Here is a 60,948-nt window from a genome sequence, read left to right on the forward strand (position 1 = left end):
TGGTGTGTGGTAGTAACAGGTAAATGAACATTTTTTTTTAAATTATTTGAATATATATGAGTGCTTGTGTATAAATACACAAACAATACACATATGCTTTCAATTGTGTAATTTAAGTGAGCTAGGTAGCTCTGTTTTGGAAGTTCAGTTAACGCTAGAAATGTGCTTTGGAATTTGTACGTGCTTTGTCTCTAGGGGCCACCACATATATTTATATATAAACATATATAAATAGAACCGCTTTTTTTTACATTAGTAATTCCTTTTGTGCATAATTTTATATTATTGTTAATAATAAATTAATTAAAGCAACAAAACAACATGAAGAGCTGGTTCGGAGCCGAAAGAGCCGGCTCTTTTTAGTGAGCCGAGCCGAAAGAGCCGGTTCTCTAAAAAGAGCCGGAAATCCCATCACTACTCTCTGTGCATTAAAACTCGCGCTTCTGCTATATGGTTTACGCCACTTGATTTACGGCACCTTGTCGCTCTGTGACTTTCAAAATAAAAGCATCCACTGGGTCCAAGCTCCAACAATATAATAGCCACTCATAAGTTTACAAAACACTTTACAAAATATTAATGAGGTCATTTACAAAGTGTTAGCGCGAAGGGTTGATTTAAGATGTATTAGACAAATTTCCAGGAAATTATTGTAAGTTAGCATTATGAACGGTATCTCTTCTCAAATCTGTGATAGCGAGTCAGGCTGAGCGAGACTTTCATTATTTCCTTCTTCACTATCACTCATCTGGTTGCTCAGATATTTTATAATTTGCTCACTCAGACTAAATTACTAGAGAAGATGCTGCAGCTTTTCCTTACTAATTGAACCAGCAGAAGAAGAGATGCTGGCAGGTGTGGTTTTAGAAGCACAAACAGTATTTTTACAAGCCCTTAAGGCACTGAAAGGCTTTAACCTGAATATCTGCACGTTGCCATTTTAACTTCCTGTTTTAGCGTTTACTTATTTCGAGATCAATAGTTGTGATTCCTCAGTAGGCTAAAAGGGAAGAAGCCACCCACGTGAAAAAGAAAAACCTTGACATTTAGTCACTGTCACAACTGAAGTGACGCCACAAGTCAAAGTCGAGAAAACTATATCACTGCTTAGTGTTGGAGGACAGGAGGAGGACGGGATCTCCAAAACACTGATGCCCATTAAACTTATTGGCTTTAAGGTATTTTCCAAATGAAAAAAAAAAGTTAAAACATAACTCGTGTTTAAGTCCTTTTTTGGGTTTGGCCTGTGTGAATAATAGTGTTCTCATGCAATCCAGGATTTCCTCAATTCTTAAACAGTGTGTAATGGCGGCTTCATAAGAACCACAGGCATGAGTTCATAATCTTAAAATAAACTGACTGTCAGAAAGCTTTGGAGAGATTGTTTAAAACTTACTTACCATTGTTTGTTTGTTTTGGTAATTATCAGAAACCACTGCAGGTGGTAGCTAACACAATAAAATTTTTACCTTTCACTAAAACTACCTCATCACCTCAAACTGACCTTTGAGGTGACTTTGATTTGGACTGTTTGTAATAATATATTGAAATTTTTGTTCTTAGGAAAGAAAGAAAGAAAGAAAGAAAGAAAGAAAGAAAGAAAGAAAGAAAGGGACCAGTGGCGTATCCATAATTGGGGTATAGGGTGGCACCGACCTCCTCTGGTGTCTCTTCCACAACTAGTGCTATTTTATTTCTACGTGCTCAATCTCAATGTCAGTCTTACAATGACAGTAGACTAGCGTTGTTATATAACTTTTACTGAACTATGTTGTTATTGTACAGTGACACCAACAAATGTAAGGTTTAGCTTTGGCTTCCTCCCAAAGTCCAGAGACATGCAGTTAGCAGGGTTTGATTAACTGGTGATTCTAAATTGATCATAGGTGTGAATGTGAGAGTGAGTAATTGTCTGTCTCTCTCTGTTTACCTTGTGACAGACTCCAGGGGAAAAAAAATATTAAAGTAATGTAATTAGTTAAGATCAGATAGTTAGATGTGATCATTCAGTTCCTTTTAATTTAGGTACATTAAAGTATTTTGATCCTAAACATTTGAACCAATCAATACCAGGGGCACTGGAAGCACTTGGTGATGTAATTAAGACACACCAAATCTAAATTATCAAAACAAAAGAAACCAGGATGCGTTTTCGCTCTCACGTTTTCTAGAGAATTTGCTAAATTCCAGACTGAGATTTGATGGACTGTAAAGATTAAAGCTGATGAAGAATTACGGGTGGATTGGGGGGGGGGGTTGTTGTTAACCACCCACTGAGCCGGTCTCATGATTTCTGCATGACCGGGCTTTGTATCTGAGTTCTGGGCACACTGCCTTTTGTTTTCGGTGGGCGGCCGACCGAACCAGCACAGAGCCTCTTTTCACCGTTTGTTCGCCCATCACTCTGCTCCGCACGCGGCCAGGAGCACATCCACCCCATCCACCCCTTTCTCTCTCTCTGCAGCTGAGCGGAAGCTCGGCTGTGCCGTTTCCTAACAAGTGATCGGCCCAGATCGGAAACTTTACGCATCGTGTGCTTTCGTCAAGAATGAGTAAGACAGGGCAACGTGCCGCCAAGCGCGTCTAGGTTTCTTTAAAACACACCCGATAGGAAGGCGGACTTAATTTTGAAGATACATAAGAGGTGTAGACACGAGGTTTATTATAAACTGGATACACAGAGGCTGGCACAAACCCAACAAAGCGGTAAAACTTTAATTTTGAAACTTACTTTGCTGTTTCATTTATGTGATTTAGTTCTGTAAAGAGATTTACTTTTCTTGGACTTAATTGTTATATTCTTTAGTGATACTGCTCGTATAAAAGTGTTAAAATAGCCTGTTGGGTGTAAAACATTTTTAAACTTTAATCCGGGCATCAGTTCAGCTCCATCGCATCACATGGGTTATTATAATGCTCTCTGTAGACGTCACTGATGCGTTATTTTGTGCTTTATATGGATAGGAAATAAGGCAGGGCAGTAATTTAATTGGGAAAGATGAAGTTATATCACTTTTTTCACTCTTTATAACTTTAAAACTGGGGAGCGAACATGTGGAGGGTGAACAGAGAAATAGAGGGAGGGGCTTACTGTCATTGCTCTAACACATTCTCCATCACAACTGACAGATTCACACAGTGCCGAGAAGTGTCTCAACTGCCTGCGCATAGACTCTCCCTTAACAGAATCCATTAGGGGTACGTACTTTATAGCTCTTAATATATATAAGAGGCTTCTTTTCTTTGTAAACCTCAAGATCCATAAAGATGGTCTGATTCTGGATTTTGATCAAAATATGTTAATGTGTGTGTTTGCTTTGCTTATTGTTTTTCAGGTTTTCCTGCTGACTGCTTGCACACAGGTGTGCGCATAAAGAATTAAGACTCCCGCTGTCCTTTCTGTGAACATCAAACAGAAGAGATCAGGATGCAGCATCTGGATGATGACAAGGTGAACATCATAGTCTTTCGCTTATGCTCTTGTATAAGTGTTGCTGGTATTGTTTTCCTTGGCATTCATTTTCATTATCAGAAATCAATTTGAACCTTTTTGACAATGAGCCACATGTGTTACACTGGAACGGATGCTGAGTTTCACTACAAAAAACCACCAAAGGATGAGTTTATGTGAGGCAAGTCAGAGTGAGCCTTATACAATAGACCTGCTGGTTTTCTGTATTTTTCCATGTTGGCAAAAGCAGGAGTGGCGGATGAGAGTTGAGCACTTCAGGACATGAGTAAGAGAGTGCGATTGGGAGTCGAGACTGTTGGCTGGCAAGTCTGAACTTGAGCATGTCATAGTTCCTTGTTTTTATTGCGTCCTGCCTTGGAGAGAGGTGGGATGAGGGCATAGCAGTTCGACTGCAAACCTTCTTATAACAATGGCACAACGTTTTGATGCGTGCAGCACAGAGGAGTTAGTGTTATTGCTCATATAAATGAGCTTAATGCACCTGCTTCCCTGCTACCTCTGAACTTAGCATTTTGCAAAACATTGCTGCGGTTTCTCTTTTGTAAGACGTTTCTTGCAGTTACTTCATTTTCATGGTTATTTCTTAACTTTTTTCTTTACATAATCTTGGACAGGGCAGACAATTGCAAGATAGTATGAATGTGGAAGCTGAATTCTGCTTTCCGATTTTTATTATTATTTTAAGACAGTCTAACTGTCTAATTTTATTACTAAATTATTAATGTGAGAGGAAAAATCAGTCAGCAGTAAGACAAGAATTTAAGAGAGTCGAGTTTAGAAGGCGAAGTTCAAGCAGCTGCAGACTGATGCTTTCTTTTTTTCTTTTAGCTGAATCCTTATTTGCAAACCAAAGTTGGACTACTATGCAAATTCTACTCCAAAGTCATTAAAGAAAAATAGACATTGAGCAGCACTGTGGGCTTGGCTGCTGATGTTACTAGTAACCTACAAATGGCACATGCATAAACAAACATGTGAATGCATGACTGTACAACCGCATGCCTCGGGACAAGTCGATACAGCCCAGAGTCAGATGCGTTATGGTGTAAGATATGTAATGCTCCGTGCTCAGTGAGAGAGGATTTTTTTTAGTTTTAAAGTCACATCTTAGGTAACACACACGTTTACACATGCACCCAGGAGCACCTGCTATACTCAGCCTCCAGCTCCTCCACAATCGGACACACATAACTCATTTGCTCTTCAGATCACGCAGTGCTAATGTCACTGTTATTCTCAAAAATGAGGTCACTTCCAACATTTTGACCTTTTCTTCCCTTGCATCTAAAAGTCTTAGTTTGAATTAGAACTAACATGAATTGTGAAATTGTCTTTAGTTCACCAACGTATGTCCTCATTACTACTGCAGTTTTCTAAAAGCAGGACTGACTGCAACCGCACAGACCCCACACATTATTGAATGTCACAAATAGCTAATTCCCTAACACTTGTACGTTCAGCTTGTTTTAAGCGGTGATATCTCAGTGAGAAGCAGAGCAGCGTGCAGCCTCAGTCCCAGTGAAATATTGTCACTTATCAGCCCTCTGTCTTTATTTGGTTCATCAGTTCCTCTTGCATGCTGTTTCATTCTGAGCCATGTGATATTCTCTGATAACTACAGCGTACTGGATATTAGTGCTATAAAGTACTTTTTCATTCTGAGCCATGTGGCAGTTTAAGATAGCTACATTGCACCAGCTTTTTCCTGTTTTGGTCATAGTACGGGCATTTGGTTTCCTGTAAAAATGTAGCATTTGAAAAAAGGCTTAACCACATGCAAAAATGGGCAGCTTGTTTGAGGCAGTCTGTGAGCAGCTGTTTAGAAGTCAGAATGTTGCTAACACAGTGATATCATGTACGATAAATGGACAAGTCTGTGTGCTTATCTTGGCAGGACTGTTTCTAAAAGTGTCTGTTTTTGACTTGACAAACTGTACAAAACAGGCTCTTAATCCATCTGATGAATGTTTCACGGATGCTGCTTAGTCGAGTTAATGTTGCATCAGCAGCAGATTTCGAAACTAGGTGGATTAAACTTGATTAACATGGATTTCCTTTCATTAATGAGCCTGTTTGGACATTAGCATTTGCTCATTAGATCGGGGACATGAAGGAAAGCTTTTGCAACAGTTCTTAGAGATTGTTATGTAACAATCTGTAAGGATGTAATCGTTAGGTTAGTTTTAAAGTCAAACCAAAACTTGGATCGAGAGTCACATTTTCTCTTTATGCTGCCCACACGCAGCATGACTGAAGTTTGGCGTCATTTAAACCTCAGTTCTCCTTAGCGGAATGACTTTACATATTGGAAATGTCACTCCTCAAGCAAACCGTGCCAGTGTAAGGGATTAATGTGAGGTGTATTAGCTTGTTAGTATGCGCTAAGCCCATTTTAATTCTGAAACAAGCAGGAGCAAACACTCACAATAGGATTCAGACTTAGTCTCTCAGGGTGTCTTTAGCAGGGAAATACCTCAGAGCCACAAATCATGGTGCTTTGTTGCATTGCAGCGGGCCTACAGTTACTAATGCAGCGATGCGAAAACAAGAAGCGAGAACAGATGGAGAAAGGCTCATTGTTTGTAATTACCAGTGTGACTGTAAACAACGAAAGCTTTGTAGAGCCCAGAAGAGGACATTCAAACTGAGGGACTGATTGGAGAGAGGCTTCATCTGCAATTTATTGTGGCGATAGATAATAACTCCGTGTTTTCTCCTCTTTCAACAGCCCAAGAAGAAGTTGACGCCTTACCTTCTCTACTGCGTTTCAACAGCAGTCATCGGCTCCCTACAATTTGGCTACAACACCGGCGTCATCAATGCACCCGAGCAGGTGTGTGATTGATTGAGTTCATGCACAGTTTTTCCTACGTTTTCAAAAATGATAACTGGACTGGTTCTTATGTAACATGTCACATTCACCCATTCACACACATTCATACAAGCACTTTTTTTCTAAGTGCTTTCTACTTTCACACTCTTGTTAAAAATTGTGAGCAACTAGGGATTGCCCAAGAATACCTTGGCATGCAGACGGGAGCAACCAGGAATCGAAACACCAGCCTTACGATTAGTTATCGGATCGTTAGTTACACGATTATCATTTAATTAAGGTGTGTTGACCCAGGGTGATATCTAAAACCTGCAGGACACCGGCCCTTGAGGCCTGGAGTTGGACGCCCCTGACCTACATGTCTGCTCTCATTTGTATGCTCTCATGAGGATGGTAAAAGTTATACTGCCCCCATGTGGAAGAGTTAAAAACACCCCCTAAGTGCCACTACATCTGGTAGACTTTACTGATGTTTCTTGAAATAATAATAATCTTAACACTCCAACCTTTTTTTGTTTGTTTTTTCAGAAACTGCGGACATTTTTCACTAATGTGTCTCAGAGCCGATACGGGGAGCCTTTTCAGTCACAGACAGTTACTCTGGTGTGGAGTTTTGCTGTGGCCATCTTTAGCGTGGGAGGCATGATCGGGTCCTTCTCTGTTGGAGCAGTGGTTAACAAATTTGGCAGGTGAGAAAATCAAAGATAAACACTGTGGTGGTGCGACCAAACGATCTACTACTGAGAGTGCGATACAGACTCTGATTTCACTTCTGTTTTTGTGTCTTACTACCAGGCGAAAGTCCATGCTGATGAACAACATCCTGGCTCTACTGGGTGGCGGTATGATGGGACTGGCGACTCTGAGTCAATCTTTTGAGATGGTCATAATTGGCCGGTTCATCATCGGCGTGTTCTGCGGTCTATGCACGGGTCTGACGCCCATGTACGTGGGCGAGATCTCTCCCACCGCTGTCCGCGGAGCCTTCGGCACGCTGCACCAGCTGGGTGTAGTTATTGGCATCCTGGTGGCACAGGTACACAAACACGCTCAACACTAAACATGCAAACCGACATAATAATCTTTTCCTTTTTATAGAAGGCCACATTTACTCTCGACAGGTACCGAAATTTAGATGAGCATAAATAAACGAAACACATCATGTTTTATAAGCCGTGTGTAACAGTGTCTATAATGAAAGAGGAAACAGACACTGCTCTGATAAAAGGCAGTGTAGCTAAAAACACTGGAGAGCTCACACTTTTCTGCACGTACCTGTGTGTGTGTGTGTGTGTGTGTGTGTCTGTGTACTCATAGCTGAAAGAGAAGAATTTCATATACAAGGAGTAAATTGGCTCAAATGGGTCAATTTTATGCACCTCATTCCCTCATTATTTTTGCTGTGTGTTCCTCAGATCTTTGGTCTGGAGTTTTTGCTGGGCTCAGACACTCTGTGGCCTCTCCTGCTCGCTCTGACTATCCTGCCTGCAGTACTGCAGACAATCATGCTGCCCTTTTGCCCTGAAAGCCCTCGCTACCTCTTCATTGTTCTCAAACAAGAGGAGGAGGCTAGAAAAGGTCAGTCTTAAGTCAGTTTGCATACTTACAAACCAAGTTGGCAACGTCGGTTTGGGGGACCGACTCTGACTGATTTTTAATGATGTGTGGGAAACTTTACTTTGTTATATAATGCTCCGAGCTGCTTTTTTCTTACTTATACTTACCTCCTCCTCCTATTTCTTTGATCTATTTTACTTTTTGTAGCTCTGGTGCGTCTGCGTGGCACTGAAGACGTGGATGATGACATTCAAGAGATGAAGGAAGAAGGGATGAAGATGGCCATGGAAAAGAAAGTGACCATCTTAGAACTGTTCCGCTCGCCAAACTATCGCCAGCCAATCATTATCGCTATTATCCTGCAGCTCTCCCAGCAGCTGTCTGGCATCAACGCTGTGAGTAGACGTCACATCCTATAATACAGCGACGTAATAGGGATATAATTAGCACATGTCAAACTGGGAGAAAGTGTAATGTGAGAAAAGCAATGTTTAACGTTAGCCACGAATGCTTAAAGGAGCATTCATTGAAATTGCACAAATGTTTTTGACAAGCACGTAAGAAGATGTGCTTCTTGGCTTCAGGCAATGTTAGATTGAGTTGAATAATTTGAGGCTGATTGGAAGAAGATAAGCACAGTGGTATTTAATAGCTATTTTGTTAATAAGGTCATGTAACCGGGCTGACTAAATTCATTAGCAGCTGCTGTGTCTGACCTGACAATCACTGTGAAGGAGCCTGGAGCTAAAGGCTGCAACATAACCCATATCACTCACCAGAAAGATGCTGGTGCCGTTTTACACGCTGCTACGTGTATTGTTTTTTGTGCAACCGTTCCAAAACATGCATTTATCAGATTTTTTATAGTCAAATGACTACACGTGGAGAATTTCCACTCAACTCTGCACTGTATCCTTGCACTTTCACTGCTCTCAGCAACCTTGTTTCCAGCCTCAGCAGGAGGAAAGAAACTATTAAAGCCACTGTGTGACTACCGTAGCTGCTGAGCATAAAGGAGAATTTTGTTACAAGAGAATCAGATAATATATCAGGGGTTAGTGATGAGGAAAAAAAGAGAGAGAGAGAGGAAAAAACTGAGTGTAATAGAAAATAAACAGAAATGTATGAGTAAATAAACACATAATTACAAAAACTTACAATATGATAAAAAAAAATGACAAAACTTTCTGTTAGTCTTGTTGTGATGGAAAAGAAAAATACCCTAAATATGATAGTATTAATTAAGTGTTCACATTGTTTCACTTCTTTTCATGTTGCTAGACTCAAATGCAAGTCTTGCTCCAAATCTGCAGCATCAACTTCAACTGTTTTTTTTTTTTGATCTGCCAAAAATCTAAAACAAACTGATGCATGTGCAGTCAAATCATGTTCTGAGCACTTTTTATTAATCAGAATCAATATTAACTGACTTTTCCTTCATTTCCTCTTTCAGGTCTTTTACTACTCCACAGGCATCTTTAGTAACGCTGGTGTATCTGAGCCCATCTACGCCACCATCGGCGCTGGAGTTGTCAACACAGTGTTTACTGTTGTCTCTGTAAGTGTCTGAGTGCGCAGGTGGTTTAGTTAATTTAGTACAGGTTAAATATTATGTTGAATGTCAGTCGATAATTGTGTTTCTTTTAACTCCAGCTCTTCCTGGTTGAACGGGCAGGACGCAGGACGTTGCACCTGATTGGACTGGCTGGAATGGCCATCTGCGCCCTGATCATGACCATCTCCCTGTCCTTAGTGGTGAGTTCGTCATTGTAAAATAAAAATGAGAAGCCAGCCTATTGCTGCTGCATTACATCTTTTCCTCATGCTCTCTGTTTCTTTCTCTGAGCAGAAGACCACCCCATCTCTAAGTTATCTGGCAATTGTGGCTGTGTTTGGCTTTGTTGCCAGTTTTGAGATGGGTCCAGGTCCCATCCCCTGGTTCATCGTGGCTGAGCTCTTCTCCCAGGGGCCCCGACCTGCAGCCATGGCCGTCTCTGGTTTCTCAAACTGGACTGCCAATTTCCTGGTGGGGCTGGGTTTCCCTAGACTGGAGGTATTTTTCACATTTATCATCCCTGCAGAAAATGTTCACATGCACACACATGTACAAATATTAGTCGTTTTCCAGTTTGTCTCATAACAAACATCCCTCTGATTTTCCCAGGAAATTTGTGGCCCTTACGTCTTCATCATCTTCATGGTCCTCCTCATCCTGTTCTTCATCTTCACCTACCTACGAGTTCCTGAGACAAAAGGGAGGACCTTTGACGACATTGCACAGGGATTCGCCGCCAGGGTGGAAAAACCCTCCCATTCCCCGGTGCCTGAGGCAGTTGTGGTTGAAAACAAAGAGCCTGCACCGATGTCCCCCACAGAAAAAGTTCCCATGGTGAATCTTCCTTCAGAAGCAAAATGAAAAACTGTAGAAGATACGAAGGAAGATTTGGTGCAAAACAAAGCAGACAAACATGGGCCTTGCACATAGCTAGTGTAAAAGTTCTATTATTATATATACTATTTAAGTTATATTGCATAAGTCAGAAATAATGAAAGGTGTGTGTTTGGAAGAAGCCATTTCAGTGTACTAATGCAAAAAATAAGTTTTAGTATTTTATATGTGTGCTTTTAAAGTGCCTTTTTTTTAAAAAATGAAAGAGTGTTTTTAAAGATCCCTCCCAGCTAGAAATGCTTAATTAATGGACTGAATTCCTCTTTAATCCTGCTTTAAACACGGTCTACACTTAAATGAATTACCAGTATTTAAGGTTTGTTGACATTTCCGGTGCCAGCTCCCATCCTTTTTTACCTTATAAGAGGATCAGCATATGTTCTGTGTGAGGTCTTCAGCTACCAACAGTGTTAAAAGGTTGCAGGATTTGGGGGTTTATGTATTGAGGTCAAGCTTGAAAAGACGGATTTGGAGTTTGGTTGTTTGACCCCCCAAAAAAGAAAAGATTGACTTGCTGTCCTCTCTGAAATGCCTTGTTGCCTGCCTTGAGGCAGAAAAAAAGCACTGAGGGGGGTTTAGCAGCAGTTCCTCTCCACTTCAGGTCCATATAGATTTTGAATAAATATATTTATGCATGTAGAAAACAAAGACTTCCTCTCATCCAGCAGTAGCACCACATACCCTGACAGCAGAGGATGTCTCTGCTTGTCCGCTGTTTGGATGCGACAGCGTTTGTGGCGAGAAAGAAACAAAATAAGGCGAGTCCTGTAAGCCGGAGCCGTCTGCATCAAATGTAATATTTGTATGAGGACGAGAGAGACGTAGTCTAGCACCGCCAAGCCTGAACAAAGCCTCTTTAAGGCTTCTCAAAAAACACAAAAGCTTACCTCTTTAGTTTGCAGATTTCACTGCAGGGTACAAAGTAGAACGAGAAAAAAAAATGCTGGCGTTTACAGCTCAGATTGGATTTTAGAAACTCAGGTGGCCAACTGTGTACGTTTATAGCTCCTAACTGTTACAGCACAGAAAGGATATTTATCCACCACTGTACTTGAAACTCTTTCCACATCTGTAGAGCATTTGAGAGAAGCAGCTATTGCAAAGTAGGTTGTAAAATAAAATACAGTTTTAAAGCAGTGTTTTAAAGTATTTGCTAGTGTGAAACTGTTACCTCATTTGAGGGATGTGTAGAAGCACATTGCGGTCTACTGATAACTAAACACACATCTCAGTCAAAACAGGTCATTACACACGCTTGACGATGTTGAATTAAAAAAAAAAAAACACTACGTGAATTGTATTTATTTTAGAACCGAAGAGTCGTTGTTTGCATTTGTTTCTAACTGTTTGAAATGATGTGTATGTATTGTAAAGGCTCCAGTTACTGCACACTGATCAGCTGCTGCAGCACATGATGTGTCGGTGTTTGCAGAGCAGCATCTTCTTCTGGGTGTGCACAAACTGATGAGCTTAGCAGGGTTATGTTAGCACTTTGGCAGTCAGACTACTGAATAATGATTGCACATACTGTATGTTACATGTAAATGTGTCGCATGTGCTCGAGAGGTGTGCGGTTTTCACTTGTCCTGTGAAACCTGTTACTTCCACCTTGATTTTTCTTGCACTCTGCACTCCTAGTGTCACTGTATCAGATGCAGTTGTGTTGCTTTGCAGTTTTCACATTTTTAATATGTATATTTTGCTCTTTTGTTATCTCTTTTTTGTTTGTGTAAATAAACAGAAGCAATTAGCCAAGTTGAGCGTGTGTCAGAGTTAGAGATGACCTTTGCTGCTCTGCATTTCGTGCGAGACACTTGGCTTAGAGAAACCAAGAAGAAAAAGTTTTACATGTTTCAAGGGAAAAGCGCCGCCTGACTAATGAGCGTAAACATCATAAGTTTTGTAAGTTTATAAGGCCACAAGTCAAAGCCAGTTAGTTATCATGAATGTTTAATGTTAACTGTCGCTCCGTGGTAATCCATCAGGCAACCACTTCTCCACTGCAGCGTTTCCTTCTCGTTTCGCTGTGGAAAAACATCAGTGAGCTGTGAGGCGCGGTATTACAACACAAGCCACGAGCGCCGCTGTTGATGAATCGGGTTTAAATAATACATTTGGGTGTTGTGTTGACATTTTTGTTACGAGCTCAAAAATCAAATCAGAAGACGCAGAGGGAACTTCCTGTGATCTGTTTTTAAATCACTGATCTCGTGTTTGTGAGGTCACATCCAAAGGGACTCGCTTTTCAGAATAGCAAAAAGACACTGATTACGATGCTTCATTTAGAATTTGCTCGCAGACAAAACTGAGGCGAAAGTCGATATTAAAGGTTTTCGTCATTAGTCTTGTAATACTTTATCTGTCTTCAGTTTAAGCTGCGATCATGGCTCAAATTTCCATAATGCTTTGACAGATGAAGAATCTGCTGAGTACCTGTGGGCTACAGATATTTTACATCCCACTATTTGTTTACGTGCCTGCATCACACTGAATTCATTAAAAGCTGTTAGCGACTCCAGTTTTCCATGATTTCTAAGCAGATTAATCATTTATTCACAATGATCAGAGTCACACTGAATCGGGTCTGTGTGACAGACTAAACCCCATACCTGTGCTCCAAAAGGGTGATCTCATTTCTAAGCACCTATGTGGACAACCAGACTGAGATTGAAATTTCTCCCCTAGTGGGACGCACAAGTCAATTGTAGATGTTTACATATTTGTCTGACGAGCAAAAAGGTGCCCAGTTTGATTCCATGAGGACACACAAATCCCTTGGCTGTTGTGTCAGAGGGCCATCTGGCATAAAAATCTGCTAAATCCAAGATGTAAAGCTACCTGCTCTGAGTGAAAGCTGAAATTACCTTTTTCCCTTTTTTGCTTATATCAAAATTTTTCTGACGATGGACAAGATAAGCTTCAGTCTGATTGGTCGCTTTAGCTATACAATATAATCTTCCATTTCCTGTTTGGCTTTACCTTGTGTACCTCAGCCCATCGAAGAAGCACACAGCCTTTGGTAAGGGGCCCCCCGGCTGGCTGGGAATGGGGCCATCTAACTGTGTCAAACCCACACAGCACATCTCCCTGCAAGAGTCCACAGCAGTTACTCACAGCAGTGAACTGGAGCATGAAAGCCCATCAACAAGCTGCAGTACTGCAGGCTGGCCAGCTAGTGGCGTGCACAGACCAGAAGGGCTGCTCAGATGTGTGTGTGTGTGCCTGAGTGTGAGTCTACATACTGTCTGGATGAGCTGTCCTATGAGGCGAGGAGTGTGTCTGAGAGAGTAGGGTGGTGGTTGTGGTGGAGGGGTGTAAGAGCATGAAGCCACATGAAGGATGGCGAGCGTCCCAAAAAACATGTCCAAATTATATTCATTTTCCATAAAGGTTGAGCTGAGTGAGATCAAGAAAAATAGCAAAAAAAAAAGTTGGTCACTTTCACATGCCACAGCTTGAAAAAAATGCGGGTTAGCACAGTGTCCAGACATGAGAGGGATGCCACAGCCTGCCAGCCAGTGTTGCAATGGACGCCGTTAGTCGTGTCTAGACGGCTGTTTTAAAGACCAGAAAAACTTGTTTATTAATTCTCTCCCTTCGCTCTCTGTCACTCTCTTTTCGTCTCTCCTCTCTGTCTTTGTTTCTCCCATATAAGAAAATAAACCCTCTCTCCCACTTTCCTCCTCTCACTCGTTCTCTCCTCCTGTCTCTGTGACAACGGTGTTTTGTTTACTTCCTCACTTGGCAGCGTACTTATTGTATCTGCTGCTCTTTAAATATTTTTCTGCTTCCCTCATCCATTCATCCATCCACCCCCCATCCTCTCTCTCTCTTTTTCTTAGATAAAGGGAGCAAACAGACTCCACCCCCTCTCCACCCCCCCACCTCTTGCTCTGTCACACACACTCACTCTATCTCCCTCTTTCTCTTTCATACTCTCTCCCTCCCTCTCTCCCTGTCAGTGTCATTCTGTAGTGGAGATGTGGAGTGTCTTTCTGTCTCTCTGTCTGTTTTTCCAGCCTAACTCAGCTGAGGAAGGTAAGAACCAAACTTTTGATTGCATTTATTCACGTCAAACCTGTGACCGCACGCGCGTGTATGTGTATGTGTGTGTGTGTGGTCATAAAGCTTGATGGCGTGTTTGTACAGCGCTCTCATCACGTTCCTGAAACAAGTCCACAAGTGAAGGATGGGCACTTAGTATGCAACTGTTATAGCTCTCTAAGAACAAGCTTCTGTGGGAATTAATGGGACTTTGACAATGTGTGAAACTGTGGCACATTAGTCTGCCACGCTACGAGTCAAGCCACCCTGGATTATGAGTCCTCCACCTGCACCTTGGGACCCCCGGAATAATTACCACCTTTACCCCTGCTTAGACAGCCCTTAGTTTTCTGGGCTCTGTATTGTGTCTCAAAGCAACAGTGCACGTGAATATGCATGCAGATGCTTGTGTGCACCACTGTAGAAGCACATCAGATAGTAGTTTGTTGGCACGGAAGGGCCAGGTGCGTGCCAGGACCTATCAAGCTCCGGCAACAAAAGGATATGGAAATAAGGCAGAAGACAAATGAATAATAAGCCGCATAACCCCTTCTCTTTGCTATGCACTCGGTGACCTACCACCCCCCTCCCGTGTCACACATGATCTCATGGATGTGACAGCCGCAGGCCCCCTCTTCTTCTTATCATTGGCCCCCCCTTTTTATTTCTTCTGCACTGGTGTCCTTAAAGCGTGTCTCCTGTTTCTCCTGTTTCTTCAGTTCTCTCCTGGTAACTTTTAATGCTTTGCTTACATAAATGGAAAGAATGTATGCCTTAAAAAGTGCAAGACTGAGTGACTGTTTGTGTGTGTGAGAGAGAGAGAAAGAGAAAGAGAGCGAGTGACAGACAGTCTGAAAAAGATGGATAATTAAGTGAGACTCCATCTATGAAGTGTTCTGTCAGATCAGAGTGGGCTGACTTGAGAAACCTGCAAAAACATGATGACTCAAACTGGCTTTGTATATATATATATATATATATATACATATATATGTGTGTGTGTGTGTGTGTGTGTGTGTCTCCATATGTGTTTGGCTATAGGTGCATACATGCCTTTAGATTTGGCCTATACATAGCTCCCGCTCCTACACCCTTTCCCAGCACTAGAGAGGGTGTCAGCAGTCAGCACGCAATTACTTTCAAAGGATATGTCTCTATGTTGCAAAGAGCTGCACCTGTTCGCGCTCATCTTCTTCTTTGGCTTTAGTTTACTGCGAGGTGTGTGTCAGTAATAGTCTGTTACAGTGGTAACTTATATGTCAGCCTCACGCCGTGGATTCGAGCCGCGCTTGTAACAGATGGCTTGGACTAAGATGAGACAGAATGACTGCGAGGAGAGAGGCCGGGCAGTGTAACGAGCCCATACTGACTCTGTGTAATTGAAACAGAGCTCGACATAATACAGTATTAACCCAATAGCATGGGCGTCCCTATAAATCCACATGAAGTGAAACATCCAGTTACATCGTGAATGGACGGTTTGGCATCTGCCTCGGCTTTCATCGCAGCAAATGACGTCTGGACCGGCTGGATATAGCTGCACGTTAACTATTTTTAAAGTCGTTCTTTCTATTGTGAAATGTGAGCCATCTGCTTTTCAAGTACACTATATCTGCATCAAAAATCCAAATTATTGTCTATTTTTATATCACAAGATATGAGGAAGTGTCATTTTTTTCAATAGTTTCCTCTAGGTTAAAAAAAACCTAAATCTTTGCCGCTTCTCATGAAGACAAATCACAAGAGGTGTGTGCGACAACTGATTTGCATCTCTCAAATGCAGCCATGTGTAAGTGTTGCTCCATTCGCCCACATGCATTGTTGATGTGGAGCCTCTGAACTGTATGAATCTGTGTCGAGGATTGCGTGTTCACTTTGGATTAACACCTCACACCCAAGGAAGGGCCTGAACGGGAGACACACCTGATGCCCCTCCGGCCCTTTCAATCATAGCTGAGCGGAGTTGCAGCGATGCTCACTGAACTATGCGGTTCCAGGAATTAACCTTGCACTGTTAGTTAAACTTGTTTCATGCCTTGAAAAGGTAATTTCTTCTGATTATCACCAGATGGCAACAGGCTGCTCAAAAAATGTATAGATTTTTTATTTTAACGACAACATTGATTAATGAATTCATGCATTTCTCTCAACGTAAAATAAAACGTTTCTTCTATAATTCTACTTAATTACATTTCTGAAAAAAAATGCAATTTTTTTTACTCCCTACACTTAATTCCATTCAATTCCATTTTATTTCTATAGCTCCAAATCTAATATGTATTGTAAGGTAAAGAGGTAGAGGAAGATATTACAGAGAAAACACCAGCAATCAGACTACGCCCTATGAGCAAGCACTTCCCAACACTGAGAAGGAAAAACACGGAAACCGAAGTAGGCTGAGGGAGGGGCAGCCATTACCTGCCATCGGTTGGGCGTGAGGACGGGCGGAGCCTATCCCAACCATCATAGGGCGAGTGGACGGGTTGTCAGTCTATCGCAGGGCTTCACATAAAGATTTTACAAAAAAAACCCTTATGATGTTATAAAATATCTCCCTAAATTTTTGCATAACTTTTTACAAAAAAAGCAGCCAGCTGTTACCACTTTACCAAATAGCACCATTTAAATATCACGTTTGAAACACTTCAATGTCAAAAAACTAATTTGTACAGAAAGACTTTGTTTCTCTCATCACCCTTCAAATGTGCTGTGAATCTACCACTAACCTACACCAGCACTATAAAAGTATAAAAACCTACTGTCTCCCTGTTGGTTACGTTTTGAGTTAGCTATCCTTCTCCTTCTTCTTTTTCTTTCTTTGGCTGCTCCCTTTAGGGGTTGGCACAGTGGATCATCTCCTTTTATCTCACCCTATCCCTAGCATCCTCCTCTGTCACACCAACCCTCTGCATGTCCTCTTTCACTACAGCCATCGTCCTTTTCCTTCTGTCTTTGTCCAGTATATCTACTATCTCTCCTCTGCACATGTCCAAACCATCGCAGGCTTGCCTCTCTGACTTCATCTTCTCATCCCTCTCTATCTTCAGCCAACAGTAGCACAGTTTCCACCGGCAGCCACTGTTTTGATTTCTTTATGTTATTCTGCTTTCTTGCCTCTCTTTACTTTGTTGGGTTCTTTTGCTTTTACCTGTTTAACTTTGGAAGTTGTTGTCACCTTTGTTTGACTTTGACTTTTGCCTCGTTCCTGTGACTGTCATTATTCTCTGCACCTATTTCTGATTTCCACTTCCCTTATTACACTGTGAAGCATTGTCATAGCATCTGTCAATCTCCCCTCTTGTGCTCTCTGTTTTTGCCTGGCTCCCTATGATGGCCTTTTGGATATCGGTTTGTTTTCATTTTGGACTTTTATTTTTTTGGAGTTGGACTGCCAACTAAATAAAGGTCCATTTTTGTCATTTGGTGTCTGCCTGGGTCCTGCATTTTGGTCCTGCTTTCAATTACTGTGACAGCTACATCATTACAATGCTGCTTACAGACTGATGCATCAGTATTATGGATGTAATGATGTAAGAGGCCATTTTTCTGCAAGTAAGATCCTTTTACCTTGATATTTTAAGTGCATACTGCTGATAACGAGTCCACATAGCCACTCTATACACACTGCTTTACTGCTGCTTTAAATTAAATAAAGGACATGAATCCTTCTTGAAACACCAGACTGCATAAATTTAAAGCCATGTTGACATTCTCACTCTAAGGTCATCTGGGCCATCTTTCCTGCTGTCTCTGGTTTTAACTGGGTATTAATTAGGCAGAGTGCCCTCCCTATCCCAGGCGTAATAAGCCACTCTTTCAGGACATGATCAACTAGAGAAAGTGCGATAAGAAAATAAATGGCATGCTTGTCACAGTGGGAGTGCTGCAGAACGGATGCCGCTAAAAGCCCTCAGCAGCTTCTTGCGCCCGTCCTTCCATCCTGCATGTGCACGGGGCTGCAGTAACCAAGAAATCACACGCTGGTGGGAAGTGGAGGACTCAACTCAACCCATCATTGACACTACAACACTTAACTGTGACCCAGCTTTATTTTTAGTTCCAGCATGCTGAGAGCTATGTAATGACATTAGGCCACTTTTATTAAAATGAATGACACATCTGCCATTTGTGATATAAGAGGTTCAGCCAAGACTCTCCGCTTTGAGCCAGGCAATGTCGTGGCAGATAGCGTCACAGATAATACGCCTGTGTGGACAGGCAACGAGTTAGAGCCAAAAAGAAAAAATTACTAAAAGATGAACACGTGGCATGGGCCGCTGTAACACTGGAATGCAGTTTTTAGTTTTGAATTTCACATTAAAGCAGTTGCCTGGCAGTTTGGGTGCTGGCACCAACCGAACGGACAGAGAGCTGAGTTAGGCTGTTGAAGGCTTCACTAATGAGAAATGACACAGTGGGTTTGAATTAAACTGATCTCTTGCATTCCTTCATCTGGCAGCGGTGAGGGTTGAGGGTGGAGAAGATGATGTTTGCGGCTTCTGTTTTAGGTGGTAACTGGATATCTATTAATGGAGGAGTCAAGCCTGTTTAGAAGAAACTTTTACGCTTTTGTCTTTGTACACATTACTCCACTCGAGTGAATTATTATCCTTTTAACAACCAACATGCCACTAGCAAAACATTTAGCGTTTGGGTGAGGGGTAGGGTTTAGGTTGGGTTAATGTCCCCCACTTTTTATAGTATATTTACTTATTTGGATTAAGTGAAAACTATTTAAAATTGAAGCTGTTATGCCAAAATAATTATATGAAACTTTATTTGAAAGGTGACATTGGCCTATTTAACAAAGCTCAACTCTAACTATACCCCTAGCATTCATCACTGTTGACCTGGTGGATGAGTAAAAACTTGTATCATGATTGTTTTTGTCTTTCCAAAAGGTTGAACTTCTCAGACAAAAATGAACAAGTGAAATATTTCTGATCTGCTCCTGACTTTAAAATCAAGTCCTTTGATCAAAGAAGAGGAGAAAGTTACACCTGAGTTATACCTCGGTAGTGGAATTGCCAACATGTTTAATCGTGTGCTGGTTGAGGATGACGTTTAGTCATATTTCTGCATGTCAAATAGTTTTTGCAGTTATGACATATCTATGGCACAGATCCATCCATCCATTCCCTTCTGCTTACCTAATTCAGGGCTGCTGGAGCCTTTCCCTGCTGTTACAGGGTGAGATGCAGGGTGGCATGGCGGTGTGGTGGTTAGCACTGTCAGCTCACAGCAACAAGGTCCTGGGTTTGAATCAAGATTGAAGGCTTGCTGCGTGGAGTTTGCACATTCTCCCCAGCTTCTTCCACAACACAAAGAGCTGCATGGGGTTACCATGGGCAACCTCAGGTGTGAATGTGAACGTAGATTAAACACAAAAAATATAAAATTATTATTAGATGCAGACGTAAAGAAAAAGTAAATACTTTTAACTTAGTAGGTTATACCTTTATCTGCTCTTGTCACAATACTGAGGTTAGAAAATTAATGCCACCCTCATGTCTGCACTGCAGACATTAAATCAGAACCTGCAGATGCTTGCCTTAGCGCCACACACACACACACACAGGAAACTGCTACCCTGGCCTTGAAATACAACATGCCAGACCCACAGTATATCAATCCTGAAAGATCTAGCCAAAAATAAAGGCTAGATCATAACAAATTCTTTGTTATGAGGTTTTGAGAACTGGCACGCAGATTTTACCCACCTTCCACCTTCATTGCTAAGCTAAGCTAAGTGGCAGTTTGTGTCTCCTATTTAACACCAGACATAAGAGTCAGTCTCCACATTTAAATTTAGTTCACCTACAATTTATTTAGTCATATATTCCTTACCTCCTTCAGATTTGGAGGCCTTTGTCGGACCATTTCTGTGACTTTCTGAAACTGACAATACAATATTCTCACCCACTTCACACTGTGATTGGCCAGCCATGAAGAAGTGTGAAAGTAAGCTGGGTTTGAACTTCTTTCCCAAGCTTACTTTTTTCATTTGTTACAGCTCTTTGTGGCACTTTAAGTGTGAAGAACAAAGTGAAACACTATGAATCCCTTCCAGGAATGTTGAGAGACCCATTAACGTCACCATCTTGGTTTTTGGAGCTAGAACTGACTATATTTAGAGTGCTAAGTTATCAAGTACCGCTAGCTAGCTAGCTTAGCAATGTGCATCCATAGACTGTATGGATACCTTAAAGATACCTGATTAGTACGAGCTAATAAATAAATAAAACATTAGGATTTCACTCATCAAAACTGGAGCACAGACTTCTTCTTAACTGTCAGATAATTGTTCTAAAAACATGTAAAAGGCCCTAACAGCACAAACACAACAAAAGTCCAATTTAGTTAGCTGAGGTGACACATTGGCTGCATAACTGCTAGAAAATAAAAGCAAATACATTTTAAACTGGAAAATTTGAAAAAAAAAAATCCATCCAGCTATTGTGTTTTGCACCAGCCTGTAACATGTTTATTTGGACATTTTAACATGGCGTCTGTGAGGATTCAGTCACGTTTGGAGTCAGCCATTTGAGCTGCACTTTTTGGCACTTTGTGCTGGCTTCATTTTTTCAACTGCAGTGGTTGCTGCTTGCCACCATCCCACTAATGCCTGTTATTTCAATCTGCCTGCGAGCTTGCCTGAACAACTAAAAAAGGTTTTTATTCCAACAAGATTGACAGAAAGCAAATAACTGTTTCTCTCAAGAAGTCAAACTATAATTTTAAAATCTTCAGGCCTGCCAGTTTTACTTTAGCAAACATGCTGTAATCAAGACAGAGAATCAGTTGTTTTGATGTGTCCTCCTACCTGTGCCTGTTGCTGCCTGCACGTAGGGATTGATCATCTAACCTGGTTGTTTGTGCTCTTTGGTGCAGCTGCACTTTCATTCAGTTTTTTTGGGATAACTCCCTTTGACATGTGCATGCTTATTTCTGGAGACATGTTAATCCCCTTCCTTCCTTCCTTTCGTCCAACCTCCTCCTGCTCTCTTTCTGACTTGGCGTATCACTCTCTCACTGTGGTTGTTTGTAATGAGGGTTTGGTAAGGGCCTTGTCCTTGACTGACTGTCTGTGGGAGGGAGCATCTGGAGTGTATCAAGAAAGGGTGGAGATGGGTGGATGAGTGGACAAAAGACAAAACACAAGCTGACCGCTGCTCAAAACGCTTGCAGGCACTGTGGGAATTTTTTTTGTGTGTGTGTGCATGAGTGTGTTTCTGTAACGTGTTGTTACCTGTGAGCTCGCTGACTGTCTTCTCTGCTGGTGCATTTACTTTGGTGTTAAGGCATAATTTACACTCGGATCCCTCTAGTAGGCATTAATATTTACAGCAAATTTCTTTTCAAAGTGAGTCAGGAGGGGCTCCACTGCCTTGCAAAATTTGGCGTTAAAGTAGCATACATCTGCTGTCAAAGAGGCGTGACATGAACAACGGCACTACACTTAGCACTGGAGAGTGTCGGTGTATGCATGGCTGCACAGAGAGGAAAAGTGTTGGACTCAGAGAAATGGATGGAGAGAGCAGAGAGGGTCACTCAGCTGAAGTGAGCACTCCAGTGGCGGAGGGGACATTCATGAACTAATGCAGGTCACCTCTATAACAAGGCAGAAGAGCATTTACACCCACACCGTGGACAGAAAGAGAGGGGGAAAGAGCAAAAGAAACACATTCATATGCGCAAACACAATCCCGCCAGCCTCTTCTTCCATAATGACGCTTTGTCTACTATATTGTCTCCCCCTTTTCTCTCTCTGAGTATCAAACCACTTTCCACACAAACAGCAGAGCTGCCATCAGTAACGGAGAAGAGTGTTTCTCTTTATCTGACAGACCCTACTGTCACATTTTGGATGAATAATACACACATGCAAAGAGGAGGAGGATACAAGGGACAAGGGACAAAATGGAGGTAGAGTTATCGAGCAGAGCGAGTAAAAAAAATCAGAGTGGAACAGGAGGACGTAAGAGGCCAGCGTGCATTAACGCAGCACTCAGGCTCAGATTGCAGACTCAGCACTTCGTCAAACTGTCAGGGACAAACTTCGAGCATCTCAGCCATCGGATGGACCAATAACGGAGATGCTGTAGTGCTCTGCGCACATGGAGTGGGCTGTCTGAGAGTTAAATAAAGGGGCTTTTACTGCCAAGTGGACCTGCCAGTAAATGTCCCTCTCTTTTGTTCATGGTTGTCTCACACACATACAAACAGACGCGCACCAGAGCCACGGTGCCCAAGCTCCAACTAATCTTTGAAAGGTGTGCATAACACACCACTTCAATGCTAATCTTAGGATGTCATGGTGAATTATTCAACATGTTAATGTCACGCAATGAGACATGCATGAAGCACTTTGAACGCTCCTCCATGTAATCTTCATGTACAGGTTTATCCCGGGAAGAAAGAGCGGAGGCGATGTAAGGACCTCTGTCCCCAAGGCCCAGCGACAAGAAACTAAATAGTAGAGGCATAAATATTAATGTCAAAAATAGTTTGCTCCGTGTTATTTATGCATGACTGTGCCCTGAAGCAGAAGGTTAATTGAATTTGGAATGACACTTTTGCAGCATTTGTGTCTGTTGCTTATCTGATATAAATCAAATGGTGCTTAATGAGGTCACATATAACATGTTAGTCAATCTGACAAACTGAAGATTATTTTTCACAGGGCCAAGAAACTAATCAATAATGAGTTTGCATGCCATCACGCACAGCTGGAATGGCACACCGTTTCCAGCTGGAGTCAAACAAAGCATGAAAGGTGTCTCACTGATGGATACTGTCAAAATTCGAAGGTTTAAACATCCCTGGCTTGGTGAGTTTAGCTTTCTTCCTTTAGCTGATTTTATCCCGATTGCCTCCAAAATTCCACTAGCCAAGCTTCCCAGACGTGCGTGGCACTAAAAACTGTTTATTCTGATGCCTGTGGTTGCATATAATCCTTAGCTGTCACAGTCTATTTGTATTCTCTTCTTGATACAATTCATATCACTCCAAATCCTGGAGAACTTCCATGGAAAAATGTGTGAATTTACTAAGAGTGACATAAAGACCAGCCAGTGGGTGAAAACGAATAGACAGGCTGAGGGGGTTTGGAAAGGGGGGAAAAAGAGAGGAGGGAAAGGAAGGCTTGAAGCACAGATTTGCGGGGTGTCCATCTGTGACTATAATCCGAAAAAATCTGTTTACAGAGCAGTCAGAGAACAGTAGGGGTGGGGTCGATTCATGTCATGAGCCACAAATAATATAGTTTTCTTATTATTTGTTTTATTTATTGGGGCATGCAACAGGATTGAGTGTGCTCACGGTGCCACTGGGTACTTCTGTGTTTGACTGGCAGAAGGAGAGAGACACAATGTATCTATTGGTGTTTTGGTGGACCGGGGAACCTTTTCAAATGCCCGTGTGCGAGTGCTGATTATGTAGATAATATTTTTCTGCCACCCTTTGTCTGGTTGTCAGTGAGAGAGGCAGGAAAAAAGAGAGGCCCCTTTTCTCTGGTGAATTATTGTGTGACACGCAATGGAAGCAAAAACATAAAAATTGTATAACAACAATGAGAAGAATTATTTATTTGTAAACAGAGGCGAATGCCGTCGGCCTCCCACAATGTCTTGTGTGTATACGTGTCTACAGCCCTTTAGTTGATTAGCATTGTGCTTGATGCAATCAGGCACTGAGCGTTTTCCTCCATTACTTCCATCTGTGCAAGCATCCAAATCTGAAGTCTGATGTTTTTGGTACCTCTGCGTGCACGACAAACTTTGGCCCGCGTTCAGTCGGTGGCTCTTGAACAGCACCGAGCGCAGACTGTGCCAGACTGAAGGAGCGGCAGCCACCACGGTTTTGGAATGCTAATGGAAAATTCAAGGGCTTCAGTTTTTGTGTGGGAAGCTGCCATGTGTCAGCACGCAACACTCAGCATTAAAGTCACTTTGCATGTGTGTGTCTGTGTGTGTAATTTCTTTGCCAGCTTGCTTTTTGAAGCACTTAAAGCAAATTATGGGAAAACACACTCCAGCATAAAACTCATATGCTATTCTTGTGCTTTCGCTCTTGATCAGGGTTAATGAGCAAAACCTGCAACAAAAGAGGAACACAGAACATATTAACCCCCCCGAAACATGACGAAGGTTCCCTTTGGGACAAGCTATGAAAAGCATCAGCACGGCAAGTTTCAACAAATCGTGACAGTAACTGTTATGGCCTTTTAAAGTTGGGAAATTTGACCTTTAATCACAGTGCCCCATCAGGTCAATCAGTTTAATTTTTCAAACACCAGAATAGTGTGCCAGAGTGCATCATCACTTTATAGCAGTCATTAAATTTGACAGATGCACACAGCTGGAGCTCTCCTGGATTTTATTGGATGTGGTGGGAGAAAAATCAAAGAAAATGGGACTAATGATTCCAACAACTTGTGGTATTTTACAAAAGGAAAAAAAAGGATTAATTATACAACCGCCTTCAAAAGGGATACTCTGCAAAGTGCTTTTCTGCTTCAGTTTCACTGGAGCAAATCCATGTTTTATATGTTTTTATGGCCTCGCAGCCTCACACACTATTTGGTTTTCAGTCCTTCAGAGAATATCTCATACAAATTCTGTTTAACAGTCACTTTGCTTTTATAGCACCGACTCCGTTTCTCAGTTAAATTCTTGAGCTGAAATCAAAGTTTAAACTGAAAGCTCGCGGACACGTCTGCCTGTTTTCTTTGTGTTAAAATGAAAGCATACGCAACTGTTTCCCGTCTGTTTTTTCTAACCTTTTCTTTGTCTCTGCTTCTTCGTCCCACAGTGATGCTGCTGGACACAACAGAGTCTACCTCAGAGCTGGGCTGGATCACCTATCCAGATACGGGGGTAAGCAGGGGGCTGAGTGTCAATGTGTTTTCCAGCTGTTGCAGCATTAAAGCCATCTGTAGAATGTGTTATACACGTGTCGCACATGCTGATGTTTGAAGTGTCGGGTTATAATCGCATTGTTAGTCGGGCCTTGTGCTGTAATGCTAATGAGGGCTTAAAACAGGATGCTATGAAATAATACATTTAGTTTTATAACGTTTTTCATCATTCTGTCAGGCAGCTGGTGGTAAAGTTTAGACATTAAATCAATAATGGTGATAAATGGTACAGGACTGCAACTGATATTCGTTTTAATACTGATCGATTTGCTGTTTACACTCTGGATTTATTGCTCGGCACATGCGGGTTAGAAAATAATGGAAAGCCAAGGATGTTCATTGAACAACAAGAAAATCTTGATTGATTTTCAAAATTCATTAGATGCCAGTCACTGAACTCAGATAAAAGTCTTTTGGGAGAGGTTCTGGTATGAGATAAAAATATTATTCTCCATGAACAGATTGAAGATATTGGAAATGTCAGATCTGTAGACATGTCGTGGTGTCAGGGTTTTGTTTTGTCTGTGTTGTGTTTTGGTTTGTTATGCTGGCTGGTTTTGTGGTTCTTCCAGGTTCTCTGGTCTCTGTCATCACATATTAATGTTACCTTTCATGTCTCAGTGTTAGCCACTTGTCGTTCATTTCTTTCTGTTGTGCCTTGAAGGTGAGTTTTCTCCAGAGTCTTGCTCTAGTTTTACTTCCTGTTCCGTTCGTGCCTTTGGGCTTTTATTCCCCAACCTCACCATGCATCCACCGTGGATTGTTTCCACCTGTGTCCTTCTATCACCTGTGCCTTGTTATTCAGTCTGTTAGGTTTGAGCTACTGTACATTCAGTTAATAAAACACTTTAAGACCAGAACAACAAACATATGCAGACAACTGCCTTCATGAATGATCAGTTTGATTGGTTATCAACATCTGTTGATGAATGTAATCCACTCCCCACCATCTTTTCACTTTCACACATAAAAATCAAGCATGGATGGTGCTTTATTAACTTTTGTTTCTGGGACTTTTTGAATAGTGGAGAGATTAGAGTGACTGAGATGTGCAGCAGGCCTCCACAACAGCACTTGGAGTTTACAGAAGTCGCAGATCAAAGATTATTAAGAATTAGGTTATAAATGCTTTATGTTTAGTTATGGCTTGAGGTAAGGATTATTATCTTCCTGAATGGCTGGCATATGTCACTGGTAATACCTCAAGTGCGCTGAACACAGTCTTAGAAGGTGCAGGAACTCACCTTTCCTTTAAGATAACCTTGAAGGTCTAAATGCTCCCCCAATTCTTTTTATCTGTTGTTCTACTCCACTGTGTGTGTGTGTGTGTGTGTGTGTGTGTGTGTGTGTGTGTGTGTGTGTGTGTGTGTGTGTGTGTGTGTGCGTGCCGTCGTTCATAATTAAACTTCTCAGATTGAGCCGTAGATCTCCCATCTCCCTTTTGAGTTGATTTGTATTCAAGGTTGTTGCTTTGCCTTGAGCTGTGTAAATATATGTGTGTGTGTGTGTGTGTATGGAGGTTTGGGGGAGGAAGGAGGAGGTCACTTGCGTGACTGTGCGAGGGTCAACTCCTGGGGGCCAATCCGATTGTTAAATTCATTCATTTCTTTGTGATTGCATCTCAGTTCTAATACGGCTCGTAGTTACACCCTTCCTACTGAAACACTACATTGATGCATCTATTAGACTCCATTTGAAATGGACATCACCTGTTCAACCACAACAGGCTGAATGCTAAACTTTATTTGTTACTTTTGGCAAAAAAAACAAACAAAACTGAGTTGACTCTTGTGACCAGCTATTGTCAGGATGGAGTCTAATAGCTACTAACCAACATCTGGCAGGAATACATTACCACCCTCGTCTGGCCTCCAGTGTCAGAGCATAATTGTACATGATGTTTGAATAATTAGGGCCTCATGTGTGTTAGGAACTTGTGAACCATGATGGCAGCTGCGAATAGGAGAGCATCCAATTGTGTTTGAGTGTGCGTGTGTGTGTGCATGAGCAAGTCAAGCATTTGCATGAGTTTTTTTTCCTTTATAGTCCCTGGATGAGAAGTGCTTCTGAGATGGAGATATGGTTATTTGACCCGGGGCATCAAGCTGAGAGAAGTAGAAAGACAGACCAAGAAAGGGGGATAGAGCGAGAGAGGTTGTGTGTGTGTCTTTGTGTGTGTGTGTTTTCTTTTTTAACCCCTTCCACACACCCCATCTCTTCTTTTGCTTTAGGGTCTGTGGATATTCTTTAATGTGTTTTCTCTCTTCCTGCGCTTTCTTTCTTTCTTTCCCATTTTTACAATGTACTGACAAGCATCTTCATCTCTGCCTGTTTTTCCTCCCTCTTTTAATTTTTTCTCCCTTTGCCCTTCACAGTCACAGAGCCACTGGGTCTTTGCCTCATTTTTTTCTTTTTATCCCCCAAGTCAGTCTCCACTCTGGCCCTTATTTTTCTTCAGTGTCAAACCAGCAGAGACTTCCAGTCTCACTGCAGACTTTCCTTTTTATTTTTTTCCACCCTCCTGTTATTTTCACTCCCCGCTCTTCGTTTTTGTGTATAAATATGCGCATGTGCCTTTCTCTGCTTGCGTGTATCTGTGTCTGTGTGTCCACGGTTGTGTCCGAGGCCCTGCCCCTCCCTGTCCTCTGTCACTGCAGAGGTTGCGTGGCTCTCTGGCATTTCGGTTCAAATTAAATCACAAAGATGAGTCGTCCCTATAACGATTCATCCGCCCCCTCCTCCCCAATCTGGCCCGTTTTTTTTCCTCCTCTTTTTCTTTCTTCCTTTATAAGAGAGGAAGAAAACAAGACGTGGAAAAATAGGGAAGGGGGCAGGAGGCAAGGGGGGAGTGAGGTGGGGGTTTAGGGTCAGAAAACAAATGAAAGCTGTGTTTTTTTCACAAAGGTACAGAAGCGAGCTGCACGCGATGCCACACACAAACAACGGCGGCTTCTCTTTCCACCTAAAAGTCCCTGCCTGGCCACATACTCAGCATAGCTTTTACCGCACCCACCGCCGCGTGTCACAAAAAAATGCTCATACACTCTTTTTGTTTGCTATTTTTCCCACATTTCTCCCTCTACCATCCGCATCCCTGCATCCCACCATGAGCTCGGTGTGGTCCCCCTCTTTCGTCCGTTTTCCCTCATACACTGGTCTGACAGAGTGAACCAAAGCCTGAGAGAGAAAACTGCCCTTTCACTCCATTAGACTGACAGCGACTCCGGCTCTTTCTGTCTGCTCACTGATCTTATCATTATTTCAGCTGGACCAAATATGAATGCACTCTCTCGTGGTGCGATGCTCAGTAGATTTCTGTTCACACTGGCTGTCAGAGCCACACAGAGAAAGAGACATAAGCATGCAGAGATACACTAACATGCACAAACAGTGATTCACACACTCTAAATACACCCTGATAGGGTGTCAGGACCTTTTGTCCTCTTGCCATTGTCATAGGGAGAATAATGATGATGAGGCCTAATACATAATTCCTCTGTGTTACAACAGAAAAGGCCCTGCTTGTCACTCAGGGCTACACAGGCTTAAAGCAGATCCTTTTCATCCTTCAACGCAACACACTGTATAATTGGTGAAACCAAACCCTGCGGCTACATTAACATTTTGTCTCATCTTACAAAGTCTCATCCAGAGCCTTGTCTCCGGGCTGCTTCATTTTCTCCATGTGCGACTCTCTTTTACTCACATCCATTTGCGCATCTACCGTGGATTCATCTTCCCGAAAAATGCAACAAAATCTGCTGATTTTATTGCACAACAGCTGCCCTAAGTCAGGCACACAAGTGTCTGCCACCTGTCACATGTGAACAATGGTGCACATGCAAATGCCAAAACTAGTGCGAGAGAAAAAAAGACAAGCACATGTCACTATATAATACGCATTAATTGTTATTATAATGCAAAGTGACAGCATCGCCCGTGAACTTCTTTCTTTCTTTCCTTTAGATATGTCAAGGCATGAAAAAAAAGTTTATCTCTTTCAGATGTGTCTGTGATAATTCAGCCTCCACCTCAGAGCAACAGCTGCGAATATAATTTATTTTTCATCTGAGCGTCGAAGAAATTCTAGCATCAATATGTCTTTTCACAGGCGTCCTTGTTGCTCTGTATTTCGTACTTTGTACTAAGGAAATGGTCCACTGACATTATCTTCTGTTGATTAACAAATATAATCAGTGCAGACTTTTTGAAAACATACATTGATTATCCTTTTTTTAACATGAAGGATGACGGTTATCGCTTCAGTCCAATGTCTCAACAAAGTTTGGGTGAATGAAAGTACAGAAATCCATACTCCCCAAAACTTCACAGCTGAAATTACTGGTTAATGCTGCAGTCACACCAGGGAAAACAGTGGCTGAAGACCAGAAGTACAACAACTGTGACGATAAAATTATGACCTTAATACCTTTGGTTGCTTTGAAGATGGGGACCAGGTCATCTTCAGAGTGACTTTGGTGTGTCAAGAAGGTGATTAAAAAAGGTCTGCTATCAGTTTGCAACAGAATGGAGTCAAGTTGGCAGTTACATGCAGTTTGTTTGTGATATGACATCGATGAACTGTGACTTGTCTTGTCTACATACACAAGTCGAGTCAGAACCTCACAGATCTGAAACAGAAATTTAGAAATTCCTCCACAAACAGAGACGCAGATGCTGCAAAACTGCAAAATCACACTTTGCACACTTGCTTTGATATAGAATATAACCAGAACACAACTGGTGCAGTCTAACCCGGACTGAATGCAACATGTTGGGAATCTGTCTGCGTTTATAAATTAGGTCGGAATTGCTTCCAAACCTTCGCCGATCTGATAGTGAATGTAGTCAGTCCGAGTCCTGACCATGAGTGTTTGGAGACAGGTTCATTATGTGCATTAATTATTATCACATTTGATAAACCTTACTATAATGAGCATATATAATGAGCATATATATGTCTGCATCTATCCTCAATAGGTGGACCAATCTGATCGTCACATACAATCCCAGTTCTTGTATATATTATGTTTATTTCAGCAACTTTAAGCATGTTTAGTTTTCACTCATGAGGACAAGACTATAACATTTAAATTTGTTTAAATTTTCATCAATAATAACTATGTAGATCCCTCGTTGTCAGGTCACAATCAGGTTCTGCAACATTTAAAACCATGCATACAGCACAATTTTCAAAAATACTTCAGTGTAGAGACATTAAAAATGCAAAAATTAAAAAAAAAAAACATTACAAAGACGGTGCAGTAGAATATGTCAGTTAATGATAGCTTTTCTGTGTAATGTCATCATGCTACCATGCTAGAATAAGTACCAAATAATAGCTAGCTAGTATGCCAATGTACGCATTTGGTAAAAGTGCTGCTGTGCATCAGTCTTGTTAAATGTCACTTTTAAGCACCACAAACAGGCAAAAATCACCAAAACCCTAAAGCCTCAAAGGCTTCACCACAGTGAGAGCTGAACCGTCCCTGTTAACACAGTTTTGTCTTCAACACCTGAAACATGTTGCTCTAAATGAAAGGCTGGAGCTGTTTAATTAAATTACTGTTCTTTTAATCATTGATTAAGTAATTAGAGAGCCTACTCTGCAGCACTATAGAGACGACCTAGATCAGTGAGGACAGGGAAAAAAAGCTTTGCCTGTGATATTACAGCAAAAAAAACAAAAAAAAAACAACTGCTCTATCAGACTTATCTCAAGTAGCCTCCATAGAGAACACCCAGTGAAGGACAAGGCTGATGTCAGCAACAGCAGCAATATGTTCAATATTTACCTTGTAAAATGTAAACCGCCTTCTAAGTCATGAGTAAGATTCATGGCTGTGGAAAAGTCATAAACATACCGGCGTTTTAACAGTTTATACAGGCCTATTCTGGAGCCCTGTGCTTATAGTTTTATTTCTGTTTTGCTGAGCTCAGTTTACACAAGCTCATAATATTGTTTCTGTCTTCCAGTGGGATGAGGTCAGCGTCCTGGATGACCGAGGGAAGCTCATACGAACCTTTGAAGTCTGCAATGTCAACCAAAATCCCCGTCAGCAGGACAACTGGTTGGCTACTCCTTTCCTGTACCGCCACTCGGCTCCACGGGTGTTCGTCACGTTGCGTTTTTCTGTGCGAGACTGCGCGAGCCTGCGTTCACCGTCGCCCGCCTGCAGGGAGACACTCACTCTATACTACAAGCAGGCCGACTCCCAGAGGGAGCTGGAGAGGACTTGGGTAGCTGAGGTAAGGTGACACACTGGATGAGCTGCGATAATGCATTTAATTCTAAAGATGATGTATTATACTATTGTTAATTTTCTGTCAAATAGTTTTACAGTGGTGGCTCATATTAAACATGGGCAGCTTCAATCATATGGGAGCCAAAAGCTCAGCTTCAGGCTGCTCTGAGTGTTTAGCTTCAGGCAGTTTTTACTAGAAGTTGGCAGATCGAGCCAAATGTCCCTGGATTGATACTCGCGTGAAAGCACTGGTACTTCGTTTCTTTCCCATGAGTTCAGTATGTAGCACACTGTGTGTTGTGTTAAATAAATTATTTATTTATACATGCACTATGAAAAAAGTATGAACATTTTTTTGTGTTGACTGTCACATTTATTTTATTTATAGCCTATAGCACATTTAAACAACAGAAATTTACCCGAGGCGCTTTAGAGATGGGCACATTTTCATTTCAGGTCTTCAAAAAAACTGAGTTTCAAAATACATGAAAACCTCAAAGGTGCATTTTCTTGTGTTAACTCTTTGAAAATCACAGTGGTCTTTAAAATATTCAGAATTTGCAAATTGATGATGTTTCATTTCATAAATCATGAGACACTCCTCTTCCCTAAATATCCTGCTTTTTTTTTTAGCTTAAAAGTGTCCTTACTGGTATTTGTATTGGCAGTGCTGGTCTTAGTTTAATTGTGAGGGCTAGCCAATCAGAAGAAAGTTGGCTTAAACTGATTGTTTCAGACAGAGGATGGACTCGATAGGCTGCACTAAGATCCAGGATATGATAAATATCATTATTTTGAAATGTGAACAATGCAAAGCTACATTAACAGAGTTCAAGAATAATAATCTGGAGTTGGAAAATGGCCCTTAAAGTGTTTGTGGTTAGCACCAGAACTTAGCAAAATAAAAGTTCTAAAAGAAAAGCTAATCTGATGGCTAAATTCAAAGCATGTGCACCACATGGGCTAAAATGTCCTTAGCAGCACGTTTGACTTCTAGCTAGCTGGTAGGACTGCATGTCATGTCACGGCTGTCTCCTGCTGTGTTTCCTGTCTGTCTCTACTGCACGCGGCTCAAAAATGACAAAAAGATGAAGAAAGGTTTCTCCTCTGACGGGCATGTTTTGAAATGTTGTTGCCTAAGCTTGTGCCACTCGTGCATTAGCCTAAATTCATGTCACAGGGCTTAACATCCTCACAAGCCCAACAATTAATTTGGCAGCAAACACTCACCCAGTTCTGGCAGTATTTCTAGAAACACTCTTCTAACATCTGGATATAAACAAACTCATCTGATCTTGGAAAAAAAAAAGAAACTAGCAGCAACCCAAGCGGTGGACTCTAACCTAGACATTTTTAATAAAACTAATCTTCGATTGAAAATAATCCATCTGTAAGTAATGTTAAAAAAAAGCCAAATTATAGTGATAAATAAATTACATATGTAGTATTAAACAGACTAAATGTGGCAACTGTAACAACAGTGAGTATTTATTCAGGCTTTTGTGTTTTATGACTGGTAATTAAAGATTTCAGGTTGGGGTTTGATGGTCACATGAAAAAGAAAGTTTTCATGTGACTCTGTGTAGTCCTGTAGAAACAGTGCACCCAGAAGACGTAAGAGTTGCAGCAAGGCTGCAAGTCAAATGTATTTGATTAATTGCTCAACAACAAGTGCGAGCAGCTCAATAAAAACAGATGTTTTGGCAGTTTACTGCTCTAGAGCATTCAGGTGTGTGCTAAGATAACGTCGCAATCTTCTCAGGAGTGGATGTTCCAGCAAGTTCGAGGTCAGACCATGCAATGCTCAGAGAAATGGCAAAAACCCAAGAACTACATCTCTGAATCTACAGGCCTCAGTTAGTTAAAGTTCATGACATTTGATCAAGAAAAAGACAGAATACTGGCTTGTTTAGAAGGATTGCCAGGAGAAAAGGCTCTTGTCTAAGCTCGGCTCAGGTCTGCAAAGTTACATGTGAACAAACCACAAGACTTCTGTCTTGTCACATCCTTTGAATAGGGCAGCTGTCAAGCATGGTGGAGGAGGGGTGATGATTTGGGCTTGTTTTACGGCCAAAAGGCCTGGGTACCTTGCGGTCATTAAGTCGAACATTAATTTCTTTGTATAGCAAATAGTTTGAGAATCAAATGTAAGACAGCTGTAGCTTAGCCCAAACTGCGTTATGCAGCAGAACAAAGATCCCAAGCACAGCAGCAAATCTACAACAGAATGGCTGAAAGTGAAAAGAATCAAAGTGTTGTAATAGCCAAGTCAAAGTCCAGATCTGAAATGCTGTGGAGGGACCTGAACAGAGCTGCCTGCAAATCTTAATAAACTGAAGTAATGTTGTAAAGGATAATGGGGCAAAATTCCTCCACGATCATGAGCGAGACAGAAAACAGTTACCGGTTAGCACGGTGGCACAGTGGTTAGCACTGTTGCCGCACAGCAACAGTGCTAACCACACCCATTGGTGTGAATGCGGGAGTGAATGTGAGCACGAATGGTTGTCTGTCTCTGTGAGTTAGCCCTGCGACAGACTGGTGACCTGTCCAGGGTGTACCCCGCCTCTCGCCCTATGACAGCTGGGATAGGCTCCAGTGCCCCCCGTGGAAGCGAATGGATGGATAGATGGATGTTTTTCACTGACTCCATCAGTGTTGTTTATTCTAACTTTATTCTTTTGCATATTTCATCCAGATAAAATATACATTGATACATTAGATAGAAACTATCAAGACTTTTACGTTACATTCAACAAACATACTGTAACTCTAAATAAGTAAACCACATATAATAGACTAACAATGACAGATTAAGACGTCAAACAGCCTGTTAAGTCTTCCTAATCACAGATTTCCCACTTGAAACTCTTTCACCACTTTATCTAGTTTTTACTCTAGCACTTAGAAGTTTTATACAAATGTAATAGTGGGTTTACAAAGCTTGTTGCAAGGCAGTCACGTCACAGTTTGCGTGCACTAATCCTAACATGCTGGGCTGCAGACTGCACTGAGATATCCTGTTGTTTGTTTTGGTTTTGTTTTGCTGCTCAGCATCCTCCAAGAACTACACAAACACATCAACTGGAAATCTAAAAAGTTGAGTAACTAATCTCTAATTGAGGCTCATATGGCCACAGTTGATTTGAACAAGTGTTAAATCCTGACTTTTTGTCACCGCTTGCTGCAAGGCCACCTGCAGACGGAGTCATTAAACTCGAGCTGTGTTGGTGATTGATTGTTATTCCCCTAATGCTCCATCAAAACAGTGAATCCTATCATGTCCCATGGTACTGAGCAATTGTATAATCACTGATTGGTGAAGAAAAAGTGACACCATCCTCAGACTACACTGGTGCGAAGCACAATCTAGTGTCACTGTGGTCTCCATAAATGTCACTTCAGCCCCACTAATTACATCCTTAACACATATAATGACAGTTTTCTACGGAGTGCGGAAAAATCTCTGAACCCCACGTGTTGTCAGTGAAGACTGACACTTCCCATATGATTTATTTATTTATTTAAGCACTTAGCGTTGTTGGTGTTGTTTAATTTAGTGCTTTTCCTCTGCTGCTTTTCGAGCTACTGAGTCTGTGAATTGCCTGAACTACATCAGGAGACATCAGTGGGAGGGATTCTCTGTTTGTATAGATGAATGCGTTTCTCCTTGGGGAAGTCAAATGCTTTTTAAAAATGCAAATCAAAGCCTGATGAGGAATCAGAGGAGGGCTTTAGAAGAGCAGGAAGCAGTGCAGAGATGAAAGTACGAATCCCCACTGGGACCTGCACAAATCTTAAGTCAGTGATTACACTGCATACTAAACTACTTCATAGTATGCATATGCCTGCGACTAAAAAAGCACGATCTGAGCTTATCTTTAATCTTACCATGTGTTTCCAGACCATATTTATATGTAAACCAGTGCCTCCATAATTTCCCCCTTGTTTACTTGATGTCAGCCACACTCTCTTTAAGCTATTTTGTTTCCTCCTGACCAATAATTATCCTTTTTTTTTTGGTCTCCTGTCTAATTTGTGTTTTCTCCAGCCATCGAGCGGGGAGAGAGAGACCAGGGAGGGCTGGGTAAAGATTGACACCATCGCAGCCGATAAGAGTTTTTCCAAGGTGGAGCCCAGCTCACCTCACCAGTATCAGCCCAACAGATACAGCCGTATCAACATTAAGACACGCAGCTTTGCCCCCCTCACACGCAAAGGGTAATCATTTCTGTACGACACTTTGTTTCTCACGCTTTAAAAGCATCACTAAACCTTATGAATGCTCTCTGACCTCCTTCTTCTTAGATTTGTCTTGGCCATCGTCGACAGCGGAGCTTGCGTTTCCCTCATGGGGGTGTCTATCTTCTACCGCCGCTGTCCAGCCACGAGCCTCTACCTAGCTTCGTATCCACCGACTCCCTCGGGTGCCGAGCCAACTGCTTTAGTGCCTGTGACTGGGACGTGTGTCCCTCACAGTAAGGCACAAGGAGACACGCCCCCTCGCATGCACTGCAATGCTGAAGGAGAGTGGATGGTGCCCGTCGGTGGATGCGTCTGTGATGAAGGTTATGAGCCGAACCTCAATGGATCTGCCTGTCTGGGTGAGTCCGGTGGACGCTCACAGTGCCCCGTTCAGGTTGACGGACACTAAAGAAATCAATGCTTCTTTGACATATGCTTTTATAAATGTCACAGAGCTGTGAGAGACAGATTTTAAGAAAGGTCAAAATCGCAGATATTCTTTTATTTTTTCATATATTCTCTTAGTTGCTTGAATGGGACAAACATGATCTATTAAAGTAATCGTGTGGTGTTTCGGGTAATGCGCTTATTCAAAGCTGGCTGCCTGGCAGGACTCCAGGAGGTCACTGTGGCTGGTGAAGAAATACATTTTGCTCGAAACATCTGATAAACCCACAAACTGCTGTTGCAATGCTTTGGTTCTAAACAACCTGAGCATTAATTAGTGAGATTTAGAGGTAATGATAGATGCAAAGAGCAAAAATTGTTGCCGTATAAAACTTTGTGCTCCAGGCTTGATTTCCTGCCAGCTCTTCTTTCTTTTTCTTTCTTTTTTTGTGATATTTGTTGAGATAAGCATCTGGATCAATACTGAATGGAGCTGCTGTCACCCCGATACTCTGCTGTGCTTGATGTAGAGACCAGAAGGAGATGAGGGCAGACAGGTCAGGTCAGGATAAGATGAGATGAAGAAGGACGAGACAATCCAAGCAATGCATCTGGAGGGATTTAACAACTGCATCAGGACTTTTAAGGACAAATACAGAGAAACTGTTAAATCAGAGGTGCTATATTGACTGTTTACTGTTCCAGTAACTTTCAGTGGAGAGGCAGAGAGACAAAGGAGAGGCAGACCAATAATACTGAGGTCAGCATTTGCAAAACTGGTCAAAAAGTGTTGCGCTTTTAAAAGTGGGTGTAAATAGTAGGGGCAAGAAGTGGGGAAAAATTTGATAGATGTCCAGACGGACACGAAGGGATGCAGGGAGAGAGCAAGAGGAGGGAGAGAGGGAGAGAGTCATAGAGAGAGGGCTGTGACACATTTAGGTCATAGCGATGTAATGGCCACTCGTCTGTGAACAAGTGACAGAAACCACAGGGGGAGAGAGAGAGTGGAGGGAAAATAGGGAGACGTGGAAGGAGAATGAAAGATAGGAGGATGCAAGTTAATGACTTTAAAGAACTGAGCAGGCAAAAAAGTACCGAGGGCGTGACGGCAGGGCTGTGCGACTGTCTTTGTGCGAATGTGTGAGTACACACAAGCGTATCTCGCCGGGACGCCGATGCTCACCCCGTCCACATACGTCTGAGGATTACAGTCAAAAAACTGTATTCTCACAGGAATTTCAACGACTGTAATTCCTCAAGTCTAACTAATGGCAGCGCAATTAATCCTCTAATCCTGCCAAGTCAGCTGTGAAATGTGTTCATGCTCTTTTTGCTTTACATCTGCACCCGACCTGCCACTTGCGTTTGTCTCTGTTTGATTGATATCTACTGACAAATCACTCCTCGAAGCTGCTCGGCTGCCGGAGCGAAGACTTTTCCAGTGACTGTCTCTGAATGATCAAACACGTTGCGGCTTTCTTTCTTTTCTTTCTTTTTTTTAATGATTATGTTTTGTTGGTCACTTCACTGACTAGTGATGTGGATTGGCATCATTACATTGTTGTCCTCTCTGCCTCCCTGGGAATGTCGAGAAAAGAGGCAGATGGTTAACTGCCAACGCAGCCGTCAACGATTATTAACAGTAGCCGATCCTTGTTCTCTTTAGAAACTGGAGCATGAACTTCCTTAACTCTAACAACTTGTACATTTTGTTCTTGTTTAAATTAAACATCAAGGCTATTTACAGGGAGTGCAGAATTATTAGGCAAGTTGTATTTTTGAGGAATAATTTTATTATTGAACAACAACCATGTTCTCAATGAACCCAAAAAACTCATTAATATCAAAGCTGAATGTTTTTGGAAGTAGTTTTTAGTTTGTTTTTAGTTTTAGCTATTTTAGGGGGATATCTGTGTGTGCAGGTGACTATTACTGTCCATAATTATTAGGCAACTTAACAAAAAAACAAATATATACCCATTTCAATTATTTATTTTTACCTATGAAACAAATATAACATCTCCACATTTACAAATATACATTTCTGACATTCAAAAACAAAACAAAAACAAATCAGCGACCAATATAGCCACCTTTCTTTGCAAGGACACTCAAAAGCCTGCCATCCATGGATTCTGTCAGTGTTTTGATCTGTTCACCATCAACATTGCGTGCAGCAGCAACCACAGCCTCCCAGACACTGTTCAGAGAGGTGTACTGTTTTCCCTCCTTGTAAATCTCACATTTGATGATGGACCACAGGTTCTCAATGGGGTTCAGATCAGGTGAACAAGGAGGCCATGTCATTAGTTTTCTTCTTTTATACCCTTTCTTGCCAGCCACGCTGTGGAGTACTTGGACGCGTGTGATGGAGCATTGTCCTGCATGAAAATCATGTTTTTCTTGAAGGATGCAGACTTCTTCCTGTACCACTGCTTGAAGAAGGTGTCTTCCAGAAACTGGCAGTAGGACTGGGAGTTGAGCTTGACTCCATCCTCAACCCGAAAAGGCCCCACAAGCTCATCTTTGATGATACCAGCCCAAACCAGTACTCCACCTCCACCTTGCTGGCGTCTGAGTCGGACTGGAGCTCTCTGCCCTTTACCAATCCAGCCACGGGCCCATCCAACTGGCCCACCAAGACTCACTCTCATTTCATCAGTCCATAAAACCTTAGAAAAATCAGTCTTGAGATATTTCTTGGCCCAGTCTTGACGTTTCAGCTTGTGTGTCTTGTTCAGTGGTGGTCGTCTTTCAGCCTTTCTTACCTTGGCCATGTCTCTGAGTATTGCACACCTTGTGCCTTTGGGCACTCCAGTGATGTTGCAGCTCTGAAATATGGCCAAACTGGTGGCAAGTGGCATCTTGGCAGCTGCACGCTTGACTTTTCTCAGTTCATGGGCAGTTATTTTGCGCCTTGGTTTTTCCACACGCTTCTTGCGACCCTGTTGACTATTTTGAATGAAACGCTTGATTGTTCGATGATCACGCTTCAGAAGCTTTGCAATTTTGAGACTGCTGCATCCCTCTGCAAGATATCTCACTATTTTTGACTTTTCTGAGCCTGTCAAGTCCTTCTTTTGACCCATTTTGCCAAAGGAAAGGACGTTGCCTAATAATTATGCACACCTGATATAGGGTGTTGATGTCATTAGACCACACCCCTTCTCATTACAGAGATGCACATCACCTAATATGCTTAATTGGTAGTAGGCTTTCGAGCCTATACAGCTTGGAGTAAGACAACATGCATGAAGAGGATGATGTGGACAAAATACTCATTTGCCTAATAATTCTGCACTCCCTGTAATAGTAACGCAAAGTGAGCAAATTATCAGCTGTGCTGCACTGAATTATTGGTTTGAAGCTGTATGTTTTTTTTATGCTGCTGGCACTTTAAATACAGGGAAAAAGCACTTTAAGAAGTTGACTGACACTAATTTCCACTGCCTTCAAGTGTCCAGTCTTAACTAATATGCCCATGCATTTCATTAAATGCATTTCATTTTAATTTTCACAAAAATTTGCATAACACTTGCTATTTAAACTCCTACAATGTAAATGAATGCTGTTGGAAATCCACGTGACAACCACACACTCAGGCTTGTCGCCTCAAGCAAGACATCATTTTTAGGGGCACGTAGGAGATTATCAGATCCCACCTCTCAGTCTCATGGGAAAATTACGATCGGTGTTAAATGATTGCCTTTAACTACATGCAGCACTAATAGCTTTTTATTTTTAGATCCAAGGCAAGATTATGCATTCCTTTATTTGCAAAACCAGATTAATATGGCAAGGACGTAAGTTTCTTAAGTGTGGTCCATATGCATTTGAAGTGCATGGCTTCATGGATGTCCATTTTTTGAAAGATTTGATAAAACTATTAAATGGATTGCTAAAAAATTTGTGCACACCTGACTAAATAGTGGGTATTTTTTTCAAATGAGAGGACAAAAGAAAACGAAAGAATAGTTTTTAAAACTCCTTTAAAAGTTTTTTTTGGTACAGATATAGGTTTGTGCAGTGCCACTAGTCACTCATATGAGGTGCAATCAAAAAGGTTAGAGGCTGGGCCTGTAGGCAGAAACTATAAAAAAAAATATGCCTGCTATCTGCTTCAAGGTCGTAATCTTGTGCAGCAAAATATGTTTTGATTGGAAGACCTGTTCTGGCCACTTGCAGGTGTGCAATCGCAGCACACACTGGATCTCGACCACTGTGTCAAAAAAAGCACTTCAAGTCAAATTTCATTGTGGAAAAAGGGGAAGAGCTTGTAGGGAGCCACAGCCTTTGAATAGGGCAGATGATGAGTAATGGTCTTGGTTGATTTCAGTCCTGATGTGCTTTCTTTGCGCTGCAGACTGCAGCTTTTTCTAAAAGTCTCTGTTTATAACTGGATCTCTCATTCCTGGTGATGATCCTTCAAAAGAAGGTCAGGTCAGTTTGACTGTGAAGTTGATGATGCAGATTGAGATCTGTGGCAGAGTCACAGATGCATATGTTTAAGTGGTCAGAAGGAGACTTTGAAGGAGATGGCAACCATAACTTTTAGTCGCATATGGTTTTCTCTTTGTTATAGAGCCAGTTACATACATTTTTAATCACATCTCTTAGTGAGAAACTGACTGAAAAAGTAGGTTTATTTGTTATTAATAAGAGCTGCATCTTGTGATGTTCGCCCAAAGTCAGATCTATTGTGAAACCATTTGTCATTGCTATGGGTTTAAAATAAATCCCTGGTGAGAGACACTCACCACAGGCATCATAGTTCAGTCGGTTTACTGCGGGCATGATGCTTGATTATTCTGTTTTTTCAGGCTCACCAAAACAACACTCCGACATTTGGACCGATGATAAATTGAGAATCATCTTAACTTAAAAAAACACAGCCGGCCCTTTGGCAGACAAACATTAAAAGATCATCCCTTGATTATTTATGAGCTTGTTTATCACAAGTGAGTCTACAAGAACACCCAAGTTCTATATGATCACTAAAATATTCAGAAGTCAGTTCGGGATAAAAACTCATCTGGAGTCTTTTATAAAACGATGAGAACAGAGGCAGACGTCACGCAGCAGCTGTCTGCTGTTATTTTATTTTTCTGCCAGGCAGCATCAGGACATTTTTCTCCTTTGACATTTGCATCCCACAAGGGAGACAGAGACGTAGAGAGGACAGGCAGAAACATGACCGAGCATAAGCCACAGTTACACCTGTTCAGCCAAACATGAAACAGTTCTGTAGTTTGAGGCAGCTTGAGTTGGTCCCTGCTGGATGTGCATCATCCTCAGATACACGCCTTCTGCTTGAGTCCCCTTAAGCAACTGTTGATGGTTTAGGACAAAGATTTTTGTGGCGGATGCTCAGATGGAGCTCTGAGCTTACTTGAAGCCATGTTGATATTTTATGTGGCGTGAGACTACGTCCTGAAATATTCAACATGTCAGTTTGTCCTGATTTTTTGCCCAGAGCCCTTACTCTCAGCACAGACACATCCACCAACTACCCCGAGGCAGGTTGTGGTGGGAAACAAGAACATTTGGCCAGGGGAGGACGTACGAGTGCAAGTGTGACATTACTTTGAGTCTGCTTTAGTCCCAAACAGACACTCTTCACCAAATAACAAAGTAGATAATCGTCTCATAGAATATACCGACTACATTTTTCCAGTTGCAGTTGTGTCCCCTTCTTCATCAAGCCGTCAGTAAGCCTACTCATCAGCAGTGCTGGAATTCAATTGATTTTCCAGTCTATTAGTAAAGGTCAATTACTGAGAGAAACACAGTTGAGTGAAATGATCAATGACGTACTGTATCAAATGGGCTGTGGAGTGTTGACATGCAGCGGTGATAAATCAGCTTGAACACATACACATCATATCAAATCAATCGCTACATGAGTCAAAACTCTGCTTTACGATGGTGTTCATTATATTTCACAGGGCAGTTCGGTGGAGAAATTCTCATTATTACAATCATTTTTTTAAACATTCATGTGAAATGGGGATGCCGGGCTCTCAAAAACTGTCACGTGAATCCGCACATCCTCCAGCTTTATGAAACTTTATCACAGCAAATTTCAGAGTTCAGTTCATTGCCACTTCTCCTTTTTCAGTAAAAAAGCCACTGTACACTTTCTGCTCGGCACCAAACGGGCATGTAGACACACTTAGGGGCAGTCTGGCAAACCTATTGGAGCATTTAGCAGCTAAAAAGCCCAGAAAAGGCCTCCTGGGAAACGGTTAAAAAAACAGCAAAAACAGAGCAGAAGAGACAGAAACATGACTGCAAATTGCTAAATGTGGATAGTAATAACTAAAAAAAATGTTTTGAAAAAATTAAAATGATCCCTGTTAAGTCAGAAACGGTGCTGAGCTGTCGTGATTATTAGGCTAAGAGCTCAAATCTTACAGGGGCAGATGCAGGCCCAGGGAAGAGGAAACAAGACGTCAGCACGCTGAAAATTTAATGTGTGAAGGTCTTAGGTAAATATCACAGCTCCAACAGCTCCAACAGCTCCACCTACAATTAGGGTAATTTGCATTATGTAACATCCATTTTTAGTGCACACTGTTGTCTTTTGAATCAGTTTACATCAGCTCGACAAAGAGTGTGCAGGTCAAAAGGTTGCCTCATTAAACTGCACGATGTTCACCGTGGGAGCGACGGTGAATCCTGTATCCTTCCAAGATTTCTGTGAACATGTAGGATTTGCCTAATGCAGTAATTTGTCAAGATATGTAAGAGGGAGTCTTCAAATCATTTTCTTTGTCGCTGCAACAAAGGATTATTTTGCTTTCACGTGTGGTAGAGTGCTGCTGGAGCTTACGAGGAAGAGAGACAATATTAGAGCACATGATTCAGTGTGTGTCTTGTTTTCAGGATACACTAAATTACCGAATGTAGTCTGTTGTGTGGTCGCATCTGTGACTGTTGTGTGTTTGTGTGCGTGCGTTTGTTGTGCGTCTGAGCGAGAGAGAGAGAGAGAGAGAGAAACAGAGAGAGATTATGCTGGGAGCCAAAAGAGGGAATGAGTGCATGAAAGAGGGAGAGGAAGAGGAAAAAAAGACAGAAATTGGGTCAGTGATCTACATACCAACGTACAATGTTAACATCAAATTACTCAGCTCGTGGCTTTCTTATTTCTGCTTGTGTTTATCTCTTTATCTCTTTAGGGAAAAAAATGCAGTTTTCAGTCATCCTTCTTGCCTAATCTCGTTCTCTTTCCATGCAGCCTTTGTCAAATTAATCCTTATCCCCATACGCCCGCCCATCCGTCTATCAGTAAATACATACACGCATGCATGTAAACATCAATGCACTGTGGCAATAGCACATGAATAACACACCCAGTCATGTTTGCTGTGAGTTAGTTTCATAAATGATGCCACAAACTGACCTTATGACCTTAATCTCATCCCTGACTGCTTTCAGAGCGGTTTGCTGTTTTAAAATGACCCGCAAATTAAGAAAAACATGACGGATAAAAGTTGGCTCCTGTTTATATGCAGTACCTTCACACACTGCCCTCTTCCCATCACTCCTTTTCATTTCATTGCCCTTCATTTAGTAATCCACTGGATTATGATAAAAACATGGCAGGGATTTTTGAAGCAAGACTTAAAGGTATTATATATTTAAAAATAAGACCTCTCAGTTTTTTCTTTGTGTGAAGTTAGGGTGAAGCTGTAAGCACATCGGTATTCACATTTTCAGCTCGTCTATCGTTTGTTTGCGAACAGTCCATTTTCAAAATACTAATTGCTTATTTCCATCTATCAAAAGCACAAAGTTTTAACTGTACTTAAGCAGAAAATCCTTACCTTTGGTTCGAAAAGATGAAAAACAAATAAATTATCAAAGTGTGTGTAGTCGGAGATTAATTTTCTGACGCTTAATCGTGTAATCTTTTCAGTTTGCATTTGAGTCACCTCAACAAACGAGCGATATTTATATCTGTCATTGCCAGAGACGCTCGTTTGTTTTGTTGGCAGGGCTCGCTGGGACTTTGCTGTGTGCACTTTTGCACACATGTAATGTAAAGGCATCTGTGACTGAGCTTATAATGGTGGTACGCTTTCTGTTTTATTGCTGGGTGGGTGACTGAGAGAGGGATGCAGATCAAGCAAGAGGGCAGAGGGCTCTGCACGTTCATTGGCTGCTCAAATCAGGCGGATGCGGGAGAGGAGGGGGAGGGAAAGGAGGAGGAGGAGGGGGTTGAGGGAGCTCATAACGCTGGTGATGAGAGGCTTTGTAGCAAAGTCATGTTTCATGTCAGAGCTGTAGGAGAACACGTCTGCTAATGTGCATCTGGGACATAAAAGATGGAGGAAGTTATATTCCTCTCTATTCCTCTGTTGTCGCCCTCCTGCTGCTTTCCACTTTCAATTTCCTCATTGTCACCCATCATCTCAGGCTTATATACATAATCCTGCTGTTCATCCTACAGCTGTCTCAGTTCATCCGTCTCCATGTTCACTTCTTCCCCAGTTTGGTCTCTCTCTTTGTTGTCTTCGCATTATTTTAGTCCCCCTTCCTTTTTCTCACTTCACACCTGTTTGAAAGCAAGGTGCGCTCTCAGAGACAAGTGAGAACACAGGAAGCCTTTTATCTGTTTATTCGCCACTTTTTTTTCCACTTTGTGCTTTCTTATCTTCCCCTCCCACACTGCTGCACCAGCGCCAAGCATGCATAAATGCATCCGTGCACTCTTTTAGCACGTCAAGTTTAAGACATGCTACGCATTCTTGACAAGGTTATATAAACGAGGTCAGGGGTTTGCTCCCACTGATGCCCTCGCTCTCATTCTCCAACTCCGAGGGTACTGTAAGGCTCCAAAAACATATGAAACTGCTGGGTCATGTTTTTTTGTTTTTAGTGTGCCATTTGCACTCAACAATACAAGAGGTTGTCTGTCTGAGGATACGCACATACTCTACATTTAGCTTTCAGACAAAGGGAGCACATTTTGAACGATGCAACCTTTAGCTGACACTCCTTTAATGGCACTCACATGCCCACACACACTCGCAGTGTAAAAATGGCAGCAGACCAACCTGGAGGCTGTGGACTCAAAATCCTCATAAGTACGAGCACTCGAGGCTCAGGCTGGCAGCAGCATGAAGTCGTGTGTCAGTCACCTTGACCTCAGCGGTCAGTTGACATTAACAACTGGCAGATTTCACAGATTTTTCCATCATATAACACAGCCTGCAGGTTCAAATGGTATTTGTTTGTGTGCGTGCGTGTGTGCATGTTAGTGTGTGTATGAGAGAGAAAGAGCGAGAGAAATAATCAATTTATGCTTGAATGTGAGTTCCAATGGATTATGAATTCCAGCACATGATTCCTGGATACATATGAGGACAGTAGGTCTTTTTATTAAAAAAGGCCAATAAAATGTTTTAATAGGGAAATATTTGCCTAGGAATGCAGTGGTCCTGTTACGGTAATGTGCTAAAGTCTTGAGAAAACCCTTGTTTCTTTATTTTTTGCTTGGAGAATGAGAAATGCGTGCAGCGAGTTATTGAAATGTGTCCAAACATACACGGAAATTTGTTATATAAGGGAACAAGAGAGCTTGTACAATTCTAACAAGTAAGCATTGAAAGTTAATAATTGGTATGACCACACAGCCTAAACTCTCTTAGGAAAGTTTTCTTGTAATTTCTTTAAGTAGTCTTCAGGAATCGTTCTCCGGGCTTCATGAAGGACATTCAAAGCTCTTCTTTGGATGTTGGCTGCCTTTTTGTTCTGTTCTCTGTCAAGATGATCTCACAGTGCTTCAATAATGTTAAGGTCAATGTAGAGGCCAATCCACAACTAATAGCATTACATTGTGTATTTTTCTATCCAGGTAAGCTTTTACTGCACAGTGTTAGTTTGTTTGGGATCATTGTCATTGCCAATGAAACACTTACTAGGTCATTTTGCATGGTGGTCATCACTCCATAAGACCTGTTAGCACTGATCTTAATTTCAGTTCTTGTGCAATTAGGCCTTAACACCCACCCCTTTACTGACACCATTTTTGTTCTATTCTTCAATTTGTTTCTATCACAGGGGTCAGATTCATCTCTCAGATCCTGCGTCAGCTCTTCATTATGTATTTCTTGAGGACTTTCAGCTACTGTTTATCTGCTGTAGATAGTTTTTTAGACCTGTCACTTCGTACTTTGTCATCTATTTTTCCAGTTTACTCAAAAGTTTTGAGGACACATCGCACACCATGCAGCTCTACTTTATTTAATCCAACAAATTGTGCTTTCTTTGCCATTTTTAAAGATTCGTCTAAAGAAACGGGAAAAGAATTATGCTTTTGTGACAGGCCAGGATTAGCAAATTGCCTAAAGATACAATTTAAAATAGATTCTTTGTGAAATTATCTCTTATGTGTAGACACAACACTGGTCAATCCCTTGACTTTGGTGCCTTTTTGTACTTGATTCATAGGTCGGTGTTAAGTGGCTTAATAAGCAAAAAAAATATTCCTCTAAAAATGGCTTGATATGTACAAGGACTGGAGTGAAAAAAAAACAACCAGCATGCAAAGAAAAACCTTGAAAGAGAACTAATGCTTAAGATAACTTTACAGAAATTACAGGAAAATCTGGCTCGTTTTTAAGAAAATATAAAGAAATTAAGAGTGGCTCAAGGCTTATATAAGGCACAGTGCTGTAGAAGGATTGTTTAGTACTTAATAAATATCTTTACACAGTTCTGCCACAACTTTAGAATCACAATCCTAATATTGTGTTGGCCTCCCTCGTGCTGCTGAAATAGCTCTGATCCATCGAGGCGTGGGCTTCACGAGACTTCTGAAGGTGTCGGGTGGTATCAGGCACCAGACGTTAGCATCAGATCCTTGAAGTTCTGTAGGATGAAAGTGAATCTGTCACACTGATACAGGCTACACAGCACCTTGAACTCCTTTACATATTCCTCAAATACTGGGTGCATTACTCTGCTGAAAGAGACCACCGTCGTCAGACAAAAACTGTTGCCATGAAGGGATTACAGAGATTATTGTTAGGTAGGTCAAGAACGATCTTCCACGCTTGAGTTGCGATATTAACTCAGACAAGTTAGACAAGTTAAAAAACTTTAAAGGAGTGTTTTAACACTTGGGGAAAATATTTTCTACTCTTACTTGCTGGAAGGGCTGACACCACTCTCTCTGCTGCTCTTTGTACGATAAATACAAATCATATAAGCAGTCGGTTAGGCCAGGTTAGCATAAATACTGCAAAAGGAGAAAAAAAACATCTAATTCTGTCCAAAGTGAGACAAATCTGCCCTACAGCAGCCCTACAGCTCACAAATCAACACACTCGAACTCCTAATTATGGTGTGTATAAATATTTATCATTAATTGCTTTTACCACATGAGACTGTGGCTAAACCGTCTCCTCCTGATTACAGTCCTTATGCTGAAGTAAACTAACACTTCTGTAAGTAATATCCTCGTATTGCTTATTGTCCAGGAGGAGAGTGGTGCAGATGAGGTAAATAAGTCAACCTCCACCTTCAAAACGCTCACTATGACCTTTCGTGTGTGTCTTTGTGTGTGTGTATGTGACTGTCGGTTTGCTGGCCACTTCCTCTATAAACAAAAGTAAATGATAGTGCCGGGTTAAGCCAACAACAAACAAGAGACCGCTGCCTTTCAGATGAACTTTTGAACCGACGGGAACCACAAGCCAAGCTGAAATTGATGCTTAACCCCAAACCAGTTACTGCAGTTTGATTTTGTTCTGGACAAAATGAGCGGAACAATAAAAAAGGCTTAAGTAAGAAGGTTTGTTTGTTTGTTTGTTTGTTTGATATTCGTGACTTCTGAGCTGCACATAATACAGATCGCAAAGACCTTACATAAAACAAAATCTGGGCTGAATTGTCTGAATAATGCCAGATGTTCAATTTAAACTACGTCGCACATGATGTACATGTGCACTTTCAGTGAACCTGTGAATATTAGCTGCACCATGCAATCAGAGTTGACAAAGCAATCTTAACTGAAGGTCTGCTTGCTGAGGTCTTCCCAAGTTTGCGCTTTGAATGTCATGCAGATTACTTTCCATTATCTACTTCAACAGTGCACTGACAACTGAGCTTTGAGGAAGACGGTGTGATATCACTGAAAGGTCCAGAAGAGGCTAGTCTGAGTGCAAAAGATATTTGGTCAGCTGAACTGATTTTAGCACTTTTTTAAATGTATTTCAGCGACAAATCCAAGTGCTGGCTATTCTGAACTGGCTTGAATGTTATCAGTGTGTTATTTTCTGACCATATAAAAAAAATAGTGGTATGTGCATCTGAGCCCAAATTTAAGCTTGTTTCTTTAACAGCAGCTGCAGCATTTCATAGTTTAAACCTGCAAACTCATAGCAGTGAACACCGCTAATGGAGCAGTGATCACTTTATTTATATAACCGCAAGCTGTTAATAAAACACAACCCCTCTTCTGTCTTCATGTCTCCTTACAGCCTGTCCTGTGGGCTACTTTAAGTCTATTTCAGGCTCTATTCCCTGCACTGTGTGCCCATCCAACAGCCGAACCAGCCATGAGGGATCGAGTGTGTGTGAATGTCGCAGCGGCTTTTACCGGGCCGCCAGTGATGCCAACTCTTCTGCCTGCACAAGTGAGCTTTGTCTGTTTGTTTGTTTACGCCTGGCTCCTCTGCGAGGTGTTCAAGGGGCCTCATTGAAGTCATTTGTCATTTGCTCAGACTGTGAGAACCGAGATACACAGTCAGTGGAACAAAATCCCTTTGCTTTTAAAGACTTTTTTAATCTTTAAATTGCACCAACAGAAAAACCTGTTAAGCATGAAACTTTCCTACGTTCGTTCATACGAAATTGCCTGACCATCAAACTATTTTATAAAGTTCTTTCCATTACTTTTCATCGCATAAATGTCTTTGCCAGCCTGCAGGTTCTTTCATATCTTAAACATTTTACCAGATGCTTCCATCTTAGAGTCCACCGCTTGCATTATGTATGTCAAACTCCTCCCATTCTCCCCATCTCTGCTTTCTCCGCAGCTCCTCCGTCTGCTCCTGTCTCTCTGACCTGGGAGTATGAGAGCGGCGATGGTGGGGTTTCCTTGAGGTGGCGCCCTCCGGTGGACATGGGAGGCCGAAGTGAGGTGTGGTACGGGGTGGTGTGTCGCATCTGTCCGTCACCGACCTTCACCAACTCGGCTTTGTGCTCTTGGTGTGGGGAGGGCGTCACCTTCAGCCCCTCCCAGACCAACCTGAAACAAACCAAGGTCACCCTCAACAACCTGCTGACCAGAGTCACGTATCTCATACAGGTGCTGTGGAAAAACGGAAGATTCTTCCTTGTCTTATCTCACTCAAAGTTTGAAGCACTTCCTGGACCCACAGATGAGATGAATCCACTGTGCTCTATTATTTTATTATAAGTGCCGCATCAGTGAATACAAACCAACATTTATTATTTCGTTCGGCATACCTTGACTAAAGCATTGCTTATTCCTTATTCATAATGGACAGATATTTCCCCATTTCCTGGCGTTTGTTGACCTGTCATAGTGGACGCTGCACGTGTCTGTCTTTGTTTCTCAAACGTTGAAGCGTGTCATAAATATAAATGGGGGAAAAAAGGCTTTGAAATTCACATCTGTGTGTTCTTGGTATTGACAGGTGCAAGCCATGAATGAAGTGTCAGCTTTGAGCCCTTTCCCAGTTCGATACTCAAGCATCAATTTCACTACGAGCCAGTCAGGTGAGAACAGGACGGAGACGATGAAAAAGATGAGATGAAAGAGGAAGAGACGCTCTGATGATGACGTTTGCGTAGATTGTGTGTGTGTGTGTGTGTGTGTGTGTGTGTGTGTGTGTGTGTGTGTGTGTGTGTGTGTGTGTGTGTGTGTGTGTGTGTGTGTGTGTGTCAGTTTTCTCTCCCCCTCCTCCTCCCCTCTCTTTCGGTCTCTTTGCTCCATGTTTTCTGCTCCTGCTCTCTGAACGGGAGGTTGCTCGAGGTTACAAAATCCTGTCAGATCCCATTATGGTCACTGTGGAGGGAGAAAGGGACAAATGAGAGATGGGAAGACAAAGAGACGGAGAGAAAGAAAGATGAAAGCAGATGAGTGGGCAAAGGAGAGGAGAATGGGGCATTGTGCACACCAAGTACACCATTATACAATTTTCCATGAAACCGATCAAGACTGGCTCGGAGGTTCAATGAGCTCACATTATCTAAAATCTTCCTGTGAGTGCTCTCAGAGCTTATTGATCAAATGAATGGAATGCCAGAAAGTTCCCTTTAACTGCTCCCAGCTCACCGAGTGAAACTAGATCCTGACTGGTGCACCATAAAAACTCCTACTTCACTTTTACGCTCAACTGAATTCTGTCTACATGTTTTGTAACACTGCCCTCATGTGGGCACTGTCACTTGTGAACTAACAGCTCTCCTGTTTTAACGTGCTCAAGTATCGTCTCTTGTCACCCACAGTTCCCAGTACCGTTCCTATGATGCACCAGCTTAGCCGGGCCCCGGACTCCATCACTCTGTCGTGGCCTCAGCCAGACAGGCCTAATGGAGACATCCTGGAGTATCAGCTCAGATACTATGACAAGGTGTGTTCAGTGAAGTCACACATACCGGCAGAAGGTTTCAACATCAGTTTTTCAGTTTGATAGCAGATGGTTGTGAGGGGACGTCACAACCTCTCTTACAAAACCAAGTTATTTGGTTACGAAATGGTTGTGATGAGACAGATGCAATATCAACTCTATGGACTGGTTTTTGCCATAAACATGGTTTTAACACAAATATCTAATCAGCCAATTACGTGAAGCTCAGCACATTTAGGTATGTAGACGTGGTCAAGATAACCAGCTGAAATTCAAACTGAGTATCAGGATGAGGAAGAAAGGTGAATTCAGTGACTTTGAACGTGGCATGGTTTTTAGAAATTAAAGAGAGTGGTTCAAAAAAGAGAAAATATCAGGTTTTCTGGGTGAAAATGTCTTGCTGATCCCAGAAGTCAAAGGAGAATAGTCAAACTCCTTGATGCTGATTGGAAAGTAACATCATCCCAAATAACCACCTGTTACAGCCTTGGTATGCAGAGAGCATCTCTGAATACACATCAAATCTGTAGCAGAAGACCATCTTGTACTGGATAATGAGCTTTTATGGGCCTCTTGACTTTCACCGTGACTACAAGCATCTCTCTACCTACCCGACATGTGGTGTATTCTTTATTAGTGAGCTGGCCTGTTTTCACAGCAGTGAGCATGATCTTGCTGTTTTAACTGCAGCCTGTCTTACTCTTCCAGTATTACCAGAATTATTTAGATTTCTTTGTTTAACTGACAAAATTATAATGTACAAAAATTTGCTAGAAACTACAAGAAGAACATCAACTCATGTTCACAATGGCCAGCCTGCGCAGGCAACAAGATGTTTTATAATGGAACCATTTTTTCCACCATAACGCAGTATGGCATTCAAACAACAAAACAACAGTCGTTTAAGTGTTCGCTGGGTGTAAATACACACAAAGGCATCCTTTACTGAACATACTGGCCGTGATTGTACACAAAACAAACTGAGCCCAAACAACAGACCCTTCCTCTCTGTTCGTCAGGGTTCAGATGTGGACAGCGCATTGACTGTGTACAGTGAGACTAACACAGTGACCGTCAAGTCTCTGATTCCCGGCTCCATCTACGCCTTCCAGATCAGAGCTCGAAATGAGCGAGGCTACGGGCCCTACAGCAACACCATCTACTTCACGACGCTGCCTCTAGGTAATGCACACAGTCATTCATTTTTATTATAGTTTAAGAAAAAAGTATATATTCTATTATTGTAGGGTCTGTCCCTTACAATAGAAAGCATGTTGAGGCAACTGTTGTTGTGATTTGATGCTATATAAATACAACTGAATTGAACTGATTTGAAATGATTATAGAAAACTGTCAAAAGATCATATTGGCATAAGCATTAAAATAAATGCACATGCTGTTGTTTGAGTGTGGGTGTGCACAACTGTACTTAGTACAAAAACAAGCATTTACAAAGGAAAAACAGACAAAAGCTGGGACAGCTTTCAATTACTGTAACTGCAGTTACATTCATCTCAGTGAAGTTGCATTACTATATGTAATACAAAGCTTAGCGGTTAAGGCCTTACCATTCACATAAAAAATAGCAAGAGTAAGACCAGAGGAAGATGTCAGGATAGCATGATAAATTCAGGATAGCAATTAGAGAAACTAGGGAACAAAGAATAAACTGTGAATCATTTTCAGAGCACTTTATTTTGCTCAATGTAAACTTAATCATGTAGAAATGAGAAGACTGTGTTGCAAACCAGAAGCACAAAACCAGCTATCAGCGACTAGATGTGATATATATAGAAAAAGTGGACACACCAGGGTAACAAAATTAAAGGTGATAATCAAAGACAGTGAGACAGGAGGGGAAAGAATCGAAGCGCAGGAGAGAAAAGACTGCCAAAATAAAACAGAAAGTTAGAAACCGGAGCTAAAGAGTGAGCAGACACAGGACGTTGAGACAGGAACTATTGAAGGAACACTTCTAAACTCTAAAACAGACTAAATTAAAACAAGAACTAAAGGCTCCAAAAATCCTCAAAAATAAAAAACACATAACAAAACTCTGAACACCTGAAAAAGAAAGAATTCAACCTCAAAAACCCACAATCAGAACCGGGATGGTGACACTAGAAGGACCAAAGTTACACTATATGGATACATGTCCTGGGCCACCTACAGATTTGACCTGCAGCAGCTGCTTGGCCATGGAAACCCACACCGTGAACCAGTTTCTGTGTTGATGTTAACATCAGAGGTTTGAAACTCAGCAGTTATTGAATCAGCAGAAAGGTGCGTCTCAGTGACCTTGTCCTATAACTTAACATGGTCTGCCACTTCCTGCCTGAGCTGCTGTGGTTCCTGAGCGTGTTCTTGCAACGGTTGCGTTCTGCTACAGTCCCACGCTCGACCTCAGTGGGGCATTTAGAATGACCTATGCTTTTACAGATGTTTCTAAAAACAGGCTGCATGGCTGCACCTGTGGGAATAGGATTGAAAACTCTTGAATTCAAAAATTAAGAGGTTAAACACCTCGGTATGAACACAGCAAACATCTCTCTGTAGTTATTTTGTCATTTTTAATACTAAGAAAACATCTCTGCCTCAGTATTAACATCAATATCAAACTTTCAAATAGAACATATATCGCTGTAACTAAAGATAAAGTGGTCTGTATATCCAATAAAAGCACATTTGAACTTGATAGCTGAAGGTGTTTCATTTTCTCTCCTGCAGAGGAGCATTCACAGCAAATCCAGACCCGGCTTCCTCTGCTGGTGGGCTCAGTCATGGGTGGGGCCGCGTTTCTCCTTGTCGTGGCAGCCATTGTGGTTGTGGTGGTGTTTCGCAGGTTGGTTGGTGGCATAAATGCCGTAACAGATGAATGCATGTATGTTTTAATCTGGTATTACAGTTTTTGACTGCTTTTACATGGCAGTAAGAGGAGGGAGAGTCCATACAGTGACCGACTCCAGAGGTACATCAGTAACAGAGGTGAGTGAAATATAATAAAATGAATTATTTATTTTGGGATTCATTGTTATTTTATAGGAAAAAAATAAAGATGCTCTATATTTTTATTATTAAATGAATAATACAAAAAAATGCTATCTGTGTGTAAAGTAAAGCTCATCAGCTTTGCATTATAAAAGATAACTTTTACCTTGTTTTTGGGATTACATGTCTGAAGTAAAGGACTAAAAGTTCTGAATCAGTTTTTCAAAAGTAGATTTCTTGTTCCCAGGTGGAGTTAAGTATTACGTTGACCCATCCACTTATGAGGACCCCAGCGAGGCCGTCAAAGAATTTGCCCGTGAGATCGACCCAACTCACCTCAAGATCGAGGAGGTGATTGGTGCAGGTACGTTTCATGGTCTCCTTTCTTTTAAATCTTGCTGTAGTTACGTGCTGGCTGCAGCACAGTGTAATCTCCTCCGTGTTTATTCCATTACAGCCCAATTTGGCGAGGTTTCTCGTGGTCGTTACCATCCGCTGGGTCGCAGGGAAGTGCTGGTAGCAGTGAAGACTCTACGCTGGGGGGCATCAGACAGAGAGAAGGGGATGTTCCTCAGTGAAGCAGGAGTCCTGGGACAGTTTGACCACCCCAATGTGCTGAAACTAGAGGGTGTTATCACCCGTACCCCTCCAGAGAGGATCATCACTGAGTTCATGGAGAACGGGCCCCTGGATGCCTTCCTCAGGGTGAGAAAAACAACGCGCTGTCAGGAATTCCTGCACATGTTACACCACACTGGAGACTTTTTTTTCTCCATCATGTCTCTTAACTTCTTCAGGAGAACGAAGGTCAGTTCAGTGTCCTCCAGCTTGTCGGGATGCTCAGGGGAGTTGGAGCAGGGATGCGTTACCTCTCTGAGAGAAACTTTGTTCACCGAGACCTGGCGGCCAGGAACGTGTTGGTCAACTCCAACCTGGTCTGTAAAGTATCTGATTATGGCCTCTCCAGGCTTATGAGGGGCTTGGACCACAACATACCAACTTACACTGCCTCACTGGTAGGTTAGAAGGGAAGGAGCGCCTTTTAGCTTGGTTTCCATCATCACTGAGTGACTGTATATGTTTTTTGCTCTGTTTTCATCTATCAGGGCAGTAAGATTCCTGTGAGATGGACGGCACCTGAAGCATTTCAGCATCGCAAGTTCAGCTCAGCTAGTGATGTCTGGAGCTTTGGAATACTGATGTGGGAAGTTATGTCCTACGGAGAGCGTCCGTACTGGGACATGAGCAATCAAGAGGTGAGTATGAAGAAAAATGTTTCCTGAATTGTTAAAGAAGCAAATGTGCAAAAACCCTTGCTATAGTGCAATTATCTTTATTATGGTGTAACAATATACAGTTAACTAGAATTACTGCTTTGCTGTTGTGTTCTTCCACTAACTTGTCAGGTGGCAATTTACATCTGAGTTTTTTAAGTCTTATAATACATAATTTAATAAAGTGTTCAAGAAATTACATATCAACAACAGCAATTCAGTATTGGACTAAAGGTGCCCTCTGCTCATGTTTTAAATAATAGACAGAAAAGTGTATTTAACATTATGATGTCAAAATGAAGCTGACCTTTGACCTTTGGGATTTTTTTTCATATTTTGCATATAAGTTCTTAAGATACATCCAAAAACGTGACATCAAAGTGATCTTGAACTTCATCTTCCAGTACAAACGGATATTCGCACCATAAATATTCCTTCCAGCTGTTCCTGAGCTATAGCATTCATATCATTCATAAGAATGAGGTGCTCATGAAGTCAATAAATGGGATCACAGTGATCTAATGAAGTCCTTCTTTAGCCCAAATTAACGTTTTGCCAAGCTCATGGATTAGGCATTATTATCTGTCTTTCTCAGCCAATGTGAAGTTTTTAACAAAAAATCTCCTAAATTTTGCATTCAGTGCATCATGTAGCAATAAAGTACCAATAAAATCAAATCACTACCGACGCTGACAGATGCAGAAAATACTGTATCTGCAAAATAAAGATTAATTTGTGCTGTGTAAATCATATTTTAAATGCTTAAGCTGTTAAAACAGCCTTCATTATGTACAATATTTCAGTAATCTAGAGGAATAAATGTATTATTACACAAATGTGGCCCTCCAGTACTTAAATGTACTTCCCTCCCCCTCCTCCTGTTACACAACAGGCATATTTAAACGGTGACAAAATGCCAAACTGATGAAATTTGCATAATTTTCTCTTAGTCATTCTTGAAAGCTCTGAGAGATCTGTGACCTTTCATGGAGGCTAATTGCACAAGACTCCATCTGCCCTACTTCTGTCTGATGCCTTCCTCTTTGTGTCTGCAGGTGATGAAGGCAGTAGCAGATCAGTACCGTCTCCCGGCCCCCCACAACTGCCCCCCTGCCCTCCACTCTCTAATGCTTCAGTGCTGGCAGGCCGAGCGGGCAGACCGACCAGGTTTCGACTCAGTCCTGTCTTCTCTGGATCGACTCATCAGGCACCCCGCGTCCCTCAAAGCTGAGCCAACTCGGTGAGACGCCAGCTCCTGGCAAACGCTCCTGCAAAGCATATCTGAGGCAGCAGGTGATGCACAATCTGCTGCAGTTATGGATTCTCGTGCTCTCATTTTTGACATTTACAGAAGCTGCTCCCAGCCGCTGCTCAGCCCCACTCCCACAGACTTATCGTCAGTGGTGACGGTCAGTGATTGGCTGAAAGCGCTGAGGATGGAGAGGTATCAGGATGAGTTTGATCGAGCGCACCTGGACACATTAGACAGAGTCAGCAAGCTTACGATGGAGTGAGTATGCATGGATGGTTACAAACGTAAAAATACAGAAAAATATATCAAACATTTTTAAAGCTGGCTTCTTGACTTAAGATTTAATTAGATCAGTCATTAATTTAATTTTAGCTATGTCATGAGTATTATCAAGCACACCAGCCACCTGGTATCCACTGAAACCTCAAGTCAAGTTGTCGCATAGTGGTAAAGAGCCCAGTGGGCCGACGCACTTTTAGACAGTGCCAGAAGCACTGGCAGCCTTTTTGTTCATTTTCATTACTGCATTGCCCTATCAAATCTCTTTATGCAACTGGACCCTCCCCAATCTTTGCTGTGCTCTTACACACCTTATTGAACAGAGTTTAGTGTGAAAGAAGAGCTGAAAAGGTGGCGCTGAAAGCTAAGAGAGACAAAGAAAGAGAAGCTAGAAATAGATACAGGAAATGTCAAATTGAGCAACATGTTAGCTGTCAGGGCAATTGCTGCTGCGCCGTCAACAGTAGTAATGTACCAGCAACAAGCAGTAATGAGCCTTCATAGACACAGGAGGCAGCTGCAGCACTAGCTGTGGAGAAGCTGTGCAGGCGGAGGGACACCAGTCCCAAAAACAGAGTGAGAAACAGACAGGGGGAAATGAAATTAGAATAATAAGAAAATAGATGAAGGGAGAGAGAGAGACCGCGGTAGACCGACTGCAACAAAAGTGCCAAGGCCGATTTTTTTTGTGCATTTCAGTGCACAAAAACATTTCAGTGCAGCCCTGCATACTGGTGCTTGGTCAGGACCTGTAGGTGTCTCATTGCAACTCACTGAGCACTCCTTTAGTGTTATGAAACAGACACCATAAGATAAAGGTGCTCTGATGGTGCAACTGATGAGGGACATATAGCCAAGAGGATTTTGCAGTTTTTGTAGGTATCTGATAACCAAAACAAGTCACCATAAGATAAGGAAAGGAGAAACTTCTGCAACCTGCAGATTTAATTCTTTAAACAATCTTATAATAGAATAGGGACAGAATGGTGGGCCAGTAGTTAGCACGAGGGTCCAAGAAGGTCCAAGAGGAACGAATGCATGAAGAACCCATGCTTGAGCTCCGATTTCAACCATCATCATAAAACTTTGTAGATTACACCTGTATGTCTCGCACAGGTTTTTTGTTGATCTCAAAAGTTTTTCTTCCTGATTCTAATCTAATTTTCTTTATAAAACACATTTAAAACGATTTCTGCACATCAAAAAGGAATTTCAAAACAAAATATTCAATTCAGTTCAGTTTTATGTATATAATGCCAAATCACAACAACAGTTGGCTCAAGGCACTTTATGTTGTAAGGTAAAGACCCTACAAAACAGAGAAAAAAGAGAAAACCTCAACAATCATATGATCCCCTTTGAGCAAGCACTTTGGCAACAGTAGGATGGGAAAATTCCCTTTTAACAGAAAGTAACCCCCAGCGGATTTAGGGTCAGGGAAGGGCAGCCATGTGCCAGTTGGGTGAGGGGAGGAAGACAAGCCAATGTGGACTGCAATATTGTTTTTGCAATTAATGTGGAGCCAGATTGATTGTATTCAATCTAATCATGCGGTTTCAGCATCTAACGCTAACCAAGCAGCAGCAACAAGGTGTAAAAATAAAACTCAAACTTCTGCTACTACCTCCTTGTGCAGGTTTTCAGTCATTCGGCTCATGGTAGTCTGAAGAGCTTGAAAACAAGACGGCAACTGTGTAGTTTGTGTAGCTGTTTCACGTCTCATCTAGGAGGTTTTCTTCAGTTCTGAGGTTCGTAAACTTAAAGACATCCAATTGACTACGTTTTTTTTGGGTTGTTCTTCTTCACCTTAGAAAATAGCACAAAGGGGTTGTTAGATTTTCTGTGTCAAAATCCAACTGTATTGATGCATGCTCAATCATCCTGGTAAGGAAATTCCAGAAAGTTGTGTTTTCAGTGGGAGAAAATGCAACGTCCAGGTGAACCCACTCAACTTTCTGGGATAATCCAAACTGTTAGAAAACTACCTTGGTAATTTTATGTTGCTCTTACATATTGATTTTGTCAAGATTTGAATATTGTTGTCTGAACTCTCTTTCAGAGACGTCCAGGATCTCGGCGTGAACCTGCTGGGACACCAGAGGAAGATCGTCAATGCAGCCCAGCAGCTCAGGGCTCACCTGACACAGGGGCAGGTGGAGGTCTGAAACCTACCCAGCAATACACCCTGTGCTGTGGATTTATGGGCTTCACATTCCTTTGCTTGTTGCGTCCAGTTTCCGCAACATTTTATTTGGATGGTGCACATTTTAACCGTAAAAAAAAAAGAGAGCGAGATAATCAGCTAACAGTGCCACTCTGTCTATTCTGATATACCTGACACTGCAACCAGAAGCAGTGAGAAAAGACTTTCTCAGCCAGTCATTCGAGACGACTAACAGAAGAGAGATACACTACAGGAGCTGCGGCCCAACTCAAAGTGAGGCTAGAAAGTTGCTGACAAGGAGGACTTTAAAGATTCCTCTATGTTTTTCCACTAGATTTCACTTTATTGTTGTCTGCCTTCTCCTCTCCTCCCCCCTCTGCAGTCCAAACTCTCCCTTCCTCCTCCTCTACTCACCTTGCCTGAAATGCTTCTGTTTCCTCTGTGCTCAATAAAACCACAAAAGTATTTTTTTTTGTTAAAGTATCTAGGGAGATCTCTCCTCACAAAGAATTGCGTGAAGACAATCAAAGCCTTTTTCTAATTTTTTTTTTTGAGTTATTTGTAAAGTTGTATCACTTCCTCTCCACTTTAAATGCCAAATGCTAAACAAACAGTGTTACCTAGCAGCTAATGAATCACCTAATGAGGTGTTACCGTTAGCTGTCAGAAAAATGTATAGGTTGGTCAGTGTTACAGCAAATACTATGAACCACCTGTCCAAAGTCAGTACTGCAGATCCTTAAAGTTATATAGCAATCACTGCCATAATATTGGATAAATCAAACCTAAACACGAAAAGGCTTTTAATAAATGTAAGCCATGTTTTGTTTTGTTTTTTTAATCCGCCTTTAGAAGACATATCCAAGGTCTGAGAGCTGCCCTGTTTGTGCAACTCACTGTAGAGCTTCTCAGTGACAGCAGAGCTCACTTACTCTAAAACACTTAACAAACTTCACCTCAGCTGCAAACACGAGCTTCTACCTGCGATGGAAACAGAAGCTAACAGCACCCACCTTTACAGTATGTCTGCATTTCACACTTCACCTCTTTTGTTTGATTGCTAGAGTAACGACACTGAGTCATTGGAGCATTGTGAATGTGTGAAATGAGCAAGATGGACAAAATCTGATCTGATTTACACTTGAAGGAAGGAAGCAAAATGCTTTGTAGGTAGCTGCCCGTATGTCTGTGTGCTGTATATGAAACTCTGTTATTGCGTACATGCTGTACATGATGTGTGTGAGTGAGTGTGTCTGTGTGTGCATGTGTGTGTGTGCGCGCGTGTGAGACAAGTGTGTCAGGCTACACACATTTAGAGGTGTTTACTTGTATGAATGTTCACCACTGTTCCGTAATTGTGCAAATTTGTAAAATAAATATGATTTTATTTAAAGAAGCAGTCTCCTGCATTTTCTTTCTCATCCGTTCTGCTCTTATATAAAAATAATAATTATCTGGAAACAGTTGTGATATTAAATATGACTTGCAAAAAGAAAATAATGAATATAGTCATTTTCAGGAGGCAAATGAATGCTTCAGTTCAGAAGACGCAAGCATGACACCACCCACACATGCAAACACCACAAAGCATATGTTTTGAATCCTGAAACTAAACCATTGTTAATATACACTTTGGCAAGTCGTAAGTTTACATATGCTCATCATGGGCATAAATGTCATGTAATTTAGTCATCGTAATCTTTAATAAACCCTGGGTCAAAAGGATACATATAGGTTCAAATATATACATACATTTACTTAAATCTAATTCTCATTGGAAGATCCGAGGAACTCTGTGAAGATCTAAGGAGAGCTGTGAAAGTTTAGTAGAGTTATTTCTAAACAACCGCAGATTAGAAGATCGTCAAATTATTCAGCTGTGTCAACAATTTGCCAAGGTCTGGAAGGAGACATAAAGTGTCACCCTCAGATGAAAGGAAATTAGTTGGTGTGCTCAGGATTAACCCACGAGCCACCGAGCCTCAAGCATGCCATGAACCAGGGCAGCTGGAACACCGGTGTCACAGTGGACAGCGATGCCATGAACGCAGAGGGTGCCGACTGAGAAAGAAACCTGTTTCTAAAATCAGCACCTTAAAAATTGACTGAAACTTGCAGCTGGAGAAAGGTTTTATGGTCAGACAAGACAAAGATTGAGCTGGCCGCAATGACAAGAGCCATGTTTGGAGAAGAAACAGTGAAGCATCGTGCTCTGGGACTGTTTTGCTTAACAAT

The 60,948-nt window shown here is 41.7% G+C and overlaps 2 protein-coding genes across 2 annotated transcripts; both read left to right on the forward strand.

Annotated features, from left to right (window-relative positions):
• The first annotated feature begins 2,401 nt into the window (after positions 1 to 2,401).
• On the forward strand, positions 2,402 to 12,066 carry slc2a3b (solute carrier family 2 member 3b). Its single transcript, XM_084943854.1, has 12 exons — positions 2,402 to 2,706; positions 3,130 to 3,198; positions 3,336 to 3,451; positions 6,201 to 6,305; positions 6,834 to 6,994; positions 7,101 to 7,341; positions 7,721 to 7,883; positions 8,070 to 8,257; positions 9,316 to 9,420; positions 9,516 to 9,617; positions 9,712 to 9,915; positions 10,027 to 12,066. The coding sequence occupies exons 3-12, from the start codon at positions 3,428 to 3,430 to the stop codon at positions 10,276 to 10,278; spliced, it is 1,545 nt and encodes a 514-aa protein (XP_084799980.1). The 5' UTR covers positions 2,402 to 2,706; positions 3,130 to 3,198; positions 3,336 to 3,427; the 3' UTR covers positions 10,279 to 12,066.
• Positions 12,067 to 14,190: 2,124 nt separating this feature from the next.
• Positions 14,191 to 60,109, forward strand: ephb6 (eph receptor B6). The gene is made up of 19 exons (XM_084943355.1): positions 14,191 to 14,349; positions 25,168 to 25,232; positions 31,250 to 31,522; positions 35,570 to 35,739; positions 35,827 to 36,122; positions 48,639 to 48,794; positions 49,197 to 49,468; positions 49,821 to 49,902; positions 50,635 to 50,759; positions 51,776 to 51,938; positions 53,484 to 53,598; positions 53,686 to 53,741; positions 53,992 to 54,108; positions 54,202 to 54,449; positions 54,542 to 54,760; positions 54,851 to 55,000; positions 56,074 to 56,258; positions 56,370 to 56,528; positions 58,609 to 60,109. The coding sequence occupies exons 1-19, from the start codon at positions 14,292 to 14,294 to the stop codon at positions 58,712 to 58,714; spliced, it is 3,015 nt and encodes a 1,004-aa protein (XP_084799481.1). The 5' UTR covers positions 14,191 to 14,291; the 3' UTR covers positions 58,715 to 60,109.
• Positions 60,110 to 60,948: the final 839 nt, after the last annotated feature.

The sequence above is a fragment of the Perissodus microlepis genome, chromosome 11 (genome assembly GCF_051167445.1).
Source record: "Perissodus microlepis isolate ML-2025 ecotype Zambia chromosome 11, ASM5116744v1, whole genome shotgun sequence".
Lineage (NCBI taxonomy): Eukaryota > Metazoa > Chordata > Actinopteri > Cichliformes > Cichlidae > Perissodus > Perissodus microlepis.

What these genes read in the sequence shown, in the direction of transcription:
- slc2a3b (XM_084943854.1), top strand. Translation starts at nt 3,428, where the DNA reads ATGCAGCATCTGGATGATGACAAG. An exon ending in AGCATCTGGATGATGACAAG is followed by an intron (nt 3,452 to 6,200) that starts GTGAACATCATA and finishes CTCTTTCAACAG; the next exon opens with CCCAAGAAGAAGTTGACGCC. An exon ending in TTGGCATCCTGGTGGCACAG is followed by an intron (nt 7,342 to 7,720) that starts GTACACAAACAC and finishes TGTGTTCCTCAG; the next exon opens with ATCTTTGGTCTGGAGTTTTT.
- ephb6 (XM_084943355.1), top strand. Translation starts at nt 14,292, where the DNA reads ATGTGGAGTGTCTTTCTGTCTCTCTGTCTGTTTTTCCAGCCTAACTCA. An exon ending in CAATGGATCTGCCTGTCTGG is followed by an intron (nt 36,123 to 48,638) that starts GTGAGTCCGGTG and finishes GTCTCCTTACAG; the next exon opens with CCTGTCCTGTGGGCTACTTT. An exon ending in CCCTGGATGCCTTCCTCAGG is followed by an intron (nt 54,450 to 54,541) that starts GTGAGAAAAACA and finishes TAACTTCTTCAG; the next exon opens with GAGAACGAAGGTCAGTTCAG.